At 47.1% G+C, this 71,842-nt stretch overlaps 2 protein-coding genes across 2 annotated transcripts in view; one reads left to right on the top strand and one right to left on the bottom strand.

The window, feature by feature from the left end:
- Positions 1 to 2,426, bottom strand: part of LOC144494742 (cilia- and flagella-associated protein 95-like) — a 16,022-nt gene extending 13,596 nt beyond the window's left edge. The window contains exon 1 of the mRNA XM_078214026.1: positions 2,175 to 2,426. Within this exon, the coding sequence (XP_078070152.1) occupies positions 2,175 to 2,293 (119 nt within the window). The 5' untranslated portion in view covers positions 2,294 to 2,426. The remainder of the gene's footprint in view (positions 1 to 2,174) is intronic.
- Positions 2,427 to 19,946: 17,520 nt separating this feature from the next.
- ptar1 (protein prenyltransferase alpha subunit repeat containing 1) lies at positions 19,947 to 52,005 on the top strand. The gene is made up of 7 exons (XM_078214023.1): positions 19,947 to 20,052; positions 21,156 to 21,325; positions 27,585 to 27,651; positions 29,849 to 29,953; positions 37,924 to 38,137; positions 43,950 to 44,269; positions 50,989 to 52,005. Exons 1-7 carry the CDS (start codon positions 19,958 to 19,960, stop codon positions 51,326 to 51,328), a joined length of 1,311 nt encoding a protein of 436 aa, XP_078070149.1. The 5' UTR covers positions 19,947 to 19,957; the 3' UTR covers positions 51,329 to 52,005.
- The last annotated feature ends 19,837 nt before the right edge of the window (positions 52,006 to 71,842 follow it).

The raw sequence follows: 71,842 nt of genomic DNA, 5'->3' as shown, positions 1-71,842 counted from the left end.
ATCCTTCCAAATACACCTGGTGGCAGGCGGTAAGAGTGGGAGTTTCCTGGTCAGACACACTGCGGAAGGCAACGGCAAACCACTGCAGTGCTTTGCCAAGCATAACCAAGGACCAATTAACGGAGGTCCATGGTCATCAGTGCCCTCTTCGAGCGTGGTATCTGAGGGAGGAGGGGGAGGAGGATTCATCTTCTCTTCAACGCAAGCTCAATGCAAACTGGAGGAACAGCATCTCATCTTCCGCCTAGTCGCCTTCTGGTCTCAACATCGAATTCAACAACTTCAGATGATTAGCTCTACCCCACCCCAAACCTTTTGTTTTCATTTCATTTAATTTTTAACTGTTCTTTACCTTTTATTACTTTTTTGTCTTTCTTTATTTTTCTTTCCCCCCTTCCACTCTTTCCCCCTATTTTATCCCCCCTTTTCTTACCTTTCTCCCTCTTTTTCTCAATTTTACCTCTCTCCCACCCATTCCCTCTCCACCCCCACATCTTCATCTGTCACAGTTTACCCTCTGATTTCAGTTTCTCTGCCGTTTGGCCATTCACACCCTTTATTCTCTCTCTGGGCTGCCATTAGCAGCCTTTCCCCCTGGTTTCTGTGACTATGACTCATCTTTCATTCCCTCCCCCTGCAGTATAAATATCTCCCACTTCCTCTGCCTTTTAGCTTTGACAAAGGTTCATCTGGACTCAAAACGTCAGCTCTTTTCTCTCCTTACAGATGCTGCCAGACCTGCTGAGATTTTCCAGCATTTTCCCTTCTGGTAGGAGGATTCATTACCTATAATGGCTATGGAATTCACACACAAATAACAGTGACACCATTAACCTCAAAGTTACTTTGACGGTGAATTATGGTCCAATAAGCAGAAACTACAGTTAAGAAGAGCAAGATTAACAGCACACCAACTTGTTCTCCACTACCTCACCCTCTGTCATTGAACCATAGAAAGGTTATGGTGCAGAAAGAGGCCATTCAGCCCATCGTGTCTGCGCCAGCAGCCCATGTCAATCCCATTTTCCAGCACCTGGTCTGTAGCCTTGCAGGTTCCAGCACTTCAGATCCAGATACCTTGTAAATGAGTTGAGCGTTTCCACCTCAGGCACAAACTTAGGTCGTGAATTCCAGACACCCACCACCCTCTGGGTCAAAATGTTTTTTCTCAGGTCTCAGCTAATCCTTCTACCACAGAACCACAGAATCCCTGCAGTGCAGAAGGAGGCCATCCAGCCAATTGAATCTGCACCAACTCTGCGATAGAGCATCCCAGCCAGACCCTCCCCTCCACCCAATCCCCGTAACCCTGTGCATTTACCATGGCTAATCCATCTAACCTGCATATCTTTGGACACTAAGGGACAATTTACCATGGCCAATCCACCTAACCTGAACATCTTTGGATACTAAGAGGCCATTTAGCATGGCCAATCCACCTAACCTGCACACCTTTGTACTGTGGGAGGAAACCGAAGCACCCAGAGAAAACCCATGCGGACACGGGGAGAATGTGCAAACTCCACACAGTCACCCAAGGTCGGAATTAAACACGGGTCCCTGATGCTGTGAGGCAGTAGTGCTAACCACTGTGCCACCATGCCGCCCAATCACTTTAACTCTGTTTCTCCTGGTAACTGACCCTCAGCTAAGGGAAACAGGTCTTTCCTGTCCACCCTGTCTAGGCCCCTCATAGTCTTGTACCCCTCAATTAGGTCACCCTTCAGCCTCTTCTGTTCGAAGGAAAACAGCCCTAGCCTATCCAATCTCTCCTCAGAGCTGCAATTTTCAAGCTCTGGCAACATTCTTGTAAACCTCCTCTGCACTCTCTCCAGAACAATGATGTCCTTCCTGTAATGTGGTGACCAGAACTGTACACAAAACCTCAGCTGTGCCCTAACCAGCATTTGATACAGTTTCGGCATTACATCCCTGCTTTTGTATTCAGTCCCTCACCCAATGAAGGAAAGCATCACTTGCTTTATAAGCCCAGCTCACTACCATCCTCATTTGCCCCAGGATCATTATAACCATTAAAGGAGGAAATCGAACTACAACATCCCAGAATACTCAATGCTAATTTAGCAAAAAGATGCTATTGAGCTTAATAATGTCTTTACATAGAAAGAGCTATTCAGCGTGTAATGAAACTGATCCCAGTGTTGATCGCTCACCAGTTGAGGACGAGGACGGGTCTGCCATATGTCCTGTGATTTGAGCGGAGAGTAAGAGAACCTTTTCGGTCGGGATAGTCAAGTACAAGATCCCTCCGCTTGTGCCAGTTTGCCCACATTGCTCTACCTCACTACCTTTGTCTAGTTTACTCACACTCAAATCTTATCCACTGGTCCAATCTCTCACTGCCTTTCTATCTCAATAATTCCTGATCACTTTTCCTAAAGATGCACTTTCTCAATTCTTCTTCGTCGTCTCGGTCTCTCCTGCCCTCTGGGTTTTCGATTTCTCCTTTCTACCTCTCTTGCAATTGTCTCAGCTTCTCCTCTCTCTTTGTTCTCTCCTGTCTCTAAGTTCTCTATCTATCCCTCTCTCTGTTCTCTTCACTCTCTCTCTCTGTCCTATCTCCTATTTCTCTCCTGTCTCTCAGTTCTCTATCTCTCTCTCTCTCTCCCTGTTCTCTCTCTCCCTCTCTGTTCTCTCCTATCTCTCTCCCTCTTTGTTCTCTATCTCTCTCTCTCTCTCTCCGTTCTTTCTCTCTCTCTCTCTCCCCTATCTCCTATTTGTCTCCTGTCTCTCAGTTCTCTATCTCTCTCTCTCTCTCCCTGTTCTCTCTCTCCCTCTCTGTTCTCTCCTATCTCTCTCCCTCTTTGTTCTCTATCTCTCTCTCTCTCTCTCCGTTCTTTCTCTCTCTCTCTCTCCCCTATCTCCTATTTGTCTCCTGTCTCTCAGTTCTCTATCTCTCTCTCTCTCTCTCCCTGTTCTCTCTCTCCCTCTCTGTTCTCTCCTATCTCTCTCCCTCTTTGTTCTCTATCTCTCTCTCTCTCTCTCCGTTCTTTCTCTCTCTCTCTCTCCCCTATCTCCTATTTGTCTCCTGTCTCTCAGTTCTCTATGTCACTTATTTCTCACTGCTTCTTGCCCTTTGGTCTTTGTCTGGTTGTTTATTTTTTGTGCCTCTTCTGCTTTGTTTGTTAGCTCTCTCTCCCTCTCTCCTTACTCTGATGGGTATCTTTACTGCTTGGGCTGACAATATAATTTGCTGCCTTCACTTTCTTGTCTGTTGCTAGAAAAGTATTTTGCCTTTTCTCTGTCTCACTTTCTTTCAGTTGGTATCTCTCATTTCTGTAAGGGTCACTTTCTGCCTTTGCCAATCATTACTTTCTGTTATTTTTCTGTATGTTAGCTACTTTCTCTTAATATCTCTCTCTCAGTTGCTGGACCTAGCTGGGTTTTTTTCTAAGTTTTCTGTTATCTCCCTCTGGCTCCAACTCACCTTATTTTATCCCCTTTTAAAAGGTATCTCTACCTATCATGCATCTGTCTACTGCTACCTCTCCTTCCTCTGTCCCTCTGTCAGTTATCTCAATCGTTAACTCAGTTGGCCATCCCTATTCCTCTATCTCTATGGTTAACTCTGTCCTCTCCCTCTCTCCTCCTCTCAATTGTCTCTATCAATATCTCACTTTCTCCCACCCTCTGTTTTGTTATCTGTGGCTTTCCTATTTCCCTCTGATTCTATCTTTCTGTTCTCTACCACTTAGTTCACTCCTAACTCTCTCTGTTTTCTCTTACTTATCCCGACATTCTCTCCTAACTTCTCTTAGTTGTCTTGTAACTCCCAGTTCTCTCTTGACTCTCAAGTTCTATCTCCCACCTAACTCTCTCTCAGTTCCCTCCTATTTCTCTAACTCTCTCTCAGTTCTGTCCTATCCCTCTCACAGGTCTCTTCTTACTCTCTATTATTTCTCTCCTATCTCTATTTGTTCTCTCTCTCTATTTCTCTCCTAACTCCCTCTAGCTCTCTCTCTAAAAGTTTCCTCCTACCTCTCTATTATTTTTCTCTTTCTATCTCTCTCCAATCTATTTATCTCCTATCTCTCAATCTATCTATCTCTATCTCTCTTTCTATTTCTCTCTCTCTCTATCTCTCTTTCTATTTCTCTCTATCTCTCCTATCTCTCTCTATCTCTTCTCTTTCTCTATTTCTCTCTCTCTCTCTATCTCTTTCTATTTCTCTCTCTCTATCTCTCTTTCTATTTCTCTCTATCTCTTCTATCTCTCTATTTCTCTCTCTCTCTATCTCTCTTTCTATTTCTCTCTATCTCTCCTATCTCTCTCTATCACTTCTATCTCTCTATCTCTTCTATTTCTCTATTTCTCTCTCTCTCTATCTCTTCTATCTCTCTATTTCTCTCTCTCGCTATATCTCTTTCTATTTCTCTCTATCTCTTCTATCTCTCTATTTCTCTCTATCTCTCTATTTCTCTCTCTCTCTCTATCTCTCTTTCTATTTCTCTCTATCTTTTCTATCTCTCTATTTCTCTCTCTCTCTATCTCTCTTTCTATTTCTCTCTATCTCTCCTATCTCTCTCTATCACTTCTATCTCTCTATCTCTTCTATTTCTCTCTCTCTCTATCTCTTCTATCTCTCTATTTCTCTCTCTCGCTATATCTCTTTCTATTTCTCTCTATCTCTTCTATCTCTCTATTTCTCTCTATCTCTCTATTTCTCTCTCTCTCTATCTCTCTTTCTATTTCTCTCTCTCTTCTATCTCTCTATTTTTCTCTCTCTCTCTATCTCTCTTTCTATTTCTCTCTATCTCTTCTATCTCTCTATTTCTCTCTCTCTCTCTCTATCTCTTCTATCTCTCCATTTCTCTCTCTCTCTCTCGCTATCTATCTCTCTATTTCTCTCTCTATTTCTCTCTCTATCTCTTTATTCTCCAGCTCCCTTTCTCCTCACTTTGCCTGGGGCTCTCTCCGCGGCAGCTGCTCCAGTGAAGTAGTGCCGAGCCAGCTGCGCCTCGGCCGGCGGCGGCTCTGGGTTTTATCACAGCAGCAAATGTGACCGAAACAACGACAGACTGGGGTTAAAATCACAAAGCCTGCGCACTCAGTGTAAAGCCGTTGCTATGGACGCTTGGGGCGATGCGCACTGGCTGCCTGTGACCGGGATCCCTCCGCTGATGAACTATTTGCCCAAAGTTGGAAAGTTGACAGAAAGTTTCAAACTAAACTTTCCCCCAAACTCATTCAAGGTCTCACTTCACTCCTTGTGTAGAAAATCATTAGGTTATGTGTATCATACTAATATAACTAAATATCCTAAACCTGTAATATGCATTTATAAATCGACCAATATAGTTATATTTCTGAAAAATTACAATTTTCTCAAAAAAGTGCACAATTATGGTCTTTTTGTTGATAAAAAATAAAGTTTTCCCAATGTAAATTCTAACTGATTAATATATTCAAATGTCTGAATAGCTATATAAGGCATCTAAAATAGCGATCTTATAGAAACCCTACAGTGCAGAAGGAGGCAATTCAGCTCATCGAGTCTGCACTGACTCTCTGACAGAGCATTTTACTCAAGCCCTATCCTTGCAATGCTACTTATTTATCCTGCTAACACCCCTAATCTAGACACCTTGGGACACTAAGGGGGTGGGGTGGGGTGGGATGGGCAGCACGGTAGCACAGTGCAGCGCCAGGGATCCAGGTTTGATTCCCGGCCTGGGTCACTGTATGGAGTTTGCATGTTCTTCCCATGTCTGCTGGGTTTCCTCCAGGGGCTCCAGTTTCCTCCCACAGTCTGAAAAATGTGCTAGTTAGGATGCATTGGCCGTGCTAAACTCTTCTTCAGTGTACCCGAACAGGCGCCGGAGCGTGGCGACTAGGGGATTTTCACAGTAACTTCATTGCAGTGTTAACGTGAGCCTACTTGTGACACTAATAAATAAACTTTAAAACTTTAATTTAGCATGGATAATTTACCTAACCCGCACATCTTTGGACTGTGGGAGGAAACCAGCGCACCTGGAGGAAACCCACGCAGACACGGGGAGAATGTGCAAACTCCACACTGTCACCCACAGCCGGGATTGAACCCAGGTCCCTAGCACTGTGAGGTGCTAACCATTGTGCCACTAAGCTGCCTGATTTGCCATGATCTCATTGAATGGTAGAACAGGTTTGAGGGGCCAAATCGCCTCCTGTGTCTATAGTCCTTGTTAAATGCATCTAATACTAATCATATATCATGTGGTAGTGAGTTCCACATTCTCCCTCTCTTTGGGTAACGAGGTTTCTCCTGAATTCCCTATTGGATTTATTCGTGACTATCTTATACTGATGGCTTTCTATGTCTACCCTATTGAACCCACTGAAGTTTAAAGATCTCGCTAAGGTCAGCCCAAAACCTACCATTTTCCTGGAGTAAAGAGCTTCATCTGGATAATTAAAGCCCTCTGTATAGTTCAGTTGGCTGGATGGCTGGTGACTGATGCAGAGCGATGCCGACACTTCATTGCAGTGTTAACGTGAGCCTATTTGTGACACGAATAAATAAACTTTAAAACTTTATTTTAGCATGGATAATTTACCTAACCTGCACAACTTTGGACTGTAGGAGGAAACCGGAGCACCCGGAGGAAACCCGTGCAGACACGGGGAGAATGTGCAAACTCCACCCTGTCACCCACAGCTGGGATTGAACCTGGGCCAACAGCCTTCTCAACCTTGCTCAAGGTGTGGTGATCCTCAGGTTAAATCACTATCAGTCAGCTCTCCCCCTCAAAGGGGAGAGAAGCCTATGGTCATCTGGGACTATAGCGACTTTACCTTTGAAGTCCCATGGTATAATGGCCACACTGCCGGGTCAGTGGGTGGGGTGGTGGGAGAATGCAGCAAGGCTGCTGTCTATTGATGAGCCTGTGTGTGGGGCTGGCAGAGAGAATTGGACAGCCCCTGCTATTTATCTCTCAGATGTGGAGATGCCGGCGTTGGACTGGGGGAAGCACAGTAAGTAGTCTCACAATATCAGGTTAAAGTCCAACAGGTTTATTTGGCAGCACTAGCTTTCGGAGTCTCAAGCTCCTTCCTCAGGTGAGTGAGGACTTGTGTTCACAAACAGGGCATATAAAGACACAAACTCAATTTACAAGATAATGGTTGGAATGCGAGTCTTTACAGGTAATCAAGTCTTAAAGGTACAGACAATGTGAGTGGAGAAAGGGCCAAGCACAGGTTAAAGAGATGTGTGTTATCTCCAGCCAGGACAGTTAGTGTGATTTTGCAAGCCCAGGCAAGTCGTGGGGGTTACAGACAGTGTGACATGAACCCAAGATCCCGGTTGAGGCCGTCCTCATGTGTGTGGAACTTGGCTATCAGCTCAGATGAGGAGGATCACAACAGACACATACAGACGCTGAAAGACGCCTTCGTAAGAACAGGATATGGCACTTGACTCATCGATCGACAGTTCCGACGTGCCACAGCGAAAAGCCGCACCGACCTCCTCAGAAGACAAACATGGGACACGACGGACAGAGTACCCTTCGTCGTCCAGTACTTCCCCGGAGCGGAGAAGCTATGACATCTCCTCCGGAGCCTTCAACATGTTATTGATGAAGACGAACATCTCACCAAGGCCATCCCCACACCCCCACTTCTTGCCTTCAAACAACCGCACAACTTCAAACAGACCATTGTCCGCAGCAAACTACCCAGCCTTCAGGAGAACAGTGACCACGACACCACACAACCCTGCCACAGCAACCTCTGCAAGACGTGCCGGATCATCGACACGGATGCCATCATCTCACATGAGAACACCAGGTACACGGTACATACTCTTGCGACTCGGCCAATGTTGTCTACCTGATACGCTGCAGGAAAGGATGTCCCAAGGCATGGTACATTGGGGAGACCATGCAGACGCTACGACAACGGATGAATGAACACCACTTGACAATCACCAGGCAGGAGTGTTCCCTTCCAGACGGGGAGTACTTCAGCAGTCACGGGTATTCAGCCTCTGATCTTCGGGTAAGCGTTCTCCAAGGCGGCCTTCACGACACACGACAACACAGAATCGCTGAGCAGAAACTGATAGCCAAGTTCCGCACACATGAGGATGGCCTCAACCGGGATCTTGGGTTCATGTCACACTATCTGTAACCCCCACGACTTGCCTGGGCTTGCAAAATCTCACTAACTATTCTGGCTGGAGATAACACACATCTCTTTAACCCTCTCTCCACTCACGTTGTCTGTACCTTTAAGATTTGATTACCTGTAAAGACTCGCATTCCAACCATTATCTTGTAAATTGAGTTTGTGTCTTTAGATGCTCTGTTTGTGAACACAAGTCCTCACTCATCTGAGCAAGGAGCTTGAGACTCCGAAAGCTAGTGCCCTCAAATAAACCTGTTGAGTTTTAACCTGGTGTTGTGAGACTTCTTACTGTATTTATCTCTCAGGTCAGAGGTCTTCCTGAATTAACAGAACAGTCGATATTAATGACAATACTAACATTAATACACGTCATGGGTTTGCGCTCATGGGAGGGGGGGTGGTGTTGGGAAGGAAGGGCTTGAACATGGATGTTTCTGAGAGGGAAGGACTCTTGACTTGGGATGAAAACCTTACTTTAAGCCTGTAACTCTGAGCTAAGGAACTATTCATCCAGGTTTGCTGTTTCAATCAGCCCTAATTACCAGCAATCCAACGCTGCCAATACCCATGTAGTGTGCCTCAGTGTACCACCCTCCCCCCACCCAGGCTGGAATCCTTCCCCCGCCCCCCTGAGTGAGTTTGGTGATGGAGTAGACTTTTAACCATGGGGTGGGGGAGCGGAGGGGGGGAGGGGGGGGGCAAATAATGCCCACTTAAGGGCATCATTGTTCCATCAGCTCACCATGTGTGGAACAAGACAAACATATTTGCTTGCAGGCTCCCAGAGGAGGGGGTACATCAGGGTGGCATGGTGGCGCAGTCATTAGCACTGCCACCTCACAGCGCCAGGGACCTGGGTTCAATTCCGGCCTCGGGTGACTGTCTGCGTGGAGTTTGCACGTTCTCCCCCGTGTCTGCGTGGGTTTCCTCCGGGAGCTCCGGTTTCCTCTCACATTCCAAAGATGTGCAGGTTAGGTGGATTGGCCATGGTAGATTGCTTGGGGTTATGGGTAGTGGGCCTGGGTAAGAGGCTCTTTCGGAGAGTTGGTGCAGATCTGATGGGCCAAATGGCCTCTTGCTGCACTGTAGGTATTCTATAGTTCTATGGGTGGGGATTCCCTCATTCAAAGTCACTCAGTTCCTGATTGAGGCACCGAGCATCAGGAGGGGGTGACCCACCAAGAGCCAATCCCTAGCCCTTGCTGTCAACTATCTCTTGTCCCAAACTCGCCCACCCAGCGATCCCGCTTTCTGTCATCACTCACCTGTGCCTGGGTCTCTCCTCCATCCGTGGCCTCAGGTGGGTGTAGTGCCAGCAGCAGCAGCCACCTCCTCTGATTGGTCAACAGCTCTCGGTGGACAGGACTTCTGTCCCAGGCTCCTTAACCCTAGGGGAGGCCAAGGGCCTGAATGGCACAAGATACGGCAGGCCTTCCTGAAAGTGGGAAATGCAGGGGTCTTGCCAACTCTCCAGCTGAGACCCCATTGCCTCCACAGGATTGCATCCCTACCGTTCAACACAGGCTTAAAGGGCAGGATTGTTGCCATGGTTTCAGGAATTCACCATCATGATCAAGTAGGAACCCCAATTCTGCATGCTATGAGGACTGAGAGGGGGAATTGGAGAGCATCTGCTAAAAGAAATCATACAAAATGATACTCACTTTGGAATACATAATGAGGAAAAGACTGCAACATTCCAAGGTGTTGTAATTGACAAGAGACTCCCTGATGAAGGAGCAGCTCTCCGAAAGCTTGTGATTCCAAATAAACCTGTTGGACTTTAACCTGGTGTTGTGAGACTTCTTACTCTGCCCACTCCAGTCCAACGCCGACACCACCACATCATGGTTACTTACTGCATATATTCTATTCTTTTGCTCAATGAAGCTGGCATGGTGGCACAATGGTTAGCGTTGCTGCCTCACAGCGCCAGGGACCAGGTTCAATTCCAGCCTCGGGTCACTGTCTGTGTGGAGTTTGCATGTTCTCCCCGTGACTGCGTGGGTTTCCTCCGAGTGCTCCGGTTTCCTCTCAATGTCCAAAGATGTGTGGGTTAGGTTGATTGGCCATGGTAAATTGACCCTGGTGTCAGGGGGATTAGCAGGGTAAATGTGTGGGGTCACGGAAATAGGACCTGGGTGGGATTGTGGTCAGTGGAGACTCGATGAGCCAAGTGGCCTCCTTCTGTACTGTAGGGATTCTATGGAATGCCAACTGGAACAATGTGTGGGAATACCACAAATCAAAAGCCCATCCCTATTCTCCTGTTACAGAAGACAGTTGTACGAATTTGTGTTGGTGGAGGCTATTTTGACATCACCAATTCATTATCTATTCGTGCCAGGACTTTGAACATTGAAGACATTTTTTTCACAAAATGCTCTCCTTGTGTTTCAATTTAATTTCCAATCACTTGCCATCTGCGTTCAACAAGATATTTGAATTATTTGCTGCCATTCGCAAATGCCCCAACAGAAATTCCTGTGATGTCAATCCAAAAAAAACTACTTTAATGCATAAATCAATAAGACACAATAGCCCAGAGGTGTGAAATGAAATACCCCTGGGTGTACCAAACCTATTCAGCAAAACTTTTGGTCAAATCTAAAGTGAAAATAACACTCCCCTTGATAGTTTCAGTTAGTGCTAATACAATAGCAAATATCTGATCACCCAGTCTCTTTCATCACTCACATTTTTACTATCACCTACTAATCCAATCTCAAATTCCGCTCTCAGTACTTGTCCTTCTGGCTTCACTGTTTGAATTTATTAATATATTAATACATTTATAAATACGTGTAAAATCAAATGTGGAATCGACTGTAATTACCTCAGTGTAAAACATGAGGATTCGGCTTTTTCTCACATCACTACATGACTCATAGAATCCCTATGGTGCAGAAGGAGGCCATGCAGCCCATCAAATCTGCACCTACCACAATCCCACCCAGGCCCTATTCCTGTCATATTTACTCTGCTAATCTCCCTAACATTAGGGTCAATTTAGAATGGCCAACCAACCTAACCGCACATCTTTGGACTGTGGGAGCAAACCGGAGCACCCAGAAGAAACCCGCAGACACGGGGAGAACATGCAGACTCCACACAGACAATCACCCAATCCGGGAATCGAACCCGGGTCCCTGGCGCTCTGAGGCAGCAGTGCTAACCACTGTGTCACCGTGCCGCATATCTCTTTTTCTCTCCCTTTCTGTTGCTTGAGAGGAGTCAACCTTTAATCTAATGCAGTGGTTCCCAAACATTTTTCACTGGGCCGCACTTTCGGAATAAAAATTTGCTCACGCCACACTGAATCTTTTATTGATAAGAAATACATTCAAAAACAAAAAAAAACAACTCCTAGCAGTGCTTGATTCATAACATAGAACACAACTACTTTCATCCAGAAAGTATAAAACAATGCAGCTACATAAAAACATGATTCATTCCCAAAATATACTTATAGGCGAGCTTCTTACATATGTAACCTTAAGTATACAAACTCAATGAGAGGTGTGAGCTTGTTTTTGTCAGGTAATCTCATTTATATTAGGTCTAATTTGAGACAAACAAACTCTCATCTCCTCATCAACACAAAGAAGCCTTTCTCTTTTCTGGTCTTTGATATTTGTCAGAGCTGAAAATCCCTGTTCACAACAATATGTCATGGAGAACTGTAGAAGAATAGCTAATGCTCTTGAAGAGATGCGTGGATACTGTTTCTGGTTGTATATCCAGAAAGAGTCCAGTGGCATGCTCCTGTGTTTCATTTTCAAGGTGCGATCACTCGAAATGCAGGCCATTTCCTCCTCCTCATCCAATGTCAGACCTGAACAGCTGGAATTCGCAAAGGGGTCTCTAACCCAGTCGAATTTTTCTGTAGACAACGATGGGAAGTAATGATCAACCTTTTCTACCAGTGTTGCAAGATGTTCCTGTATGAGGCCGTACAATTCATTGCTCGTTTTAAAACCTTTTACCAGTGGGAACATTTCGAGGTTATGTTGCATCGCTCTTCTGAGCCAGAGCTGAAGCTTTTTTTTTAATGTAGTTAGTTTGTCTGTAGTTGTGAGGATATTGTCATCGCAGCCTTGCATACTGGCATTGAGCACATTCAACCGGGAAAAGATATTGGCCAAATATGCCAGCTTTGCACACCAGTCATTGTCATCCAGTTGGTGGTACAATGGGTTCCCTTCTTGTTTCAAAAATTCTCTTAATTCGTTCTTCAGTTCCAACACCCGATTAAAAACTTTTCCGTGGGACATCCAGCGAACCTCCGAGTGCAGAATTAGGCATTGATGTTTTGATTCCATGTCTTTGCAGAGTTGAGCAAATAACCGCGCCTTTAGTGGTTTTGCTTTGATGAAGTTCACAATGTGCACAGTCTGATCCAGAACCAACTTCAAATCAGCTACAAGGGCTTTGGTGATTAATGCCTCTCTGTGTAAAAAACAGTGAGTTGATATTACATCTGGATTTTTCTGTTTGATGAGTGCCGCCAAGCTTCTCACATTCCCCGTACAAATTCCAATACAAGAATCCCATGAAATCTCAACTTTTTTCAAATACTGAGACAAGGTTTGGAAAATATCTTGTTCTCTGGTATGTTTTTCAAGTTCCTTGCAAAATAGAAACTGTGTGATTATTTCATCATTGTGAATGAATCTGATATAGGCAAGCAACTGTGCTTTTCCACTAACGTTGGTCGATTCATCAACTTGAATGGCAAATTTAGAATTCTTCATACTTTCGGAAACACGCTTCTCAAGATTAACTGACATATCAACTATTCTTCTGCGAATTGTATTATCAAAGGAATTTCCATAACTTCTTGCTCAGCATCATCACCAAACAAAGTTTTCACAATCAAGCTGCAGGCAGGCTGAATCAATTTTTCAGCTATTGTATGTGGTTTTGTCTGTTGAGCAATCAATTCAGCCACTTGGTAAGATACAATCTGCATCTTATCTGAGACTGTCATTCGTTTTTCGAAACATGATCGTTGGCATTTCTGCTGTTCCACAAGCCTTTCAAAATATTGAACATCCTTGTTTGCCAGATTTCCATGTTTTGACAACAGATGTCTTTTCATCTTGCTTGGGACCACATTGGAATTGGAAAACTTCTCACCACAGATCAAACACATAGGCCGAGGTACGTTTTCATCTCCAGTCCATGTGAAACCGAGACTCAGAGAGCTATCCATATATTGTCGACAAACTTTCTTTTTTGGAGGTTTGCTTGGGCCTGCTACTGGTGTAGAATTAAACGACTCTTCTCCAGCACTCTGTTCGAACGGCGTTTCTGGATCACAACGTGGACTCGGATCGTCCTCAGCATCACTTGATGCTCTTGCTCTCACTTTGGAAAAATATCTATCCATGTTTAAATGTTTCTTTGATTGTCCTTGAATCTTCCCGCCAGACTTGCCATCCTCTCTCACCGCACCAGTGTGGCGCGCCGCACCCTTTGGGAACCACTGATCTAATGCTTACAACATCCCCCTCCCATACCAACAAATAATACAATGTATACCTTATGGACCAGGGTGCTGCCACACTGAAGCCTTGGAAACAATTCTGCCTTTTAAGTCTATGTTGAACATGAGGGGGTGGAATCTTGTGGAGGTGATGGGGTCTCAGCTATGGGCTGGAGAGATAGCAAGACCCTTCCTTTCCAGAAGGCCTGCCACATTTTGTGGGGAGGGTGGAGGCCAGGACAGCCTCCCAGAAGGTAAATCACCACTCAGGAAGGAACAACAAAGTATTCAAAGTGGATGCCTTCTTGGTTAGAAATGTTGCAGCAGGCCCGGTATGGCTGGCTGGTGAAACTGGAGAAAGAACAGGACCGGTCTGCTATGTCACAGAGATACAAGGCTGCAGGCTTAGGTACCAGGTGACCACCTGAGGAGGAGAGCAGTAATGGACACAAGGGATCCCCAGGCGACCCCCATGGTTAGTTCGAGGCTGCCCAGTCTGGCTACTGGGATTTCAGTGGCAAATGTGGGGCCTGAGCATCCGCTGGGTGAGGAGACTGAGCAGTCTGAGGCTGCTGAAGGGGCACTGGATCCAGTGTTAATGAGACTACCATTCCCATCTGGCCTTTAGATGCAGACGAACCTGCCACCAAACTGAGGCTCTCTAAAAGAGCCAGGAAGGCCCTGCACCATTTGTACCTTTGATGAGTTTCCTGAGGTTATTCTGGATGCCCCTGTTTCGTATCAGGGCCTGCTGTCTGTTTACTAATGTTGTTTTTTGTTTTGATTTTGGGGGTGGACCTTGAAGGGGCAGGGACGTGCTCCGAGGGCCATGTGACCGGCGCGGAGCCTATGTGTCGCCCCGACAGTAAACTGAGCCCATCGGCAGGAGGGCGCAGACTACTGGTGGAGGAGAGTCTGGGAGTTGGAGCCCAGAAGTCCAGAGGAGCAGTCACACTCATAGTCTAGTCTTACCTTGCTGTTCTTGTATATAATTACTCTGTTGGCAATAGAGCCTTCCTGGCTAAAGCTTCATCTAGTCGCCCTCGATCTATTACAGTGGAGACAAAGTAAAACATCAAAGTCATCAGTGCTCGCGGCGTCCAGCTAGAGGGGGAGGAGACTGGAACATTGGGAGTAAAAAGAAGTAAGGTCGACTCATTTCACCATGTCTATGATCGGAAAGATCGAACCATTCAACCCAGAGGTCAACAACTGGGGGAAATACATAGAAAAGCTGCAATTTTTCTTTGTTGCAAATGAAATAAAAGACAAGAGAAAGGTTATTTTTCTCATGGTATGAGGCTCACAGACTTACAGCTCAGTGAAAACATTAACATCGCCAGATACTCCAGACACAAAACCTTTTCACCAGATTGTGGAGCTGGCAAAAAATCATTTTAACCCCAGACCCTCATTCATTATGCTGTGATACACATTTCATATGACAATCTGTGAACCCGGGGAGACAGTCTCAGGTTTCATGGCAAGACTTAGGGGACTGGGCGGCATGGTGGCACAGTGGTTAGCACTGCTGCCTCACAGCGCCAAGTTCAATTCCGGCTTGGGTCACTGTCTGTGTGGAATTTGCACATTCTCCCCATGTCTGCTTAGGTTTCCTCCGGGTGCTCCGGTTTCCCCTACAGTCCAAAGATGTGCAGGTTAGGTGGACTGGCCATACTCATCAGCCCATGCCATTTCCCAGCGTATAATGGAGAGCCTTTTGCAAGGCATCCCCAATGTAATGGTTTGTCTGGATGATGCACTAATCATTGGTACACAGACACAGTTCCAAAATATACTTCAACCCTTACCTCGTTATTGGAAGTGTTTTTCGCAGGCTGTCTCCGTCTTAGAAAAACAATCCTTGCAGCTGCTGTTATGCTGTTGTTTGCCTGCATTGTGTACCCTTCAGGAATGCAGTCAATTTTTAGCTAACCCATCATGCCTTCTGATTCTACCTGTAGTCAGAAGCTGAAGTTGAAGCTGAAACGGGAAAAATGTACCTTTCAAACAGAAGAAGTTACCTATTTAGGATTCAGCGTCGATTTGAAGGGTCTACATCCTTTGGAAGAGAAGGTAAAAGCCATTAAAGAGATCCCACAACTATATCTGAGCTGAAATCATTTCTGGACATGATCAACTGCTATGGCAGATTTTTAAAAAATATTTCTATCTTTTTAGTCCCCCGTCACCAACTGTGGAAAAAACCCCACAAAAGATGGAAATGGGGAGAAGAAGGAAGTTTTTGCAAAAGTTAACCAGGCTCTGCCTTTATTGGTGCAATTCAACCCAAACAAACCTGTATTAGTAACCTGCGATGCTTCACCGGATGGAGTGGGAACTGTTTTGTTCCACCGGAGGTCTGGTGGAGCAGAAAGGCTCATTGCCAAGAGTCCGATGCAGAAAGGAAATATTCGCAAATAGATAAGAAAAGCTTGGCTGTCTATGGGGTCCAAAATTTCACCAGTAGATTTATAGCCGATAATTTGCAATAGTCTCAGACCACAAGACTTTGTTAGGTCCCTTCAGAAAGGATAGTCCGGTGCCACCAATCGCTTCTGCAAGGGCACAGAGATGGGCTCTTTTGCTAACAGCGTACAATTATACATTTTAGCATCGCCTCGGTATCACATGCAAAGGCACTGAGTCAATTACATTTGCCACAAACAGTAGCACCAGCACTGGTTCCTCAAGAGATCATACTGGCTCTGCTTTTGGTAGACACCTTGCCAGTTTCCGCAAAAAACATAAAGTTGTGGACAGAAAGAACCCTATTTGAGCGAAGGTAAAGAAGATGGTCATGCAAGGGTGTCACAGTGAGAAGTCTGAGTTGTTAAAACCCTACCAAAGTAGGTTGGAAATAACTTGTGAAGATGGGGTATTATTGTGGGAGGCCTAAATTATAGTCCCATCACAAGGGACTTAATTCCTGTTACAAAAATTACATGACTCTCATCCAGGGCAAAGTAGAATGTAGGCCCTAGCCGGGAGTTATGTGTGGTGGCCGGGCATTGACAAAGAAATCAGTCAAAGCCCTGGTTGGGAAGCTCAACAGGCTTTACCATCATCATTTGATTTATTACTGTCACATGTATCAACATACAGTGAAAAGTATTGTTTCTTGCGCGCTACACAGACAAAGCATACCGTTCATAGAGAAGGAAATGAGAGAGTGCAGAATGTAGTGTTACAGTCACAGCTAGGGTGTAGAGAAAGATCAACTTAGTGCGAGGTAGGTCCATTCAAAAGTCTGACAGCAGCAGGGAAGAAGCTGTTCTTGAGTCGGTTGGTACGTGACCTCACACTTTTGTATCTTTTTCCGATGGAAGAAGGTGGAAGAGAGAATGTCCAGGTGCATGGGGTCCTTAATTATGCTGGCTGCTTTGCCGAGGCAGCGGGAAGTGTAGACAGAGTCAATGGATGGGAGGCTGGTTTCAGAGAATTTGCATCCATGGGTGTGGCTAGATATAGATCTTGCTGGGCCATTTATGGGTCCTATATTTCTTATATTAATAAACGAGCACTCCAAGTGGTTAGATGCGCAGTTGATGAAGTCCACAGCAGCCACAGTCACCATTGACAAGTTAAGGAAGATATTCGCTATCCATGGCGTTCCAGAAGTGGTGATGCCGGACAATGGCTCATCATTCATGGCGAAGAATTCTCAAGTCCAATGGCATTCGCCTTGTGAGGTCAGCACCCCACCACCCGGCATCAAATGGGCTGGCAGAGCAGGAGGTACAAACGTTTAAATCATCAATGAAAAAACGGTGAATAGGACCCTTCCTTTACACATATCTATCATGTAATACCACCCCAAACATGACACACAGGGGAGGCACCAGCCGAGTTACTGATGAGACGTCGGCTATGAACAAGATTGGACGTGTGATGTTCCCAAATTTGGCGGGGTGGGTGGAGACTGGGCAAGCCCCCCAGAAGGTAAATCACAAATCAGGAAGGAGTGTTCAAAGTGGAGGATCCAGTTAGAAACTTTGCAGCAGGCCCGACATGGGTGGCTAGTAAAATAGCGGAGAGAACAGGAGCGATCTCCTACCTCGTGGAGGTACACGGGTGTCAAGCTCATGTGGACTACCTGAGGAGGAGAGCGATAACAGACACAGGGGATCCACAGGCAATCCCTACAGATTGTTCAAGCATACCAGGGTTGGTTACTGGGATTTCAGTGGAGAATGTGGGGCCTGATCATTTCCTGGGTGAGGAGACTGAGGGGCTTGATGAGCTGCCAGAGGTAGTAGTAGAGGCGGGTACAATTTTGTCTTTTAAAAAGCGTTTAGACAGTCACATGGATAAGTTGGGTATCAAGGGATATGGGCCAAACGCTGGCAATTGGGACTAGCTTAACTAACTGAAGAAATCTCTGCTAAAAGGTTACTGCCAGGCTTTTGAGGGGAGAGAGGAATTAACTAAAGTTTAAGCTGGGCGGTATGGACAAGTTGGGCCGAAGGGCCTGTTTCTACGCTGCAAAGCTCTATGACGTTATGCTGAAGGGGCATTGGATCTAGCGTTAATGAACCTACAGTTTTTGTCTGGCCCTTTAGATGTAGATGAACCTGCCACCAAACTGAGACACTGTGAAAGAGCCAGGAAGGCCCTGTGCCGTTTGAACGCTTGATGAGTTTCCTGAGGTTTATCTGGATACCCCTGTTTTGTATCAGGGCCTGTTGTGTGTCTACCATTGTTGTTTTTTGATTCTCCTTAGGAGTGTTTCAGATTTTGGGGGGAAGGAATGTAGTAGCGTGGCCCCTGAAAGGATGGGACGCATTCCGAGGGCCACATGATCGACGAGGACTCTATGGATCGCTCCAGCGAAAAGCTGAGCCAATCGGTAGGTGGGCGCAGACTACAGGTGGAGGAGGGTCTGGCTGTTGGAGTCCTGCAGTCCAGAGGAGCAGTCACACTCATAGTCTAATCTTACCCTTGTTGTCCTTGTATATAATTACTCTGTTGGTAATAAAGCCTTTCTAGTTAAAGCTTCATCGAGTCGCCCTCGATCTATTACAGTGATGACATTGACACCCTCCTCCCCCCCACAGGTAGCCTTCATGAAACATTGGCCAGAAGAAGGCCAATCGGCCTATCCTGTCTCTCCTGAGGGATGAAGGGCTGCCCAGCCTAATCCCACCTTTCTGCCCCCAGGTTCAATAGCTCTGTGGGTCAAGGTGTATACCTCCCGAAATCTGTTACTGAGGGGAGGGCAACAGCATCCAAAAATATAAAGTAAGTATTCTCCCTTAGCCAAGTGACCCAGCGTCAGATTATCGTACCACCAGGAACAGGGGCAGCCAAGGTTCGTAACCCTAATTGCTTGTATTTCTAAAAAGACTTAATTAGTTGTGAAACACTTTAGGATATCATGGGGGGGGGGGGGGGGGTGGGGGTTGGCTGGAATGGGACATAGCAGTTTCTATATAAATGAAATGGATTCCTTTACCAATTTCAGGGTGGGGGGTATGGGACATAGCAGTTGCTATATAAATGCAATGGATTTCTTCACCAATTTCGGGGGGGGAATGGGACATGGCAGTTGCTATATAAATGCAATGGATTTCTTCACCAATTTCGGGGGGAGAGAATAGGACATGGCAGTTGCTATATAAATTCAGTGGATTCCTTCACCAATTTTGGTGGGGGAGAGCGAGAATGGGGCATGGTAGTTGCTATATAAATGCAATGGATTCCTTCACCAATTTCGGGGGGGGGGAATAGGACATGGCAGTCGCTATATAAATTCAGTGGATTCCTTCACCAATTTTGGTGGGGGAGAGCGAGAATGGGACATGGTAGTTGCTATATAAATGCAATGGATTTCTTCACCAATTGGGCGAGGAATGCAACATGGCAGTCGCTATGTAAATGCAATGGACTCCTTCGCCAATCTTGGTGGGGGAGGAGGGGAGTGATAATGGGACGTGGCAGTTGCTACATAAATGCAATGTATTTCTGATTCCTTCACCAGTGGGGGTGGTAGTCTCACTCCTTTGAATGTTGGTGGTCCAGAAAAAGCAGTGAGGTAAGGAACTAATTATTTTTCTCACCCCCACCCCCAAAAATACAAAGCCTTACTGCAAGGTCTTTGATTTTAAAAGAATAAAAAGAATTGTACATTCTCTCTTTGTTTCCCTAAATGAGAAGAATTTCCCCAGGGAGTGGAGGGGAGGGGAGGGGAGGACAGGCTGCACAGAGAAGTTGTGCTTTGTTTGTTTGTTTGGGGCTAACTTTTCCCCCCTCTGTCTGAGAGAGTGAGTGAGTGAGAGTGAAAATGAGAACATTAGTCTTGCCCCGGAAGTGTTGTTGCAGCAGCCGGCGAGTTGAATGAGGAAGATGGCAGAATCGGAAGAGGAGGTGGACGTTTTGGTTCAGAGGGTTGTCAAAGACATCGCCAACGCTTTCAGGAGGAACCCCGATATGTGAGCGGAGCCCCGCAGCGCAGCGCAGAGAGTGGGGAACAGCCGCCGCCCCAGTGGCAGCCAGCACAGCGCAGCGCAGCGCTGCACAATAGCGCAGTCAATTAAATCCCCTGTGTGTGTGTGTGATAGAGAGAGAGGGGGGCTTTAAACAGACAGGCTGGGGCAGGCAGGCAGAGAGGGCAGGGATATTGCTGCAGACTAGAGGGAGGGGGGGGGGGGAGACTGGTGTGATTAATTGGAGCATATTCTTAATCAGCATCACCTATTAAATCCAAAAAAAGATCCCTTTACAGTGCTGGCTGCGACAAAAAAAATAGACCAAACCCTGCTTGTGTACGCCTTAATTTTACAACGTCCATATGCTCAATGCCATTTTCTATCTGTGTGTGTGTGTGTGTGCCTGGAGCACTTCATTGTAACTGGGTGATTGCACCCACTGCTGTCTCTCTTCTCCCCCCCCCCCCCCCCCCAGCTTAAGGTGTGACCTACAAAAAGATATTTATTTTTTGTTTAAAAATGAAAGGAACCTTGTCCTGTCACTCACCTGAAAAGGCACCCTGTGTTGGATCCCGCTGCCTCTTGTTGTTACACGTACAAGCCTTTGCAGATTATCTGGTGGTTTGCCAGTCGCATTTTACCTTGGGGCTGGGTGGGTTGCCTCGATTCGCAGAAAGAGGCACAAAATTTGGGATCGGTTGCCGGCACGGAGGGGGTTTGTGGGGCAGATCGGGCGGGGGAAGGTGGTGGTGGGAGGAGGCCCCTCGGCCTGTCGAACCAATGCTGCCCCCCTACAGGTTGACTGGTGCCTCTCCCCAGCACCTTTGCCCATAGCCTAGCAAATTCCCTCGCGAATGCCCCGGCTGAATCTCTCAGGCAGTGCCTTCACCACTTGGCTTTTCCCCATGTCGCCGTTGTTTTATTTCCCGATCACTTATTAAGTTGTTGTCTTCTGGCGGTTGACCCTGCTGGGTGCGCAAAAGATCAGAACTTGATGATTAAATCCAATAATATTTGCCTTTGGAGTAGCCGTTTTATTTGGGCTGTATTAACCCCCCCGCGTGAAGTTGGGGTGATTTATTTTCTCCTTCATGTTGTTTCTGCAGCGATGAGATTGGATTGATTCCCTGCCTTGAAGCCAGATATAATCGGAGCCCCATTGTTCTGCTGCAGAACAAGCTTGGGATAGAAAGCTGGTGCGTGAAGCTCCTTCTTCCCTGCGTCCATAGCAAACTCGTTCTCTACAGGCAAAGGAAACTGTGGTTAGACAGAGATGGTAAGTGGCCGATATCTTACTAACTGTTCAATTAGTCTGGCGATGAATTGTCGTTAACAATATCCAATTTTTGAGTCATGCGGGCTAACAACAACTTGCATTTATATAGCGCCTTTGAAAACACTGGTAAAATCACCCAAAGCACATCACAGGAGTGCCGTCAAACGGGCGGCACGGTGGTGCAGTGGTTAGCACTGCTGCCTCACAGCGCCAGGGACCCAGGTTCGATTCTCGGCCTTGGGTCACTGTCTGTGTGGAGTTTGCACGTTCTCCCCGTGTCTGCGTGAATTTCCTCCGGGTGCTCCGGTTTCCTCCCACAGTCCAAAGATGTGTGAGTTAAGTGGATTGGCCGTGCTAAATTGCCCCTTAGTGTCAGGGGGACTAGCTAGGGTAAATGCATGGGGTTATGGGGGTAGGGCCTGGGTGGGATTGTGGTCAGTGCAGACTCGATGGGCCGAATGGCCTCTTTCTGCACTGTAGGATTCTATGATTATATCTATGAGAAACTTTGAAACCAAGACACCTGGAGAGATGAGCAAAAAGTTTAGTCAAAGAAATAGGTTTTAAGGAGTGTGATAAAAGAGGAAAGAGAGAAAGGAGCGAATTCCAGAGTTTGGCGCCTGGCACGGCGGGGGAGAGATTCAGAAAGAAATGCAGGCGTGTGCCAACATGTCAGAATTGGAGGAGTGCGGAGATCTCAGAGGGGAGGGAGGATGGGGGAGATGTCAGAGGGAGGGAGGGAGGGACTTGAAAACAAGGATGAGAATTTTTTCAGTTGGGGCGTTGGATCGGTATCCAGTATCAATCACGTACAGGTTAGTGGAGATGCAGAGATGTGTTGAGGTATGGTGGATCAGCCAGAGATATCTATTGAGCGCGTGTATTGTTGAGACACCCCCTCCCCCTGGGTTTATGTAAGCTGTTTGTCGAAGTGTTTGACTACAAACAGGAAAATATAATTTTTATTAAGCCTGAATGCCAGGTCGAACCATCTTGGTGTCTTTCCTTCTCTGTGTTGTTCCAGATTTCTTAAACCTTGCTGTCTCTATTGTTCTCTCTGTGTGGTCCCATTCTTCCTGGTTTTATATATCAGCAATAAATCCCTGTGTGATATCTCAACACATGTGTTTCTTGGAAGAGTTATATAAAGCACGCCCACTCTTTCACGTGATCATGTCCATTATTCCCAGAAACAGTTCTGGAAGGTTGGTTAGATGTGTACTCCCCTGTGGGGCACAACCTTAGGCTAAAGGGACGATCCTTTAAAATAGAGATGAGGAGGAATTTATTCAGCCAGAGATTGGTGAATCTGTGGAACTCTTTGCCGCAGAAGGCTGTGGAGGCCAGGTCAATGAGTGTCTTTAAGACAGAGATAGATAGGTTCTTGATTAATAAGGGGATCAGAGGTTATGGGGAAAAGGCAGGAGAATGGGGAAGAGAAAAAAAATCAGCCATGATTGAATGGCGGAGCAGAGTCGATGGGCCGAGTGGCCTCATTCTGCTCCGATGTCTTATGGTCTGTGGAAGAGTTTGCTCCTTAATTTTTAAAAAAACAGTGAATGGAAGTTTTGATAGAATTACAAATGTTTGTTCATTCCCAAATGGGCTTGGTTCCAGGTTGGAATTTTATCTGCTAACTTTCATTTAATGCTAATGATATTCATGATTTTTTGATTTGACTTCTTATTGTCACGTGTACTAACATGCAGTGAAAAGTATTGTTTCCTGCGCGCTATACAAACAAAGCATACCGTTCATGGAAAAGGATAGGAGAGGGTGCAGAATGTAGTGTTACAATCTAGCTAGAATCATAGAAACCCGACAGTACAGAAAGAGGCCACTCGGCCCATCGAGTCTGCACCGACCATAATCCCACCCAGGCCCTACCCCCATATCCCTACATATTTACCCACTAATCCCTCTAACCTATGCCTCTCAGGACACTAAGGGGCAATTTTCCGCATGGCCAATCAACCTAACCAGCACATCTTTGGACTGTGGGAGGAAACCGGAGCACCCGGAGGAAACCCACGCAGACACGAGGAGAATGTGCAAACTCCACACAGACAGTGATCCAAGCTGGGAATCAAACCCAAGTCCCTGGAGCTGTGAAGCAGCAGTGCTAACCACTGTGCTAACGTGCCACCCTAAAATTCAAATTCCACCATCTGCCGTGGCGGGATTTGAACCCAGGTCCCCAGAAGATTAGCTGAATTTTCTGGATTATTAGTCTAGCAATAATACCACTAGGCAATCATCTCCCCTCTAGGGTATAGAGAAAGATCAACTTAGAGTGAGGTAGGTCCATTCAAAAGTCTGATGGCAGCAGGGAAGAAGCTGTTCTTTACTTGGTTGGTACGTGACCTCAGACTTTTGTATCTTTTTCCCTGGCGGAAGAAGGTGGAAGAGAGAATGTCCGGTGTGTGGGGTCCTTGATTATGCTGGCTGCTTTTCTGAGGCAGCAGGAAGTGGAGACAGTGCCACTGGATTGGAGGCCAGTTTGAGTGATGGACTGGGCTTCCTTCACGACCCTTTGTAGTTTCTTGTGGTCTTGGGGCAGAGCAGGAGCCATCCCAAGCTGTGATACAACCAGAAAGAATGCTTTCTATGGTGCATCTGTAAAAGTTGGTGAGAGTCGTAGCGAACATGCTAAATTTCCTTAGTCTCCTGAGAAAGTAGAGGCATTGGTGGACTTTCTTAACGGTGTGGGGGGGACTGGGACACTGTCAAGGGATTTGATAACACCTGTAGTGTTATTCTTGAATGGGCAGCTGATGGGAGCTGGAGAAATTTACTGGTTAAATTGTACATCAAGTGCAAAAGGGCGGCATGGTGGCACAGTGATTAGCACTGCTACCTCACAGCGCCAGGGACCCGGGTTCAATTCCCGGCTTGGGTCACTGTGTGTGTGGAGTTTGCACATTCTCCCCGTGTGTGCCTGGGCTTCCTCCGGGGGCTCCGGTTTCTTCCCACAGTCTGAAAGACGTGCTGGTTGGGTGCATTGGCCATGCTAAATTCTCCCTCCGTGTACCCGAACAGGTTCCGGAGTGTGGCGACTGGGGGATTCTCACAGTAACTTCATTGCAGTGTTAATGTAAGCCTACTTGTGACACTAATAAATAAACTTTAAACTATATATATCATCCTACCAACGCCCCTATCCTCCAGCATCTGAACTGTGCCCTTGGGGTCAAGTCCTGGTCTTGGTCCCAGCTGCCTGTTCCTGTGTGTCTCAGGAAGCCAGTTAAACTTGAGACGTTCAGCAGTCGCAATCAATGGTCCAAGGAAGTTACATGGAATCTATGCTGTCTGCCTGTGCTGTAATAATATTGAAATAAAAATATAATGGGAGAAAATCTGGGGTACCTTGTATACTAGTAAGTTGGATTTATACAATATTTATGTTCAGATTTCTTGCTTATTTTACGCAGTTTAGAATGAACAGAAATGGTCAGTACTGTGTGGTGTTTTGAAATAAGAACAGAAAATGTTGGAAATACTCTGTGGAGAGAGAAACAGACTTTAAAGTTTCAGGGTGATGACCCATTGATTAGAATTAATTCTTCACTCCGACACCATTGTTAATTGGACAGACTTCTCTGTGCTGTTCCGGTGATAATTTTATCAAAAGACGAGTTCTTCTTCACAAAAGCATCAAATCTGAAAGAGGATGGTTCCTCCCACTGAGAGGCCGTTTCACTTCTGCCCCCTGCGCTTAACACACTATCTTAAACAATTTACTTTCCCTTCCTAACCCCTGGGCAATCAGTTAGGACAGCACGGTGGCGCAGTGGTTAGCACTGCTGCCTCACAGCGCCAGCGACCCAGGTTCAATTCCAGCCTCGGGTCACTGTCTGTGTGGGGTTTGTACGTTCTCCCCGTGTCTGCGTGGGTTTCCTCCGGGTGCTCCGGTTTCCTCCCACACTCCAAAGATGTGCGGGCTAGGGGGATTGGCCATGCTAAATTGCCCCTTAGTGTCTGAATAAATATATGGGCTTACAGGGATAGGGCCTGGGAGGGATTGTTCTCGGTGCAGACTTGACGGGCCAAATGGCCTCCTTCTGCTCTGTAGGGATTCTATGATAAGGGTTGTGGTGAGTGGGCGGGTAAGTGGAGCTGAGTCCACGAAAAGATCAGCCATGATCTTACTGAATGGCGGAGCAGGTTCGAGGGGCCAGGTGGCCTACTCCTGCTCCTAGTTCTTATGTTCTTATAACCCACCTCCCTGTCTAAGGTTTTGGACACATGTCTCAGTATCTTCCTATGTGTCTCAGTCTCATATTCTGTCCAATAATTGCCCACCTGGAGCCATCTTGGGGTATCTGTACAATAAGGATGATATATAAATGTAAGTAATTGCTGTGATATAAGGCAGGGGAAACAGTGCTTAAACTAAATGGCAGTGGTCAAAAAGAAAACCCTGCAGAGATCAGGTTGTTCAGTGCCCTGGGTCAGACCAGAATTATTCCCGGCTCAGGTCACCAAGGGAAACAATCTAACCTAAGCAAGTTCAGACAAAGGTCACAAAACTGGTGCCTTGCATTGGAAGGATTGAAGACTTGGTCAGTCAGGCCTTCTGAAGGTGACCTCACATTGAAAATGCAAAACTGATTATGCGCCTCCTCATTAAACTGTTTTTAGGACAGTGGGTATTTTTTAAAACAAACTAATATTGCGCAGACGTCAGGACAGGAAGGGCTTTGGATTAATCAATGGAAATAGAATCAGAGAATCCCGACAGTGCAGAAGGAGGCCACTCGGTCCATCGAGCCTGCACCAACCACAATCCCACCCAGGCTCCACCCCCGTAACCCCACACATTTACCCTGCTAATCCCCCCGACACTAAGGGGCAATTTAGCATGGCCAATCAACCTAACCCGCACAGTTTGGAGTGCGGGAGGAAACTGGAGGAAACCCAGGCAGACACGGGGAGAACGTGCAGACTCCACACAGACAGTCAGCCGAGGCCGGAATTGAACCCGGTGTCCCTGGCGCTGTGAGGCAGCAGTGCTAACCACCGTGCCACCATGCCCTTTGGGGAGAAAATTGCCAAGCTTAACTGTTAGGCAGCTGAAGGCACAGCCAACAGTGGTGGAGTGAAGAAAAGTCAGGGACGTGCAAGGGGCCAGAATTGGAGGGGTGCTGCATTCACAGAGGGGGGTTATAGAGGTATTGAGGATCGAGGCTACGGAGGGATTTGAACAAAGGGTGAGAATTTTCTGGGGCGTTGATGGGTGAATGGGATTTGGCCTGAGTTAGGATAATGAGCAGCAGGGTTTTACAGGAGCTGAACTTTACAAAGAGTGGTAGGATCTCAGGAGAGCGCTGGAACAGTCAAGTCTGCCATTCGAACTCTCGTTCAGCATTCAGTCTGCTTTGTTGATTGGAGGTTTGCTGCGAATTGATATAAAATCCTATATTTCATTCTTGATCACCTATATGTCCTCATTTCAATTGACAGTCAGAATCTTTTTGAAATGTCTAATACTAGGGGGCATGCACTTAAGGTGAGAGGGGCAAGTATTTTACGCAGAGAGTGGTGGGTATCTGGAATGAGCTGTCAGAGGGGGTGGTGCAGGCAGATGCATTGGGGCGATTAAGGGGCTTTTAGACAAGCACATGAATCATAGAATAGAATCTACAGTGCAGAAGGAGGCCATTTGGCCCATCGAGCCTGTACCGACGACAATCCCACCCAGGCCCTTTCCCCATAACCCCACATATTTACCTTCCTAATCCTCCCGACCCTGAGCAGCAATTTAACATGGCCAATCAACCTAACCCGCACGTCTTTGGACTGTGGGAGGAAACAGGAGCACCCGGAGGAAACCCACGCAGACACGGGGAGAACGTGCAAACTCCACACAGACAGTGACCCAAGCAAGGAATCGAACCTGCGCCCCTGGAGCTGTGAGGCAGCAGTGCTAACCACTGCGCCAATGTGCCCCCCTAGGCAAGGAATGGAGGGATGTGGACCAAGAGCAGGCAGAAGGGATTAGTTTAATTTGGCGTCATGTTCGACACAACGTCGTGGGCGGAAGGGCCTGTTCCTGTGCTGTACTGTTCGATATTCTATGTCAATCTGTGTAGCGATGTAAATTAGTTTGGAGTATTTGCAGTTTGATAATTTGCTAGTGTACGCAATTCCACTGTGAAAAGCTGTTTGATTTTTGGAAACAGCTTTCTTTTTGTTGAAATGCTACGTTAGATATGACAGCTTAATTCATTTTCTTCCCCCCACCCCGCATCTTCCTCAGCACTGACTGATCTCACTTGTACACTGCTGCTGCTAAATCCAGACTTCACAACTGCCTGGAATGTCAGGTATGTCACCCTCAGCAAATGTCAATATCCGCGGCTGCCTCGCATCCGAAACCTGACTCCAACGTGGCCTTTATGACTAATTAATGTGTCTCTCTATTAGCTGTTACATTGTTTGCTCATAGCTGCAGTCACTCGCTGAAATTAAAGAAAATATGTAACTTGCATTTATATAGCACCTTTCAGAACGTCCCAAAGCACTTTGCGACCGTGAGAGTTACTGTTGCGATGCAGGGAATCACAAAGGCTAATTTACACACAGCAAGATCCCACAATCGCCCAAATGATAAAGACTGGACATTTTTTCCTCTTTATCTATATTTGTTGAGGGATAAATATTGACCAAGAGAACTCCCCTGTTTTTTTTTAATCGTGACCGTGGGATTTTTTTTTTTTTGCACCTGTCTGAGATGGAGATGAGACATCATAGAATCCCTACAGTGTAGGAGGCCATTCGGCCCATCGAGTCTGCGCTGACAACAACTCCACCCAGGCCCTGTATCACCCCACATATTTACCCTGCTGATCCCTCTAACCTACGCATCCCGGGACACTAATGGGCAACTTAGCACGGCCAATCAACTAACCCGCACATCTTTGGACTGTGGGAGGAAACCGGAGCACCCGGAGGAAACCCACGCAGACACGGGGAGAATGTGCAAACTCCACACAGACCCAAGTGACCCAAGCCGGGAATCGAACCCGGGTCCCTGGCACTGTGAGGCAGCAGTGCTAACCACTGTTAGTTTAGCATGTGATCTGAATGATGGCACCTCTAAGAGTTCAGCACTTGCTCAGAGTGACACAATGGTTAGTATTGATAAAAAGGTGCAGACTCAATGAGCCAAGTGGCCTTCTTCTGCACTGTAGGGATTTTATGACTCAGTACTTCACTGGGAGTGTCAGCCTAGATATTGTGGTGAGGTCTGTGGGGTGGGACTTGAACCCACGACCTTCTGACACTGATACTGAATTAAATTGACCTTTCTGGATAGACCAAGAATATCAGCATGTAACATTTATTTTCAATGTTAGTGAATAGATAGTGCAGAAGTAGATATGGATAACTAACACAGTACTGGGGGGTTCTTTTGGAAGCTCTTTAAGACTGAAAGTCCAGTTAACTTTAACTGAAGTGGATCTGTCATTCGGCCCATTGCTTTTGCACTGACCCCCGGAAAGAGCACCCCACCTAGGCCCACTCTCCTGTCCTATCCCCACAACCCCACTCATTTACCATGGCTAATCCCCCTAACCTGCACGCTAAGGGGCAATTCAGCATGGTTCCATCCACCTAAACTGCACAACTTTGGACACCAAGGGGCAATTTACCATGGCAAATGCACCTAACCCACACATCTTTGGACTGTGGGAGGAAACCGGAGGAAACCCACACAGACATGTGGGAGAAAGTGCAAACTCCACACAGTCACCTGATGCCGGAATTGAACCCGGGTCCCTGGCGCTGTGAGGCAGCAGTGAACCCGGGTCCCTGGCGCTGTGAGGCAGCAGTGAACCCGGGTCCCTGGCGCTGTGAGGCAGCAGTGAACCCGGGTCCCTGGCGCTGTGAGGCAGCAGTGAACCCGGGTCCCTGGCGCTATGAGGCAGCAGCGCTAACCACTGTGCTGCCCAATTTGTTCTTAAAATGTGGGCAAGTCCCACCCACACCTGCCTCAGTGTTTTGTATGAGCAAGGGGCTTGCTAGGCCCATTTCCGCCATCTTGATAAGAGGCTGGAGTCACATATAGGCCAGACTGGGGATGAATTGTAGGTTCCCCTCCCTGAGAGACATTTAGTGAAACAGTTCAGGATCTGTGACCACCTAACTGCTTTGTGGTCACTTTCTTTTTCCCCTTTTGCCTCTCCAAGCCTTTAATCGTCAGGTTTATTTTTCTTAAAAACGGAATTCAATTATTGAACCTGTTGGTGGGATTTATTTCTCTGGGTTTTATTAATCCAAGTCTCTGGGTTACCAGAGTAGGTGGCAACTATGGCTAAGATTGACAGTTACGTTGGAAAACCAATTAAAATGCCGCCGTGTATTAATCTCATTAACGATGCTGTAACTGATAATTGCGTATTTAATGTGTCTCTAAATGGACTCGGCCATTATGTACTTTCTTCTTTTGCTTTGTATGCTTAATAACTGGAACTTACTTCACTTGATAACTCGGGAGAATGATCCTGAAATGTTTTCCAGAAAGGAACTGGTGCAGCTGGGAGCTTTAGATCCATTTAAGGATTTGTATCTCGGGAAATTGGCCTTAACAAAGTTCCCCAAAAGCCCCGAAACCTGGACTCACAGGTTTGTAACTGAACGCCTTGTGCAGTGTTTTTTGTGAAGTGATGCTTCAACTCTTTCAGGTCAAGTGCAGTAAAAGTGTTGTCTTTGTTGGTAACTGTTTCGATGTCTCACTTTTGACTATTTTAAGATTCTTTTTCTGCTAACGAGCTTTCTCGAGTACCACTTGTTCTTGATGGGATTAGAGATGTGTGTGTGTTTTTTAAACTTGCTTCACAGGGATGTCTTAAATCTCTTAAAGTACTCCCCGTACTCTCTCCCCATCCAGCCGTGACTGATTTCCACATCTCCGTGTCCAAGTGTCTGACCTTCAGCTGCACGTATCTACTGTAATTATGGGCATAGAGGATGAGGCCATTCAGCCCCTCAAGCCTATTCCGCCAGTCAGTTGATCTGCACCCTAACTACACTTTCCTGCCACTTTCCTTAAATACCCTTTGTGTGAAGAAATGTTTCCGTTCATTGCTACTGCTCGTGAAATGAGCTGAGTGCCAATTGAATGGGTAACATTTCCCCAGTCTGTCGCCCTCAGACTATAGGCTCCAATAGGCCCTCTGCCATGTGAATGCGGCGTCATTGTTGGAATGTTTTAAGGTAATTTTCTGTTGCATGTTCATCCCTTCTTTGCTTCCCGAACAAAATCCTAGATTTGTTAGTGGCTCACTAAAGCTTCTAACCTGGAAAAGAATGTTAACTAATGCCTTTCTTTCCCCTGACTAGCCTGGGGTGGCACGGTGGCACAGTGGTTAGCACTGCTGCCTCACAGCTCCAGGAACCCGGGTTTGATTCCCGGCTTACTGTCTGTGTGGAGTCTGCACGTTCTCCCCGTGTCTGCGTGGGTTTCCTCCGGGTGCTCCGGTTTCCTCCTACAGTCTGAAAGATGTGCTGTTTAGGTGCATTGGCCATGCTAAATTCTCCCTCAATGTACCCAAACAGGCGCCGGAGTGTGGCAACTAGGGGATTTTCATAGTAACTTCATTGCAGTGTTAATGTAAGCCAACTTGTGACTAATAAATAAACTTTAAAACATAACTGATTAACCAAGTTAGGTTTGGAACCATGTGTTGAAGTGATATTCTTTCAGTGACGCACTCTGAGAACACCACCTCGTCTTTAAGTGAAGAATATTTATTTGCTTCCCAATTGGGAATGGGGGGAGGCCATTTAGCCCCTGAGGCTTGTTCTGTCAATCACTGAGATCCTGTCCGATTTGTGATCTAACTCTGTCGTCGTCTTCAGTTCCCTGCCCGAAGGCAGGTCTGACCCGCAATGCCACAACCTCCAGCACAGGTAGGGCAAGTTCTAAATCCTCCTCGGGCAGAGCTTAGTGCTGTTGGCATCAATCTGATCCACAGCAGCCAAGTGGCCCCTGTCCAGTCTCTCTCCACTCCCATTGTTTTGTTTCTTAAAGACTTGATTAGTTGTAAGTTATTCGCATTCCAACCATTATTCATGTAAATTGAGTCTGTGTCTTTATAAACTCTGTTTGTGAACAGAATTCCCACTCACCTGAAGAAGGGGCTTAGAGCTTCGAAAGCTTGTGTGGCTTTTGCTACCAAATAAACCTGTTGGACTTTAACCTGGTGTTGTTAAACTTCTTACTGTGTTTACCCCAGTCCAACGCCGGCATCTCCACATCAGTCCCAGGAGGCCATGTTGCTGTAGCAGCTGCACTGTTACATGGATGCTATGGATCGTGAGGGGCTCCCATTTTTTCCCATCACGTGTTTGACCAGGAATCTCTCCTACTCTTACCCCCCTGGCTTTTCTGTTGGAAGGATTTTGCAGATTGCACTTAACTATTAATCCGCTGATGTTCTGGGGACCTGGGTTCGAATCCCGCCACAGCAGATGGTGGAATTTAAATTCCATAAAAGAAAAATATCTGGACTGATACTGTTTTATCGCTAAACTGTTAGAAACTCAGCTAATTTTGGCCTCTCAGCTACGACTCTCACCAACTTTTACAGATGCACCATAGAAAGCATTCTTTCTGGTTGTATCACAGCTTGGTCTGGGGCTCCTGCCCTGCCCAAGACCGCAAGGAACTACAAAAGATCATGAATGTAGCCCAGTCCAACACAAAAACCAGCCTCCCACCCATTGACTCTGTCTACACTTCCCGCTGCCTTGGCAAAGTAGCCAGCATAATTAAGGACCCCACGCACCCCGGACATTGTCTCTTCCACCACCTTCTGTTGGGAAAAAGATACAAAAGTCTGAGGTCACGTACCAACCGACTCAAGAACAGCTTCTTCCCTGCTGCTGTCAGACTTTTGAATGGACTTACCTTAAGTTGATCTTTCTCTACACCCTAGCAGTGACTGTAACGCTACATTCTGCACTCTCTCGTTTCCTTCTCTATGAACAGTGTGCTTTGTCTGTATAGAACGCAAGAAACAATACTTTTCATTGTATACTAATACATGTGACAATAATAAATCAAATCAAATCAAAATCAAATAATGATCTGACCCGGATTCGAATCTCGCCACGGCAGGTGGTGGAATTAAGAATCTACCGATGACCATAACCATTGTCGATTGTTGGAAAAACCTATCTGGCTCACTAATGTCCTTTAGGGAAGGAAATCTGCCATCCTTATCTGGTCTGGCCTACATGTGACTCCAGAGCCACAGCAATGTGGTTGACTCTCAACTGCCCTCCAAGGGCAACTAGGGATGGGCAATAAATGCTGGCCAGCCAGCGACGCCCATGTCCCATGGATAAAAAAAAAAGTTATGAACGCATCTTCCTTGGCCGCTAAGTCCAGCAGTGGGACTCAAATGCAGAGCTTCTGATATGGAGGAAGGGATGACCACCTCACCTAACTCTGTATACACCTGTAATTGATACAGCATTATATACTTCTGGAAATCGGGTCTCGCACTGATACTGGGTTCCATGACTTCACAATGACTCTTTTCTCTTTCCCAATAATATTACGAACAATGCAAGATGTTTTGATGCTCCCCTTTTGTAAGTGTTTATCCACTGAGTTTACACAGGGTAATATCCAGTGGATATGAGTGGAGATGGACAGGAAATATTGTCCATTCAGCTCTCATACCTATATAAATTCCCAACCCAACTAAAAAACATTTGATCCCCTAAAGAGGGAGATTGAAAACTGTGGGCCGAACTAGGGAGACTTGGAAGGAGGAGCAAAAGCTGGTGAATTTCTCTCTCTCGGTGATAAATCTAATAACTGATGCTCTTTATATGAATTGGCTTTAAGCAAAATCTCTGGCTGGATTTGATTTGATTTATTATTGTCACATGCATTGGGATACAGTGAAAAGTATTGTTTCTTGCATGCTATACAGACAAAGCATACCGTTCATAGAGAAGGAAAGGAGAGAGTGCAGAATGTAGTGTTACAGTCATAGCTAGGGTGTGGAGAAAGATCAACTTAATGCGAGGTAGGTCCATTCAAAAGTCTGACAGCAGCAGGGAAGAAGCTGTTCTTGAGTCAGTCGGTACGTGACCTCAGACTTTTGTATCTTTATCCTGACGGAAGAAGCTGGAAGAGAGAATGTCCGGGGTGCGTGGACATTGGAATAATGGGATTCTGTTTTAGAACATAGAACATAGAAACCCTACAGTGCAGAAGGAGGCCATTCGGCCCATCGAGTCTGCACCGACCACAATCCCACCCAGGCCCTCCCCCCACATATTTTACCCACTAATCCCTCTAACCTACGCATCCCAGGACTCTAAGGGACAATTTTTAACCTGGCCAATCAACCTAACCCGCACATCTTTGGACGGTGGGAGGAAACCGGAGCACCCGGAGGAAACCCACGCAAACACGAGGAGAATGTGCAAACTCCACACAGACAGTGACCCGAGCCGGGAATCGAACCCGGGATCCTGGAGCTGTGAAGCAGCAGTGCTAACCACTGTGCTACCGTGCCGCCCAATTGGTGAAGAATATAGCTTGTTCGGTTTAAAATCTAATTATTTTTTACTGTTGATAGATAACTATGTTGTCTGATTTGCGCATTCCTGTTGCACTTTTTTTTTGGGCCGCTCTTGAATTGTGTACATTTTCAAGGGTCAGCTATCTGTATAATTCAGTGATCTCTCTTGGTGCTGTTTACAGAGTCAACCCCATGTGTCATCTGCAGATAAAGCAAAGCTAGAGGCCGGGGGGTGGGGGGAGGACTCATTGGGACCTGGGTGCGCAGATACCGTTCAGCCCTTGACTTTTAATGTGGTATTCTCATACATTCATTCCTATGTTTCCATTGTGAACTCTGATGTCTTCATTTGTAATGGAGTGAATGCGAATGTGAGAAATTATAATGGGAAATGTAAATTGGGAGATACAAATGCAAGGTTTTTGAATCTGGATTGATACATATTTATGAAATTTTATACTTAGGCATGTTTTTAAAATTTGTCTAATTATGGCACCAAAATTGAGTACATGGCATCAGAGGATTTGACAACACGGGAGGCCATTCGACCCATCGAGACCATGCTGGATCTTTTGAAGACCAAGCCAGTTAGTCTCACTTTCCCCAAGTCCCTGCAAATACACCCTCTTTGGTGTATTTTTTGTTTTTTTAAAAGTTTATTTATTAGTGTCACAAGTCAGCTTACATTAACACCGCAATGAAGTTACTGTGAAAATCCCCTAGTCTCCACACTCTGGTGCCTGTTCGGGGACACTGAGGGAGAATTTAGCATGGCCAACGCACCTAACCAGCACATCTTTTGGACTGTGGGAGGAAACCGGAGCACCCGGAGGAAACCCACGCAGACACGGGGAGAACGTGCAAACTCCACACAGACAGTGACCCAAGTCGGAAATCGAACCCGGGTCCCTGGCACTGTGAGGTAGCAGTACTGATGGCACAGTGGTTAGCACTGCAGCCTCACAGTGCCAGGCCCAGGTTCGATTCCCGGCTTGGGTCATTGTCTGTGTGGAGTTTGCACGTTCTCCCCGTGTCTGCGTGGGTTTCCTCCGGGTGCTCCGGTTTCCTCCCACATTTGCCCAATTCCCCTTTTAAAAGTTCCAATTGAATCTCTATCCACCATTCCAGCTACTCAGTGCATTAATTACCAAAATACATCTTTCCTCGTGATGGTGCTGGTCCTTCTGCCAATCACCTTAAATCTATGCCCTCTGGTTATCGACCCGTCCGCTATTGGATGGCCTCTCTCTCTATTTACTGTTGGCAGAATGCTTCATGATGTGACACACTCGCTATCAAATCCCCTCTTGCTCTGCTTTAAGGAGAACAACTGTAACTTGTCCAGTCTGGCGACATAACTATAACCCTCTAGAATATTCTGTCAAATCTTTCCCACACCTTCTCCAAAGCCTTCGAGTCCTTCCTAAAGAGCAGTGCCCAGAATGGGATACAATATTTCAGTTTGTGGGGCTAATCTGTTTTTCATACAGGTTTAACCGCCTGGTTCTAGTACATTCCGCCCTGACTTTATCAAGCCAAGATTTCTCATGTGCTTTATTTTTTTTATTATTCATTCGTGGGACATAGGCGTCGCTGGCTGGCCAGCATTTATTGCCCATCCCTAGTTGCCTTTAGAGGGCAGTTGAGAGTCAACCACATTGCTGTGGCTCTGGAGTCACATGTAGGCCAGACCAGGTAAGGACGGCAGATTTCCTTCCCTGAAGGGACATTAGTGAACAGGTGGGTTTTTCTGACAATCAACAATGGCTTCACAGTCATCAGTAAATTCTTAATTCCAGATATGTTTTTTTTAAGTTAAAATTCAACTATCTGTGGTGACGGGATTCGAACCCGGGTCCCCAGAACATTAGCTGAGTTTCTAACAGTTTGGCCATAATACCACACTCGTCCTCCACCTTCAACCATGCCCTGCACAAACACTGTCAGGTCCCTCTGCCTTCCTTGCGCCCCTTTTAAAATCGTGCAGTTTTTCTTGCGTTCACCTATGGTTGGGCAGGATGAATAAATGGCCTCAGATTTTTTTAATGATCAGCTGATGTATGTTGTATTCGGATTTCTTTGAGAATAAGTTAGCACTATGCTTGTTTGATCTCTTAACACGTGTGTGTGCGTGTCTGTGTGTGTGTGTGCGCGTCTGTCTGTGTGTGTGTGCGCGTCTGTCTGTGTGTGTGTGCGCGTCTGTCTGTGTGTGTGTGCGCGTCTGTCTGTGTGTGTGTGCGCGTCTGTCTGTGTGTGTGTGCGCGTCTGTCTGTGTGTGTGTGCGCGTCTGTCTGTGTGTGTGTGCGCGTCTGTCTGTGTGTGTGTGCGCGTCTGTCTGTGTGTGTGTGCGCGTCTGTCTGTGTGTGTGTGCGCGTCTGTCTGTGTGTGTGTGCGCGTCTGTCTGTGTGTGTGTGCGCGTCTGTCTGTGTGTGTGTGCGCGTCTGTCTGTGTGTGTGTGCGCGTCTGTCTGTGTGTGTGTGCGCGTCTGTCTGTGTGTGTGTGCGCGTCTGTCTGTGTGTGTGTGCGCGTCTGTCTGTGTGTGTGTGCGCGTCTGTCTGTGTGTGTGTGCGCGTCTGTCTGTGTGTGTGTGCGCGTCTGTCTGTGTGTGTGTGCGCGTCTGTCTGTGTGTGTGTGCGCGTCTGTCTGTGTGTGTGTGCGCGTCTGTCTGTGTGTGTGTGCGCGTCTGTCTGTGTGTGTGTGCGCGTCTGTCTGTGTGTGTGTGCGCGTCTGTCTGTGTGTGTGTGCGCGTCTGTCTGTGTGTGTGTGCGCGTCTGTCTGTGTGTGTGTGCGCGTCTGTCTGTGTGTGTGTGCGCGTCTGTCTGTGTGTGTGTGCGCGTCTGTCTGTGTGTGTGTGCGCGTCTGTCTGTGTGTGTGTGCGCGTCTGTCTGTGTGTGTGTGCGCGTCTGTCTGTGTGTGTGTGCGCGTCTGTCTGTGTGTGTGTGCGCGTCTGTCTGTGTGTGTGTGCGCGTCTGTCTGTGTGTGTGTGCGCGTCTGTCTGTGTGTGTGTGCGCGTCTGTCTGTGTGTGTGTGCGCGTCTGTCTGTGTGTGTGCGCGTCTGTCTGTGTGTGTGTGCGCGTCTGTCTGTGTGTGTGTGCGCGTCTGTCTGTGTGTGTGTGCGCGTCTGTCTGTGTGTGTGTGCGCGTCTGTCTGTGTGTGCGTGCGCGTCTGTCTGTGTGTGCGCGCGCGTCTGTCTGTGTGTGCGCGCGCGTCTGTCTGTGTGTGCGCGCGCGTCTGTCTGTGTGTGCGCGCGCGTCTGTCTGTGTGTGCGCGCGCGTCTGTCTGTGTGTGCGTGCGCGTCTGTCTGTGTGTGCGTGCGCGTCTGTCTGTGTGTGCGTGCGCGTCTGTCTGTGTGTGCGTGCGCGTCTGTCTGTGTGTGCGTGCGCGTCTGTCTGTGTGTGTGTGCGCGTCTGTCTGTGTGTGTGTGCGCGTCTGTCTGTGTGTGCGCGCGCGTCTGTCTGTGTGTGCGCGCGCGTCTGTCTGTGTGTGCGTGCGCGTCTGTCTGTGTGTGTGTGCGCGCGCGTCTGTCTGTGTGTGTGTGCGCGCGCGTCTGTCTGTGTGTGTGTGCGCGCGCGTCTGTCTGTGTGTGTGTGCGCGCGCGTCTGTCTGTGTGTGTGTGCGCGCGCGTCTGTCTGTGTGTGTGTGCGCGCGCGTCTGTCTGTGTGTGTGCGCGTGCGTCTGTCTGTGTGTGTGCGCGCGCGTCTGTCTGTGTGTGTGTGCGCGCGCGTCTGTCTGTCTGTCTGTGTGTGCGCGTCTGTCTGTCTGTGTGTGCGCGTGTGTCTGTCTGTGTGTGCGCGCGTGTCTGTCTGTGTGTCTGTGTGCATGTCTGTCTGTGTGTGTGCGCGTGTCTGTCTGTGTGTGTCTGTGTGTGTGTGCACGTGTCTGTCTGTGTGTGTGTGCACGTGTCTGTCTGTGTGTCTGTGTGCATGTCTGTCTGTGTGTGTGCGCGTGTCTGTCTGTGTGTGTCTGTGTGTGTGTGCACGTGTCTGTCTGTGTGTGTGTGCACGTGTCTGTCTGTGTGTCTGTGTGCATGCGTGATCTTCTTTTCTACAGACGCTGGGTGTTTCAGAAGATAGTCCAGGAAATCTGCCTTCCGAACTCGAGGAATAACATTACTTCGGGAATGCTATCGACTGGACAAATGTATCGAATAATTCAGGACGAAATGGCTGTCTGTTCAGCAGCTGCCGGGAGATACCCGAGTAATTACAATGCCTGGTCCCACCGCATCTGGGTCTTGCAGCACGTGGCAAAGTGTAATCTTAAGGTAAGTCTGTTAATCCTCATAATAAAGTATTTGCAGATGCAGAGACAGGCCATTCAGCCCAACCGGTCTGTGCTGGTCCTTCTGCTCCCAAGTGAACCTCCTCCCCCCACTGTGGTGAACCATCGTTGGTTCACCACTGGGGTTGTTATTATGTTACTGTTGGGCTAGGGTGTTGTTGTTGTTATGGGGGTTGTACTATGTTGTTGGGTTAGGGTGTTTACCTGTTCTAAGTGCTGTCTTGGCACACTCCAGTGGGGCCCCGCCTCCGGTGGCAGGGTATAAGACCCCCTGCTCCGGCAGGACCCCTTCAGTCTGAACGGTTGTATTAGTGTTAGCAGTTTCGTTGTTATCTGATTAAAGCCTTCAGTTCTAAAGCCTTGTTTCCGGGTGCTCATTGAGGTGCATCAATTTAATCAGATAACTGAGAGTATGGAACAGATTCTAAAACCGGATCGTCTGACACTGGACCCACGTGCGGTCGGTGCAACTAACACGTTCGAACATTGGTGGAAGTGCTTCGAGGACTACCTGGCAGCCTCGGTAGCTATCACTACAGACAGTGATAGACTCCAGGTCCTCCACGCAAGGGTAAGCGACACGATTTACCTAGCCATTCGTGCAGCTTCCACTTACCAGGGTGCTGTCGAGCTCCTAAAGAATAGGTACATTACGCCACCCAACGAGATTCACGCTCGTTATCTCCTCGCTACACGACGTCGGCAGTCGGGCGAGACCATAGAAGACTACGCCAATGAACTCCTGCAGCTTGCCAGGGCTTGTGACTGTAAGGACGTCTCCGCCGAGCAGTACATGCACGACCTCGCCCGAGACGCGTTCGTAGCAGGGGTAGGGTCCTCATACATCAGATTAAAATTATTAGAAAAGGGGAAACTCAATTTGACCCAGGCAATGGGGATGGCCGTGAGGTTGGAGGCGGCGTCGAAGACCTTGGCGCTGTACCCCGAGGACCACGTGCAGTCAACGTGGTTGGAACAATCTCTGCTCCCTCCTCGCCCCGCGAACCCGCGCTCCCAGATCGATTCGACGACGGCGGCAGCTCCAGGTGGCCAGCGATGCTATTTTTGCGGTGGGGCCAAGCATCCACGGCAACAGTGCCCGGCAAGAACGGCAATCTGCAGCCAGTGCGGTAAAAAAGGCCACTACAGCAAAGTCTGCAGGTCCAAACCTAAAAACGGCAGTGCAGCTTGTAACCCTCCAGAACGGAGACCGTCTCTTTCGACGCCGCAGTACCCACGAGGTCCGACCACGTGCGATCTCAGGACGGCGCCATCGTGGCAAACAGAGGAGCAGGAAGACCACCAGGAGTCGCTGCGCTTGATGCCCTCGGCCACATGCTATCCATGGGGGCGGCCATCATGGTCCACGACGACTAGAAGCGACCAGCAGGGGTCCTCAGCATCCACATCGGCAGCATGCAGCAGCGACCAGCAGGGGTCCTCAGCATCCACATCGGCAGCATGCAGCAGCGACCAGCAGGGGTCCTCAGCATCCACATCGGCAGCATGCAGTGACACCCAGGGGCCAACGGTGGCGTCGATCTCTCTGGATCAGACCAGGCATTTCAGGCTGGAACATTCTATGATGGAGGTAAAGGTTAGTGGCAGAACTGTAAATTGTCTGTTTGACAGCGGAAGCACCGAAAGTTTCATACACCCTGAAACTGCTAAAAGGTGTGGACTCCGGATTCTCCCTGCCAAACAGACAATTTCCATGGCATCACAGTCCCGGTCTGTACCGATCCAAGGACAATGTATGGTAACTCTTGAGGTACAGGGCACAGTTTACGAGCAATACAGGCTCCTTGTGTTACCTCACCTTTGCGCGCCAATTCTCCTCGGACTAAACTTTATGGCCCACATGAGGAGTGTGATCCTACAGTACGGTGGGCCACTCCCTTCACTGGCAGTAGGGAATCAGCCGCAGCCTCCAAATTGCCCAAAGCGCCCCGCATGCAATCTATCCACCCTGAAAATCACTACACCATCCCTCTTTAAGAATCTGGTACCTGGCTGCAAGCCCATCGCTACTAAAAGTAGGCGTTACAGCGCTGAGGACCGGATCTTTATTAGATCTGAGGTTCAGCGGCTCCTCAAGGAAGGGATCATACAGGCCAGTGCTAGTCCGTGGAGAGCGCAGGTCGTGGTAGTCAAAAGCGGGAACAAACCTCGGATGGTCATCGACTATAGTCAGACCATTAATCGTTATACGCAGCTGGATGCGTATCCTCTCCCGCGCATTTCTGATATGGTCAATCAGATTGCGCAGTACCGAGTGTTTTCTACCATAGACCTTAAGTCCGCCTACCATCAACTCCCCATCCGCCCAGAGGACCGACAATATACGGCTTTTGAGGCGGATGGTCGTCTATACCAATTCCTCAGGGTTCCATTTGGTGTCACCAATGGGGTCTCGGTCTTCCAGCGTGCTATGGACCGAATGGTGGACCAGAACGGGTTGCGGGCTACCTTCCCGTACCTGGATAACGTCACCATCTGCGGCCATGACCAGCAGGACCACGACACAAATCTCCAACACTTTCTACGCACTGCATCTCACCTGAATCTGACCTATAACAGGGAGAAGTGTGTATTCCGTACGCGCAGGTTAGCTATCCTTGGATACGTGGTGGAAAACGGGGTCATCGGCCCTGATCCAGACCGTATGCGCCCCCTTACTGAACTTCCCTTGCCCGCTAGCACGAAAGCACTGAGGAGATGCCTCGGCTTCTTTTCGTACTATGCACAGTGGGTCCCCAACTATGCGGACAAAGCTCGTCCGCTCATTAAGTCCACGACCTTCCCACTTACACCGGAGGCCCAATTGGCCTTCAAGGCTTTGAAAAGCGACATTGCGAAAGCCACGATGCACGCGGTGGATGAATCCATCCCCTTCCAGGTGGAGAGTGATGCATCTGATTTCGCCCTAGCCGCCACACTAAACCAGGCAGGCAGGCCCGTCGCGTTTTTTTCCCGCACCCTTCAAGGCCCCGAAATTCGGCACTCGGCGGTGGAAAAGGAGGCTCAGGCCATTGTGGAGGCAGTCAGACACTGGCGCCATTACCTGGCAGGTAAGCGGTTCACCCTGATCACGGATCAACGATCCGTGGCGTTTATGTTTAGTAACACGCAGAGGGGCAAGATCAAGAACGATAAGATCTTGCGGTGGAGAATTGAGCTCTCCACCTATAATTACGATATTATGTATCGTCCAGGGAAACTCAATGAGCCCTCGGATGCCCTCTCGCGCGGAACATGCGCCATCATGCAGGAGGACCGCTTGAAGGCTCTCCACAATGATCTATGTCATCCTGGAGTCACCAGACTCTACCACTTTATAAAAGCCCGCAACCTACCCTACTCGGTGGAGGAGGTCAGGTCAGTTACGAGAAGTTGTAAGACTTGCGCAGAATGCAAACCACACTTTTATCGACCAGACCGGGCACATTTGGTCAAGGCCACTCGCCCTTTTGAGAGGCTGAGTGTAGATTTTAAGGGCCCCCTTCCCTCAACGGATCGGAATGTCTATTTCCTTAACATAATAGACGAATTTTCCCGGTTTCCGTTTGTTTTCCCCTGTGCGGACACGTCGACTGCCACCGTCATCAAGGCATTCAGTGAGCTTTTTACCCTGTTCGGGTACCCCTGCTATATTCATAGCGACAGGGGCTCGTCGTTCATGAGCAACGACTTGAGGCAATTCCTGCTCTCATTCGGGATTGCCTCTAGTAGAACCACGAGCTACAACCCTAGGGGTAACGGACAGGTGGAAAGGGAGAATGCTACAGTCTGGAAGGCTGTCCTACTGGCACTAAAATCCAAGGGCCTTCCAGTCTCCCGGTGGCAGGAGGTCCTTCCAAATGCGCTCCATTCTATCCGCTCCCTCCTGTGTACGGCAACCAATGCTACTCCCCACGAGAGGATGTTCTCATTCCCTCGGAAGTCGTCCTCGGGGACCTCATTGCCAGCCTGGTTGACGTACCCAGGACCCGTCCTTCTGCGGCGCCATGTGAGGGCTCGCAAGTCCGACCCCTTGGTCGAACCGGTCCAACTCCTCCACGCCAACCCTCAGTATGCCTATGTGGCATATCCTGACGGGCGAGAGGACACTGTCTCCATCAGAGACCTGGCGCCCGCAGGGGACGTAGCAACTCCTGTCGCTCCTATTCCCCCAGTCACAGATCCACTACTCCTCATTACTTCCCCAGACGTGGCGCGGTCAGCACCGGGACCAGTGCATAACACTTTTACCCCCATGTACAGCTTGCCTGAGACTCGGAGATCGGCGCCACCATCATCACCACCACCAGCACCACCAATCGTTCCAGGATCCCCTGCACCATCGCCTCATCAGGGCCGGCCGGCCCGGGAGTCTTTGAGGGGACAGCCAGATGTTGCTTTGAGAGAGCCACCGCAAGCACCTGCTCCGGTTTCGCAACCGGTGTTGAGACGATCGCAGCGTCGGTGTGGTCCTCCAGACCGTCTGGACTTGTGAATCCTGTTATTTATTATTTTTTTTTGTCATTATCTGTTCTCATTCACCCCGCCACCTTTGGTTCCTAAAGGAGGGGTGAATGTGGTGAACCATCGTTGGTTCACCACTGGGGTTGTTATTATGTTACTGTTGGGCTAGGGTGTTGTTGTTGTTATGGGGGTTGTACTATGTTGTTGGGTTAGGGTGTTTACCTGTTCTAAGTGCTGTCTTGGCACACTCCAGTGGGGCCCCGCCTCCGGTGGCAGGGTATAAGACCCCCTGCTCCGGCAGGACCCCTTCAGTCTGAACGGTTGTATTAGTGTTAGCAGTTTCGTTGTTATCTGATTAAAGCCTTCAGTTCTAAAGCCTTGTTTCCGGGTGCTCATTGAGGTGCATCACCCACCCCTTTATCTTTCACCCTGTCACCATATCCTTCTGCCCTCATGTATTTATCCAACTTCCCTTTAAATGTATCCACAGTATTCATCTTGGGCACTCCCCGTGGCAGTGAGTTCCACATTCCCCCCACTCTCTGGGTGAAGAATTCCCCCTGATTGGATTTATTTGTGACTATCTTATCTTGACTAAAAACAGAATATTCTGGAAGTACTCAGCAGGGCAGGCAGCATCCGTCATCAGATAAACAGTTATCGTTCAGGTCAGTGACCTTTCATCGCAAGTCAAAGGTCACAATCTGAAACATTAACACTGTTGTTAACCCCACAAAAGCTGCCAGACTCGATACTCATTCCCAGCATCCTTCTGTTTCTATTTCCGATGTCTAGCTTCTGAATATTTTGCTTTTCAATCTTGACTTCATGCCAATACAGGTGGAAATATCATTGAATCCCTACAGTGCAGAAGGAGGCCATTCAGCCCATCGAGTCTGCACCGACCGCAATCCCACCCAGGCCCTATCCCCATTACCCCATGCATTTACCCTAGCTAGTCCCCCTGACACTAATGGACAATTTAGCACGGCCAATCCACCTAACCCGCACATCTTTCGGACTGTGGGAGGAAACCGGAGCACCCGGAGGAAACCCACGCAGACACGGGGAGAATGTGCAAACTCCACACAGACAGTGACCCAAGCCGGGAATCGAACCCGGGTCCCTGGTGCTGTGAGGCAGCAGTGCTAACCACTGTGCCACCATGCTGCCTAAGGGTTAGGGTTATATCGTCTTGACAATTGCTTTATCCGATTGCCCTTTTTAATTTGTGAAGACCTCTATTAGGCCTCATCTCTCTCTCTCTCTCTCTCTCTCTCAGAAATGAGTCCCAGCCGATTTGTTGAACACATGCTTTACCTTTTCCTCAGATCCTCCTGGACGAACTGTCCAACACTAAGTACTGGGTGTCCACCCATGTCTCTGACCACAGCGGTTTCCATTACCGTCAGTTCCTGCTGAAGTCTGTGGCGGGCAACTCCAGAAGCCCGGCTGTAGCGAATGCTGGCGTGTTCTCGAGGAAGTCTTCAAGTAAAGAGCGTTGTGCCAGTCTTCCCGCCCACATGAAGCCGGAAGGTGCGTCCGTGGAGACGCACGCCATCGACGTGCCACTCATGATTGAAGAGGAGATGGAGCTTTGCACTGACCTCATTGAGTCATACCCAGGCCATGAGGCCCTGTGGTCCCACAGGTAACTGCAACAAACCATTCCTTCTCATCTTTTAGTTCTTTCAGAGGTTAAGATGATATGTGATCTTCGGCTGGAAGAGAGACAGGGGGGGAATCGGAGAGGTGAGTGCACAAGGTCCGGGCTTTGTGTCATGTTTGTTTGGTCTTTTCTATAGCCGTGTGGTTTTAGGGGTCAGCCAGGGCTCTGGGGCGGGGAGGGAATGTGGGGGTGGCGGGGGGGGGGGGGGAGGGGGGGAGAAGAGAGATGGTTGATGGGGGGATGGGAATGGGATGTGGGGGTGGAGCGTTCTGGGGGGTGGAGAAACACCTTTCCGAGCCTCAGGATAGCTTGACGTGCTGTGCAGCACATGCAGTATTTTTGAAGTCTGGTAACGTCGGAAACGCCAGCAAACAATTTGTGCACAGCAAGATCCCACAAGCAGCATTGTGATGACGAACAGATAATCTACGATGCTATGGTGCGGTAATAGAAATATTCCCCACGGCACCAGGGAGTACCTCTCTCTATGCTTCCCCGAAATAGAAGACCAGAGCGAGGAGCAGGTGTAGGCCATTCGGCCCCTCACACCTGCACCTCCAGTCAGTCAGAACGCGGCTGATCTGATTACATAGAAACAGAAACTCAAAACAGGAGGAAGCCATTCGGCCCTTCAAGCCTGATCCACCATTCATTATGATCATGGCTGATCATCCAATTCAATATCCTGATTTCCCCTTTCCCCCCCCCCTCCCCCATATCCCTTGATCCCTTTAGCCCCAAGAGCTATATCTAATTTCTTCTTGAAATCACACAACATTTTGGCCTCAACTACTTTCTGTGGTAGTTCTGGACTCCCCCACCATCGGGAACATTCTTTCTGAATCTACCCTGTCTAACCCTGTTAGAATTTTATAAGTTTCTATGAAATCCCCTCTCACTCGTCTAAACTCCAGTGAATGTAATCCTAACCGACTTAGTCTCTCCTCATATGACAAACCTGCCATCCCAGGAATCAGCCTGGTAAACCTTCGCTGTACTCCCTCTATAGCAAGGACATCCTTCCTCAGATAAGGACACTCCCTCTATAGCAAGGACATCCTTCCTCAGATAAGGACACTCCCTGTATAGCAAGGACATCCTTCCTCAGATAAGGACACCAAAACTGCACACAATACTCCAGGTGTGGCCTCACCAATGCCCTATATATGATTGCGGCCTTAACTCCCTTTTTCTGTCTGCCCCCCAATAATCCTCGCCTCACTTGCCGATCAGAATTCTGTCGAACACAGCGTTGAATGTATCCGATGACCCCAGTTCCCACTGCTCTCTGTGGAAGAGAATTCCAGAGACAAACAACCCTCAGAGAAAAGAAATCCCTCCTAATCTCCACCTCAAATGAGAGTCCCCTTATTTTGAAACTATAGTCTATAAACCCCTTTGTTCTAGATTCCCCCGTGAGGTGAAACACCCTTTCAGCAGCCAAGCCTCCTCAGAACTTTGTGTGTTGCAGTAAGGCCGCCTCTAATTCGCCTGAACTTATAATGAGTCTTGGCCCAAACTGCTTAACCTTTCCTAATAAAACAAACCTTTCACCCCAAGAGTCAACCTAGTGAACCTTCTCAGAACTGCATCCAATGCTCACAAATCCCTCAAAGGAAGAGACCAGCACTCCAGATGTGTTCCCACCAGTGCCCTGCACATTTGAAGCAAGACTTCCCTGCATTTTATATTCTATTCCATTTCAATAAAGGTCAACATTCCATTTGCCTTCCTAATTATCTGCGTGCTAAATTTGTGATTCATTTGAGGACACCCAGATCCCTCTGCACTGCAGAATTCTGCAGCCCCTCTCCATTTAAATTGTGGCACGGTGGCACAGTGGTTAGCACTGCTGCCTCACAATGCTAGGGACCCGGGTTCAAATCTCAGCTTGGGTCGCTGTCTGTGTGGAGTCTGCACATTCTCCCCGTGTCTGCGTGGGTTTCCTCCGGGTGCTCTGGTTTCCTCCCACAGTCCAAAGATGTGCGGGTTAGGTGGATTGGCCATGCTAAGTTGTCCCTTAGTGTCAGGGGGATTAGCTAGGGTAAATGCATGGAGTTATGGGGATAGGGCCTGAGTGGGATTGTGATTGGTGCAGACTTGATGGGCCGAATGGCCTCCTTCTGCACTGTAGGGATTCTATGAAATAATATTCTGATTTTTCTATTGTTTCAATCAAAGTGGACAACCTCACATTTTGCCCTCATTTACACTCCATCTGCTAAATTCTTGCCCACTCACTTCACCAATCCACATCACTTTGCAGATTCGGCCATGGGTTCTTTGATCTCCATCTGAGAGGACAGATTGGGTCTCAGTTTAATCTTTCTCCTGAAAGACAGCTCCTCTGACACTGTTAATTCCAATGCTAGTATACGACGGAGGAATAACACAGCCCCTTCTCTTTACCTTCAGCAAGTTTATTCCACACACAGCTCAGTGGTGATACAAATTCCCGGTGGATTCCCCCCCTACTCCAACTATTCCAGCTGTGTCCATTGATACTCTTTTGGAAGTTGAGCAATGTCCTTCACTATTCCTTCATGAGGCAATTAGCTAAACAATTTAATTGCCAAAGCATGCACTTGCTGATTCATGGATTTGATTTGATTTATTATTGTCACGTGTATTAACATACAGTGAAAAGTATTGTTTCTTGCGCACTATACAGACAAAGCATACCGTTCATAGAGAAGGAAAGGGAAGAGTACAGAATGTAGTGTTACAGTCATAGCTAGGGTGTAGAGAAAGATCAACTTAATGCAAGGTAGGTCCATTCAAAAGTCTGACAGCAGCAGTGAAGAAGCTGTTCTTGAGTCGATTGGTACGTGATCTCAGACTTTTGTATCTTTTTCTCGAAGGAAGAAGGCGGGAGAGAGAATGACCGGGGTGCGTGATGTCCTTAATTATGCTGACTGCTTTACCCAGGCAGCGGGAAGTGTAGACAGAGTCAATGGATGGGAGGCTGGTTTGCATGATGGATTGGGCTACATTCACGACCTTTTGTAGTTCCTTGTGGTCTTGGGCAGAGCAGGAGCCCCATACCAAGCTGTGATACAACCAGAAAGAATGCTTTCTATGGTACATCTGTAAAAGTTGGTGAGAGTCATAGCTGACATGCCAAATTTTCTTAGTCTTCTGAGAAAGTAGAGGCGTTGGTGGGGCTTTCTTAGCTATAGTGTCGGCATGGGGGGGACCAGGACAGGTTGTTGGTGATCTGGACACCTAAAAACCTGAAACTCTCGACCCTTTCTACTTCGTCCCCGTTGATGTAGACAGGAGCATGTTCTCCTTTAGGCTTCCTGAAGTCAATGACAATCTCCTTCGTTTTGTAGACATTGAGGGAGAGATTATTGTTGCCGCACCAGTTCACCAGATTCTCTATCTCATTCCTGTACTCTGTCTCGTCATTGTTTGAGATCCGACCCACTACGGTGGTGTCGTCAGCAAATTTGAAAATCGAATTGGAGGAGGCAACACTGCAGTACTCACTCAATACTGCACTTTAGGCCAGGGCTTTTGTACCCATTGAGTTGTGGCTGAATTCACAACGAGTAGAACTCTTCCCTCTTGAGTTGGAAGATTGTGAACTCGGGGCCGGGGTCAGAGACCCGAGCACAAAGCCTAGGCTGAAACTCCCAGTGTATTGAGGTGGATTGGCCATGCTGAATTGCCCCTTAGTGTCAGGGGGATTAGCAGGGTAAATCCATGGGGTTATGGGGATAGGGCCTGGGTGGGATTGTGGTCAGTGCAGACTCTATGGGCCGAGTAGCCTCCTTCTGCACTGTAGGGATTCTATGATTACTGAGGCGGTGCTGCAGTGTCGGAGGAGCCATCTGACTTTAAAGGAAGGCACTGTCCGCCTGCTCAGGTGGACAGAGCAGGCCACCTGGAGATGATTTTGAAGAAGAGCAGGGGAGTTCTCCCAGGGTCCCGGCCAACATTTGTTCCTCGAGCAACATCACCAGACATTGCGTGGCCATTATCTCATTGCTGACTGCTACATTTCTCTGGTTACGGTGACTGCACCTAAAAAGATATTTGGCTTCCATTAGCGTTCAAGTACTTTGGGGATGTCCTGAAGATCATGAAAGACACTGTAGAAATGACATTTATTTTAACATTGATTCGAGCGGGGCTGCAGGTCTGGCCAGAATTGTAGCTTTCAAGCAATGCCACTAGATGGTGCCAAAATGACGAACTCTCACTGGTTACCTTTAACCCCGTGTAGTTCATTAACCTCTGAAAGCCAGACTAAATAATCGGAACCTGCTTCAACACAGAATGAGGGACACCCAGGGCAGTCTCATAAAACCCTAGACTTCAAAGGAGGCCATTTGGCCCATCATGTCTCTGCCATGCTAGCTCTTTGAAAGCTGTCCAATAAGTGCCACTCCCCCATAGTTTTGAAATGCCTTTTCCCTTCATGTATTTTCTCTGGTTCTTTCACCAACCACCACCAGTCCACACAATATTATTGTCTCATTAATCCTCACTGATCTCTAAAGTTTATATAGTTTGAATCCAGTAATGCGCTTTGTTATTTCAACTTGTGGTTAGCACTGCTGCCTCACAGCGCCAGGGATCTGGGTTCGATTCCCGGCTTGGGTCACTGTCTGTGTGGAGTTCGCACATTCTCCCTGTGTCTGCGTGGGTTTCCTCCCACATTCTGAAAGACGTGTTGGTTAGGGTGCATTGACCCGAACACACGCCAGAGTGTGGGCAACTGGGGGGATTTTCACAGTAACTTCATTGCAGTGTTAACGTAAGTCTTACTTGTGACTAATAAATATACTTACCCACATGGAACCCCAGCCCCTCTCCCAGAATATCCGAGGCACACACACAGGGCACAATGTTTCACATTGCAAACACTGGAAATGGGCCAGAATTGATTTGATTTATTATTGTCATATAGAAATCATAGAATTGCTACAGTGCAGAAAGAGGCCATTCAGCCCATCGGGTCTGCACCAACCATAATCCACCCAGGCTCTATCCCCATAACTCTACATATTTACCCTGCTAGTCCCCTTGACACTAAGGGGCAATTTAGCATGGCCAATCCACCTAACCCACACATCTTAGGAGTGTGGGAGGAAATTGGAGCACCCGGAGGAAACCCACACAGACATGGGTCAGTGGTCGGATAGTGACCCAAGGCCGGAATTGAACCCGGGTCCCTGGCGCTGTGAGGCAGCAGTGCTATCCACTGTGCCACCGTGCCGCCCTATCCACTGTGCCACCATACCGCCCTATCCACTGTGCCACCATGCCACCCTATCCACTGTGCCACCGTGCCGCCCTATCCACCATACCGCCCTATCCACTGTGCCACCCTATCCACTGTGCCACCATACCGCCCTATCCACTGTCACCATGCCGCCCTATCCACCGTGCCACCCTATCCACTGTGCCACCATACCGCCCTATCCACTGTGCCACCGTGCCACCTATCCACTGTGCCACCATGCCACCCTATCCACTGTGCCGCCCTATCCACTGTGTCACCGTGCCACCCTATCCACTGTGCCACCATACCGCCTATCCACTGTGCCACCATGCCACCCTATCCACTGTGCTGCCCTATCCACTGTGCTGCCCTATCCACTGTGTCACCGTGCCACCCTATCCACCGTGCCACCCTATCCACTGTGCCGCCATACCGCCTATCCACTGTGCCACCATGCCACCCTATCCACCGTGCCACCCTATCCACCGTGCCACCCTATCCACTGTGCCACCATACCGCCCTATCCACTGTGCCACCATACCGCCCTATCCACTGTGCCACCATGCCACCCTATCCACTGTGCCGCCCTATCCACTGTGTCACCATGCCACCCTATCCACTGTGCCGCCCTATCCACTGTGTCACCATGCCACCCTATCCACTGTGCCGCCCTATCCACTGTGCCGCCCTATCCACTGTCACCGTGCCACCCTATCCACCGTGCCACCCTATCCACCGTGCCACCCTATCCACTGTGCCGCCCTATCCACTGTGCCACCATGCCACCCTATCCACTGTGCCGCCCTATCCACTGTGTCACCATGCCACCCTATCCACTGTGCCGCCCTATCCACTGTGCCACCATGCCACCCTATCCACTGTGCCGCCCTATCCACTGTGCCGCCCTATCCACTGTCACCGTGCCACCCTATCCACCGTGCCACCCTATCCACCGTGCCACCCTATCCACTGTGCCGCCCTATCCACTGTGCCACCATGCCACCCTATCCACCGTGCCACCCTATCCACTGTGCCGCCCTATCCACCGTGCCGCCCTATCCACCGTGCCGCCCTATCCACCGTGCCGCCCTATCCACTGTGCCACCGTGCCACCCTATCCACTGTGCCACCCTATCCACTGTGCCACCGTGTTATCCAACAAAGACCACCCGGTTTCAAATTGTGCCCATGTGTGTGACTCTGATTTCACTTTACCATTGGTGGTCTTACCTTCCCATGCCTGCAGATCCCAAACTCTGGAATTTCCTCCCTAACCTCCTCCACTTCCCCTTTCTCTCTCTCTCTTTCCCAAAATGTTTCTTACAATCTGTCTCTTTGACCGAGCTTTTGGTCACCTGTCTGAATATCTGATGAATACCCCATTTGCTGCAGAGAGTTTAATGATTCAATGAACAATTGCCTAACTCCCAGTGATGCAAGTTTCAGTTTCCTTGCCTTTTATTTGCAGGAGATCCGTGTTCTACCTCTGGCATTGCTGGAACAGAGAGCGTCTCCAGGTCCTGTCGGACCCCGGCAACAGGAGCGAGGGAATGAAGGACAATGTGCAGATGGCCACTGCAGGCAGTTACTCCTCACGAGGCATGGACGTCGATGGTGTGGCCGACAGGGCCAAGCAAGGCTACACGCAGGAGATCAAACGTCTCAAACGTGGCCCTTCGCTAGATTTGCACAGCTTATTGGAAGAGCACCGATTCATTGATACAATCCTAGCCGGCTGCACTAATTTAGAGCAAGCCAGATTTGCTACTGCCTACAGAAAATGGTTAGACATGGTGGTCGGTCAGTAGATGAGCTTAATTCGAATGTATTTAAATTGGTCTTAAATCCAGTTCCTTGACACAAGAATCTGTTTTGAGCAGCAATGTTGCATGACACCTTTTTTATATAAGAGAAAGTTCATACCTTGAGTTCAATTTAAAGGGGGTATTAACTGGAACCGATCCCTAAGGTTTTTATTTAAAGCTACGTTTCGTGGAGCCTTGTTAGACAAACAAACTTGAAGGGGAAAAAATCTGCAAACTGAGATGTTACGAACAGCTTATTTTCAAATTTCAGTGTTAGAGAGGGACTTCTCGGCCGGAACTCTCTGACCGTTCATGCCCCGCTGTCGGTGAGAACGGAGAATTTGGCACTCAGCCAAATCTCCACTCACTGCAGCGGGACTGGAGAATCCCAGCCATGGGCGAGCTCGGAGAGTTCTGGCCCCTCGTTTTACGTGTGAAAATATTCACTTAACCTCGTGCATTATCCACTTTATCTCTGTATGCATAAATGATCAATTTTTTTTTGTAAATATAATTGAAACTGTGTAAGTGTCTACATTTGTTTTTCCTAAAACTAACCCGACAGGGAATCAGACTCGATGCTTTGCAGTTTTTGGTTCACTCCCAGCTAGTTATGCCAACGTTTAGTTCAACTTATCACTGGGCAATTTACATTCAGAATAAAGAATGGTCTATGTTGAGTTGATTGGACAATTAAATGGGTAGGCATACTAGACACAACCGCAAACCCAATTCATTTGCTGAATTGGTCACCTAATTTGCCTTGTAAATAATTCCACTTTAACTTGTTGGTGGGGATATATCGGCACAGATGGAGGATTGGTTAACCAACAGAAAACAGGGAATTGGGGTACATTTTTGGATTGGCAAACCAAAACAAGTTGGGGGCGGGGAGGGTGTCCCAGAGGGCAGTGCTGGGGTGTTGACTACAATCTATGTCGGTGACTTGGATGAAGGGACCGAATGCCTGGTGGCTAAAGTTGCCAATGACCCCCAAGGTAGATAGGAATGTAAGTTGTCAGGAAGAGAGAGGGAATCTGCAGAGGGATATGGATGGGTTAAGTGATTGGGCAAAACATTGGCAGCGGGAGTATTCATTCACTTTGGAAGAAAGATTAGAAAAACAAAATATCCCTTTGGAATTCTCTAACCCCCAGAGAGCTGTGGAAGCTGCGGTCACCGAATCTATTTGAAATAGTGAGAGTTTTGAACAACTGGGGAATATGTGGGGAATGGACAGGAAAGTGGAGCTGAGGCCAGGGTCAGATCTTACTGAATGGCAGAGCAAACCGGGGATGTGTGGCCTACTGCTGTTCCTAATTCTTATGTAGCATTAATGCAAAACTATGGTTCCATGGTAAAGACGACAAGTGCGTACAAATATCTGCCAAGTTATTGATGATCTTCATTTCTGCCCTTTTCAATCCAACCCAGCCGTGGCTTTTTAAAAATTGGCATCACCCTGATTTAGAGTTATGTTGTGAGGTACCTACAGACCCATATTCAGGTCATCTTTGACACAACGAACAACGAGAGCGTCTTTCTTGAAACGATTGCAGTGCTGATGTCGTATCCTATTGCACGTGGCACCCATGTCCAGTTACTCTTGGGGGTAGATTTTTGCTACAGGCCATTAGGCTGACGTAGCTAATCTTGTTCAAAGCAAGACTTGATCAAGAGGTAGCATTGGTTAAAAGAAAAGCTATTATTGAATAAATAGCTGCTTTTGCATTGCAAGCTATGATCGTATTACCATCACCATCAGAAAATCCATCCTTACCCGGCCTGGCCTACATGTGACTTCAGACCCACAGCGATGTGGCTGATTCCCAATTGCCCTAGTAAACCACTCCATTCAGGGTAATTAGGGATGGGCAATGAATGCTGCCCTTGCCAGCAATGCCCACATCCCAATAAAGAATGAAAAAGGACACTTCCAAGTGGCACAAAATCTGGCCAATGGACTAAGATGAGCTTTGTAGTCAAGATTACATGTATATCTTAGCCAGCCTAAAGGAAGATTCCAAGTGTTGAGATGATGAAGAATGGCTTTATCTGCTCCCTTCTCTCCCCAACTCTGTAAAATCGAAATGCAGTACAATCATAGAATGATACGGCAGAGAAAGCAGGCTGTTTGGCCTCTCGTACCTGAGTCTAGTCTTCTGATAGAGGAATTCAATTAGTCCCGCTATAACTCTTTCATCACCACCCCCCCTTCCCCCGCCCCCACCAACTCCTTTCCTCCATAGCCTTAGCAATTTGTCCCCTTCAAGTATTTATCCAATTCCTTTGTCTAGACGTTTACTGTTGAATCTGCTTCTACAGCCCTTTCCGGCTGTACATCATAATCGCCTCTGTAGAGAAAGAAATATTTCCTTATCTCCCCCCGCCCCCCTTTGCCTTAAGTTTACACAATTTGAACACTAACATTTCCATCACTAATCCTGGATAAGTTTGTTGGTCTCTGAGAAGTTAGTTTGTTGAATTTTGTTGTTTCAACTTATGGACAAAAAGACTGAACTCTCACTCCCAAAGAGACCTTTTTTTAAAAAGTAAAAACTTGAATTTCAGATCCTTGCAAAGGAGAGAGGTTCTTCTAAGAATAGAGGCATTACATTGCACAATCTTGAGTATAGGAATATAGCTGCAGCATATATCTTGTCAGCAAGACACTACAAAACTCTCTTCAAATCCTCAATCACAATTTCCTTTTGACTATCAAATGGTCACTTCTGAGCAAAGAGGTACAATTTTATTTTAAACATGGGCGAATGTAAGTTCTCAGGTGTTGTGACAGCTGAACAAATTGATTCTGGCTTTGCTTCCTCTGCTCTGTGCAAGTCACACGTACCGTTGCGAGATGTTCCAACGGCAGAGCAAAACCGAACTGAAGTGCAAGATGTTCAAATTATGGAGCGTGAGGTTCAATAGTTCATGCCTCTTTGGACAGCATGCATCCAGATGTTTAGGTTGAGAATGAGATGGTCGAGTATAAATAAGTGTAGGCTAGGTTAGTCAAGCTTACTTTAAAGTCAGCCTGACTCGTGAACAGGCTTTGTTTAAATTATTGTTTTTGACTTATTTCGGATCAAAGCGAATGAAAGTGGCCACTAAATTTTTGAAATAAAGCGCAGATACTTGGGTCAAGTCTGGGGCTGATTGGATGGGAGTGACCAATTCCTTCCCTTGTGTCTCAAAATTGGACTAGCAACAATAAATCACATTGCACCGTGAGGTGCACTTGTAGAAAGGGCTGGTGAAACAGCAGGGTCAAGCTTTTCTATCTGTGTAACAGAAACTAACGATGTGGATCGTTAGTGCGCGGCGCTGATAGTATGGCTAGAATTCTTCGGTCTTGCACGCCCCGCTACCTCTGCCAGTGAGAATGGAGAACTTGGCACACAACCAAATCTCTGTTCACTGCAGCGGGACCGGAGAATCCCAGCCGCGGGCGAGGTCGGAGAATCCCGGCCCTATCTGTCAGAACTGTACCCGCTTAAAAGCCGGAATTTTACCATCTCTCCCGCCCGAGGCTCGTAAGATCCCGCCCGGGGCCAACGGAGAATGCCGTTCTGCGAGTCTTGCCCGCCCCGGTGCTGGGGAGGGTGTGCCGGTAAAATTCCGGCCAAAGTGTTACATCTTATGTATGTTAAACACTTATTTTTTTGAAGTACAGGCCCTATCTCAATCATTTAAACAAATATAGTTTGTGTGTGATTAACAACAGAAAATGCATTGATGTTGCCAGACCTGCTGGCTATTTCTAACGTTTTCTGATTTTAGTTCAGATTTCCAGCATCTGCAGTATTTAGCTTCTTGAATAGTTTGTTTTTTGTGTTAGTGTTCCATTGGATTGCTAATTGAAATATGACGCTATATAGCAAACTATTCCCCCCCCATCCACCAGCCCAAAATTGTTTCTGAAGGACTTTTTTCTTGCAAATATCATCTGTTCTTGACATCTACAGGAATAGCTGAGCGATTTCTTTTAAAGAATCACCTGTCCTTTTGACTTTCGTGAGTTACTGTTGAGTGGTATGAGCCACATCATGCAGTTCCTCTGTATGATTTCTGAAGACAATGTAAAGATTATTTTGTTTTGACGGATCTTTAAAAGATAAAGAAGCAATACTGAAAAAAACCTTACTGTTTAGTATTGTAAAGAAATTGGGAATTATTAGATCTTGGCAGCTTTATGGTATTAAACGGTGCATTCTATACTGGAAAATGATGCAATATTTTCTCTTGCTTGTCAAAAGGTAACAGATTAGCCTTTTGTCGGAGCTCATTTCTGGGAGTGTTTTTCTGTGCTGTTGATTACATTGAAAAGTTCACCTTGAAGTTGATGTATATCTTTTAATGAACTTTATTGCGCTTTTGACGTTTGCTAACTTTCAAAGAGTTACATTTTCCTTCAAATATAAACTCAATGTTCACATTTTCTACAAATACATTCAAAAATACATTATGGGAGCATTACAGCCGGCTTGCAATCTAGTGACAACACTCTTTTAATCTACATAGAGAATTCCTATTGGTCAAGGTAGCGCAAGAGGGGTGCGTAGAATAGGAACGCAGGACCTGGTGTAGTTCAGGTCCCTCTGCACAAGAAGGAAGAGAAACGTTCATAGTTGAATTAACCACAGGCTGTTTGGAGCAGAGAGCCGAGTTCTGGGGATTTTTAAAAAAAGACAAAAAATGTTGCAAACATTTAGCTGATCAGGCAGCATCCGTGCGGGAGAGAGAAGCAGAGTTAATGTTTCAGGTCAATGATCTTGCATCAGAACTGAAAGTGGCAAAGGGTGGCACGGTGGTTAGCACTGCTGCCTCACAGCGCCAGGGACCCAGGTTCCATTCCCGGCTTGGGTCACTGTCTATGTGGAGTCTGCACGTTCTCCCCGTGTCTGCGTGGGTTTCCTTCAGGTGCTCCGGTTTCCTCCCACAATTGCCCCTTTGTGTCAGGGGGGTTAGTAGGGCAAATAAGTAGGGTTATGGGGATAGGGCCTGGGTGCAGACTCGATGGGCTGAATGGCCTCTTTCTGCACTGTAGGGATTCTATGGGTTGGAAGGAGTGGGGGAGGGGGGATGGGAAGGGGGGGGGGAGGGTTGCTGTGGAGGAAGAAACAGAAAGGATTCTTAATTTCCGCAGTTGTATTTACCCAGGTCTGTTGATGCTGGAAGGCAGGAGAGATTAAACAACAACAAGGGAACAATGGTGCAAGGCCAAAGGAGATGGTAATGGGACAATAGAAAAGAACAATTTGTCCAGAGGAGCTGTTGTCTAGAAAGAAATGGAAGCAGTGGTCACGATTTGAAATGGAACTCAATGTTGCATCTGTAGGCCAGATGTCAAATTGAAAGATGGGGATTAGTGTCATGTGGGAACCAAAAAGGAAGATTTTTTCCCCCCCTTAGGCTGGAAGGTTACTTTTACTCAAACCACCTCCAGATCTTGTTGCCACTGCAAAAAAAACCTGATAAATACAATTTGTAGAAGAAAGAGTCATGTGAAGAATCTTTGGAAGTGTTGAGAGAAGGTAGTTTTAGAACTTGTTTTGGAGGTTTCCAGTTTGAAGAATGGATTGAAGCCCGTGGTTGAGAAAAAATATTTAATCCGATATATTATCCATTGGCACAAAGGCTTCCAGTCAGATCTGCTTAGTTTTACCAACTGCCTAACATGAGGTCCTGCAACTGTAGCCAAGCTCATTATATGATTGAGTAATGCTGCATGCTGGTCATGTTCCAGTACTGGAAAGGCGGGGAACTTCTGTAGAAAGAGCCTCAAAACACAATAGTCCTATGCAAGAGGTTTTGTTATAGCTGTCATCCTGTTTGTGCCATTGAGTGGCACATAACGCTATATATAGTGCTGCTCTGTCAAAATTAGCAATGTTCTATGGTAGTGGCATTTGTTATTTATTGTTAGGTGTGTTTTATACCTGTACACAGATTTAAAATTCATATTTGGAAAGTGATGTAGTTACTACGCTGAATTGTAAATTAACTTCCTATTTATTCTGTAGTGGAGATGCTTTTAATAAAAATGTTGTCTGTATGATTTATCGACTTGTAATTAATGGCTTTGTTGTAATTATTTAAGTGCTTTCATATGTAATCTCTTAAAAGCTTTTGCGATGGTCTCCTCATAATAATTGTACGTGAGTATTCCAGAACTGTACCCTGAAGCATTGATACTTCATTGATTTTTGCAGTAGCAATTGCGATATTTTATTGGTCAGGCTAAAGCCATAAAACATACTTCTGGGAGGGAGGCAGTGATTTATACCTGCATGGTTTCATTTCCTTCAACTTTTGGCAAAGTCCTGTCAACATATTTTACAACCCCATTTGCAAACCTTATTCATCAATTCCAGTACTCCTTCCTGAGAAGTGTTGATGGTACCTGTCCAAATCAAGTGTTATTCCAACCTGTCCACAAAAATGCTGATTCAGACTGCAAATAGGTGACAACAACCTGAGCCACGTGGTAAAGTTTTTAAGTTTATTTATTAGTCACAAGTAGGCTTACATTAACACTACAATGAAGTTACTGTGAAAACCCCCTAGTCGCCACACTCCGGCGCCTGTTCACTGAGGGAGAATTTAGCATGGCCAATGCACGTGACCAACACATCTTTCAGACTGGGCGGAAACCGGAGCACCTGCAGGAAACCCATGCAGACATGGGGAGAATGTGCAAACTCCCCACAGACAGTGACCCAAGCTGGGAATCGAACCCGGGTCCCTGGCATTGTGAGGCAGCAGTGCTAACCACTGTGCCACCATGCCGCCCCATGGTATGTGGGCTAGGCCAACATTTATTGCCCATCCCTAATTGCCCTTGAGAAGGTGGTGGTGAGCTGCCTTCTTGGACCCCTGCAGTCCATGTGGTGTAGGTACACCCACAGTGCTGTTAGGGAGGGAGTTCCAGGAGTTTGACCCAGCGACAGTGATGGGATGGTTATATATTTCCAAATCAGGATGGTGTGTCACTTGGAGGGAAACTTGCATGTGGTGATGGTGTTCCTATGTGTCTCCTGCCTTGTCTTATGTTGTAGATGTGGTGGGTTTGGAAGGTGCCGGCAAGGGAGCCGTGGTGAGTTGCTGCAATGCACCTTGTAGATGGTACACACTGTGCGTCAATGGTGGAGGGAGAGGATGTCTATTGTGGCAGAGGAGCTGTCAATCAAGCAGTTGCTTTGTCCTGGATGGTGTCATACTTTGAGTGTGGTTTGAGCTGCGTCCATCCAGACAAGTGGAGAGTGTCTCATCACACTCCTGACTTGTGCCTTAGAGATAGTGCTCAAGCTTTGGGGAGTCAGGAGTTAGTGTACTCCTGTTCTTAGTTGATATGCTCCTGTTCCCTATGATGAGTATGGCCAGAAGATCATTACTTGGCTTATGAGGAGAGACTGAGTAGACTGGGGCTATACGCACTGGAATTCAGAAGAATGGGGGGAGATCGTATAGAAACATATAAGATTATGAAGGGAATAGATAAGATAGAAGCAGGGAAGTTGCTTCCATTGGTGGGTGAAACTAGAACTAGGTGGCATAGCCTCAAAATAAGGGGAAGCAGATTTAGGACTGAGTTAAGGAGGAACTTCTTCACACAAAGGGTTGTGAATCTGTGGAATTCCCTGCCCAGTGAAGCAGTTGAGGCTCCCTCATTGAATGTTTTTAAGGCGAGGATAGATACATTTTTGAGCAGTAAAGGAATTAAGGGTTATGGTGAGCGGGCGGGTAAGTGGAGCTGAGTCCACAAAAAGATCAGCCATGATCTTATTGAATGGCGGAGCAGGCTCGAGGGGCCAGATGGCCTACTCCTGTTCCTAGTTCTTATGTTCTTAAATGTAATTTTTTTTCAGTTTGAGAAAATGTTACCCTTCGTTGGCAGTGACAGAATCCAATATTGAACTATCACTGAATGTCTGCTTTTCTAATTAAAATAAACACTATGGTAGGAGAAGAAACCCTGTCGGGGATAACTTATTCTCCTCTTCATAAATCAACATTGAGGAGATCATATGTCTTGTTGCTGTTTGAAAGACTAAATCCAAATGAGGTGCGAAGGCAAAATGTGTTTGCTGTTGCTAGAGAACTCTATTTCCATATCATTTATTTAGGTCAATACAAGTAAAATTTATTTGGGAATCTCAGCATGTCTGGTTGGTAGAATACTTCCTAACCAGACTATCACGTACATGTAATGTACAGCACAGATCGAGATAGCGCCTCTGGTCAATGCTGGGGTTCATGTTCCATTTGAGCCTCCCATCCATTTTCATCTCATCCTCTCAGCATATCTCCCTTCTTTGCCTTCCCAGCTTATCCCAAAATGCTTCAATGCCGTTCACCTCGTGTACTCCCTGGAGGTAGGTTTTTCCAGGATAGTCAATGTGTTGGAGGAGCCAGCAATATTTCTGCTTCAGTTCAGTTGAGCCTCCTACTTGACACACTATTCAAATTCATTTACAGGATGTGGTGTCGCTGGCTAGGCCAGCATTTATTGCCCATCCCTAGTTGCCCTTGAGAAGGTGGTGGTGAGCTGCCTTCTTGAATCGCTGCAGTCCCTGAGGTGTAGGTACACCCACAGTGCTATTAGGGAGAGAGTTCCAGGATTTTGACCCAGTGACAGTGAAGGAACGACGATATATTTCCAAGTCAGGATGGTGAGTGGCTCAGAGGGGAACCTCCAGGTGATGGTGTTCCCAGGTGTCTGCTGCCCTTGTCCTTCTAGATGATAGTGGTCATGCTGTCAAAGGAACCTTGGTGAGTTGCTGCAGTGAATCTTGTAGGTGATACACACTGCTGCCATTGTTCGTCAGTGATGGAGGGATTGACTGTGGAAGGGGTGCCAACCAAGCGGGCTGCTTTGTCCTGGATGGCGTCAAGCTTTTGAGTGTTGTTGGAACTGCACTCATCCAGGGAAGTTATTATCTCAAAGCTAAATGGTCTGATGGATATGGCCCTATTTGAATGGCTTGTGATTAACACTTCCAATAACCCAGGTTTCCATACCCCTACATCTTAAGTCAAAAAGTCCTGTATTTAATATGTCATAAATATTATAAATACATGACTTAATGCGAGGTAGGTCCATTCAAAAGTCTGATGGCAGCAGGGAAGAAGCTGTTCTTGGGTCGATTGGTACGTGACCTCAGACTTTATCCCGATGGAAGAAGGTGGAAGAGAGAATGTCCGGGGTGCATGGGATCCTTAATTATGTTGGCTGCTTTGCCAAGGCAGCGGGAAGTGTAGATAGAGTCAATGGATGGGAGGCTGGTTTGCGTGATGGATTGGGCTTCATTCACGACCTTTTGTAGTTTCTTGCCGTCTTGGGCAGAGCAGGAGCCATACCAAGCTGTGATACAACCAGAAAGAATGCTTTCTATGGTGCATCTGTAAAAGTTGGTGAGAGTTGTAGCTGACATGCCAACTTTCCTTAGTCTTCTGAGAAAATAGATGCATTTGTGGGCTTTCTTAACTATAGTGTCGGCCTGGGGGGCCAGGACAGGTTGTTGGTGATCTGGACACCTAAAAACTTGAAGCTTTTGACTATTTCTACTTTGTCCCCATTGATGTAGACAGGGGCATGTCCTCCACTATGCCTCCTGAATTCAATGACAATCTCCTTTGTTTTGTTGACATTGAGGGTGAGATTATTGTTGCCGCACCAGTTCCCCGGATTCTCTATCTTATTCCTGTACTCCGTCTCATCATTGTTTGAGATTCGACCCACTCGAGTGGTGTCGTCAACAAACTTGAAAATCGAGTTGGAGGGGAATTTGGCCGCACAGTCATAGGTGTATAAGGAGTATAGTAGGGGGCTGAGAACACAGCCTTGTGGGGCACAATGAGTGACAACATAGGTGGGAGATTTGCCTTTTACAGGTCAAGCTATTTCTTATAACCAGGAAATCAAAATGTTGACCAGATAGAGGAGGATCTGTGGAAACACACAGATCAGTCGTAATCTCTGGTTAGGACAGACAGTACGTACCCTTCCGATCCTTCCATGCATTGAGGTGGTGGAGAGGCTAGTCTGCTCCAATGATCCTGTGAGCCATGCTGTCAGGAGCTCCTTGCTGCTGGTGGGCCACCCAGGTTCAGGGCCACCCAGGCTAGCAAGGGTTCAGGGTAGGTGTCAGACAAAGTCAAAAGACAAAGACAGAGGGGGCGATTTTACCATCGCATTGCGCCCATTTTCAGCGGGGCCAGTAGGAGGGCGTGGCTTATGTGGAGGGGCCAGTGGGGGCGAGGTTAATGGGGGGCTAATGAGGGAGGGGCCCGCTGCCACTCTGCAGTGATTGGTGGGGGGGAGGGGGAGGGAGAGGGGGCCCGCTGCCACTCTGCAGTGACAGGGGGAGGGCGGAGGGTCTGCAATCAATGGGGGAGGGGGAAGGCCATGATCGGGTCTGGGCAGCGGGGGGAATCGGCGAGGGCTATATCACGGGCCGTAGACTCTCACGATTGCAAGTTGGGGAGAGCTGCTTCAGGCTGCCTGCAGTAGCAGGGGCCTGACAGCTCTCTTTGACTGTCAGACCCCTGCTACTGCTAATGCGCATGTGCAGCATCAGAGGCCTGCACGTCCGCACCACCTCCCTCTGCAGGCTTTTGGGCATGTTAAGACTTCTACAGCGAGCAACAGTGTCGCTCAGAATTTTGAAGACAGAGTGCGTATGGGGGGGGGCCTGAAAACATGCCCAAAAAACAGATCTGAAACTCTCCCAGTTTCAAGTCTGCCCAGCATTTAGAAAAAAAAGGTAAGATCGCCCCCAGTAAGTCCTGAGTGGCACAACCAGCGAAAAAAGACTGTGCAATCTCACTGGTGGTGAATGTGAAGCTACAGTAGCAACTTAGGCCTGGTCATCATGATTCGACACATCACCAAGATCTGACCACCAACCCATCAGGGTCAGGTGGACAGGGTTCTCACATTAAACTAAGTCATGCACAAGCTTCTACTAGGGTCTCAGCCAACGAGCTGTAGGTTGGGAATCAGTCTGTTCAGTCACATGTAGACCCATATATGGGCAGCACGGTGACACAGTGGTTAGCACTGCTGCCTCACAGTGCCAGGGACCCGGGTTCAATTCCCGACTTGGGTCACTGTCTGTGTGGAGTTTGCACATTCTCCCCGTGTCTGCATGGGTTTCCTCCGGGTGCTCCGGTTTCTTCCCACAGTCCAAAGATGTGCAGGTTAGGTGGAGTAGCCATGCTAAATTGCCCCTTAGTGTCAGGGGGATTAGAAGGGTAAATAAATGGGGTTATGGGGATAGGGCCTGGGTGGGATTGTGGTCGGTGCAGACTTGATGGGCCAAATGGCCTCCTTCTGCACTGGGGATTCTATGATATCCCCTGGCAGAAAATTGCGAGTGTGAGTAATCATCATCCTCAAATCGAGGGACAGTCGGCAACGATCCTTCCTTAGAAGTGAAAACCAGGAGACGAACAAATAAATTCACAGGATCAGACAGTCAGGAAATAATAGTTGAGTGATGATTGGATAATGAAACCAGTCATTTCAGTCCAGGATAGGTGATCAGCAAATGCAGTAAGACGCCAAAGGAAAAGAGGGAAAGAGATGAGAAAATGTGGGAAACCTGAGGTCCAGCTTTCAAACTGGTACAGAAGAGAAGGATCAACAGCTCAACTACTAGTATTGTGTTCTGATAAATGTCTCCAAATTCATAGACTAGAATCCCTACAGGAGGCCATTCGGCCCATCAAGTCTGTACCAACAACAATCCCACCCTGACCCTATCCCTTTACCTCACTAATCCCCCTAACCTACACATCTTGGGATACTAAGGGGCTATTTAAAATGGCCAATGCACCTAACTAGCACGTCTTTCAGACTGTGGGAGGAAATCGGAGCATCCGGAAGAAACCCACGCAGACACGGGGAGAACGTGCAAACTCCACACAGACAGTCACCAAAGCCGGAATCGAACCCGGGTCCCTGGTGCTGTGACACAGCAGTGCTAACCCACGTTGCCACTGTGCTGCCATAACCATTTTTTAATACTTGAAGAGGGAAAAGATGTGAATTGAGAATTACTGGCAGTTTGTTTTTGCCATTTGACAGCTGTTGGAAAACACAATTCCAGCTCTGTGGTTGAAGTGGGATCAGTAAATCTAAATGTCTTCCCATGAAACTATCACTTGATTACTTGAGGATCAAAGGCGAGTGGGACTGTCTTGAATTTTGTGCAGGACATTGCCTTGGGTCCTGCATCCTGATTACTCCCATATGTGGACCTCGCATGCTATAGATCAGCTAGATAGTCAACATCTTTTCCCAAAGGTAGGGGAGTCTAGGTTAAAGGTGAGAGGGTTGAAATACTAAGGGTCCAGAGGGGCAATTTTTTCACACAGAGGGTGGTGAGTGTCTGGAACGAGCTGCCAGAGGTAGTAGTAGAGGCGGGTACAATTTTGTCTTTTAAAAAGCATTTAGACAGTTACATGGGTGAGATGGGTATAGAGGGATATGGGCCAAATGCGGACAATTGGGACTAGCTTAGTTTTTTAAAAAAGGGCAGCATGGACAGGCTGGGCCGAAGGGACTGTTTCCATGCTGTAAACCTCTATGACTCTATATGATGTGATAATCCTAGCTGATACGACTGAACAGTCAGGTCCCAGAATGGAATCCTGGCTCAATAGATCATAACTTTCATTTTTGTTTAAAGACATGGATGAGTAGTCTGCCAATTAACTTGTAAGTGCAAGTTACAGGACTGCCAATTAACTTGTAACAAATAACATTTATTAAAGATTGACTAGAATACAATAATCCTTTACCCCCACCGATGTACACAGATCCAAAAGGATAACACAAGTTACAAAATATGTCTTATACTATAATGTTCTCAGTAAGTACACAGTCCATGTAAAACAACAGGCCCCATTCTGAAACCATGTGGCACTTGCCACCCAATAGAAATTCCCCACAGATGCTTATCACACTGTGAGCCAATGGGGCTCACTGGAATCTGACTTCCACCAAGTGTTTCCAAACTACACTCTCAAAAATAACATGCCTTGGACTCTTCTCCTAAACACCGTTTCCTCTCAGATGCCTTCACCAAGGATCCACTTCCAGGATTTCAATCTCTCCTTTCAGTATTCCACTGCTCTGGATTGCCACATGCGTTCAAGCTTCCACACAACCTCTCAAGTACCCAACCACACCAACAGAACACCACTCCTTCACAGGCTATTTTAAAGTGTCACCGTCCTTAGGATTACTTCAGATGTCTGGCTTCTTGCAAGCTGAATTTACCAGGTCCGCACCTTTCAGCTTTGTCTTTAACTGGGAACCTTTCGCTGTCCCTTTCTTTAACTTCAGTGAACCGTACCTTGTTCAGATTCCAGTTCTTTGTCCCTTTGACTTCAGTCTTCCTGGGACTTCTCTTTTGTTCTCAAGTTTCAAGAACAATCTGTTCTTTAACACCTGGGACCTGCTTTCTCCCTCTTACTCCATTGTCCAGTCTCTCTGCTGGTAGTTTCTATGAGGGCTGCTTTCTTCTCATTAACCTGGCTCCAACTGAACCACAAGTGCTGATGTTTTTCAGTGTGGGCCCCTGGTTGCTAAGCAACAGCCTAATCTTTCTTTAAACCCCTTTTTGCTTTCACATCGTAGACCCTTTAATTACAATGTGGGCACAGTTTAAAATGAAACTGAAACCCATAGACACGCATGCAACTTTTCTTTATAACATTGAACTAATTAAAGTTTTAACCCTTCATTACTGTTCTGGAAGTTACCATTCGTAAAATTATAAAAAAATGTTTTTAAAAAGTGCTAAGAGTTATGAAATTGTCTGTTTAAAAGGTGGTTTAGATTTTTTCTGTGCTGGGGAGCTGCAGGTGCTTCCAGTACAGACTGAAACAATTTATCAGGCAAAAACGACGGGTTTGCTTTGGTAACAGGCTTTAGACATTTGAATCAGAACATGTTTATGAATTTTAACCAATCAATTTGAAATAGGCATTTGAATATCAAATTTGAATTTGGTGTTTTGATAACCTGTGAACGAATCCTATTGTGAGGTTTCTGGTATGTCATAGGGGGTATAAAACCACAACCAGCTCCAGAAAACTGCCAGAAAGACAGCCACTGCCTCTGCCAGCAGCCTGCCACAGCTCACAGCTAGAGGGAAGGACAGACAGACAACTCTCTGTCATTGTAACAGCCATATTTTGTGTCTTAAGAGAAAGCCTCATTTCATCTCAGAAGAACAGAAGCAAAGAAGATTCCGAAAGACTACAAACCTGATTGACATTTGAGAGTGACTAGATAAATTCCATTTTCTTTGTTAATAAGTGGGAATTGTATTTATCTAGACAGCATTCCATTAGAATAGTGTTTTATTCGTTTTGTTAATAGTTCAGTTAATCTGTTCACTGTTAATTAGATAAAATAAAGTGTTACTTGTTTCTTTTTAAAGAGAGAATCTCAGGTGGTTATTTTGATTAAACCACTAAAAATCGCTGTGGACATATTGTACCATTTCTCACACACTCTTTAATAGATTATGAAAGAGAGCTACTTCTCTTTGAGTGGCTGAGTGTTGGTTGCCTGAGAGGAGATCACCCTCTTCTTCTTAACAATTACACAGGAACACAAAAGTAAACTTTGATTTGATTTGTTATTGTCACATGTACTAGTATACAGTGAAAAGTATTGTTTCTTGTGCACTATACACACAAAACATACCACTCATAGGGAAGGAAAGGAGAGAGTGCAGAATGTAGTGTTACAGTCATAGCGAGGGTGTAGAGAAAGATCAGCTTAATGCAAGGTAATTTTTAAAGGAGGTGTACGAGGCAGATTTTTTACACAGAGAGTAGTGGAACTTGTTGCCGGGGGAGGGAGTGGAAGCGGATACGGTCGTGACTTTTAAGGGGCATCTTAACAAGTACATGAATAGGATAGGAATAGAGGGATATGGTCCCCGGAAGGGTAAGGGGTTTTAGTTAAGTCGGGCAGCATGGTCGGTGCAGGCTTGGAGGGCCGAAGGGCCTGTTCCTGTGCTGTAATTTTCTTTGTTGTTTGTTTTTTGTAAGTCCATTCAAAAGTCTGACAGCAGCAGGGAAGAAGCTGTTCTTGAGTCGGTTGGTACATGACCTCAGACTTTTGTATCTTTTTCCCGACGGAAGAAGTTGGAAGAGAAAATGTCCGGAGTTGCGTGGGGTCCTTAATTATGCTGGCTGCTTTTATAGAGTCATAGAGGTTTACAGCATGGAAACAGGCCATTCGGCCCAACTTGTCCATGCCGCCCTTTTTTTTTAAACCCCTAAGCTAATACCAATTGCCTGCATTTGGCCCATATCCCTCTATACCCATCGTACCCATGTAACTATCTAAATGCTTTTTAAAAGATAAAATTGTACCCGCCTCTACTACTCCCTCTGGCAGCTTGTTCCAGACACTCACCACCCTCTGTGTGAACAAATTGCCCCTCTGGACCCTTTTGTATCTCTCCCCTCTCACCTTAAACCTATGCCCTCTAGTTTTAGACTCCCCTACCTTTGGGAAAAGATATTGACTATCCACCTTGTCTATGCCCCTCATTATTTTATAGGCCTCTATAAGGTCACCCCTCAGCCTCCTACGCTCCCAGTCTATCCAGCCTCTCCTTATAACTCAATCCATCAAGTCCCGGTAGCATCCTAGTAAATCTTTTCTTCACTCTTTCTAGTTTAATAATATCCTTATGTGAGGCAGCGGGAAGTGTAGACAGAGTCAATGGATGGGAGGCTGGTTTGCGTGATGGACTGGGCTTCGTTCACGATCTTTTGTAGTTCCTTGCGATTTTGCACAGAGCAGGAGCCGTACCAAGCTGTGATACAACCAGAAAGAATGCTTTCTATGGTGCATCTGTAAACATTGTGAGGGTCATAGCTGACATGCCAAATTTGCTTAGTCTTCTGAGAAAGTGGAGGCATTGGTGGGCTTACTTACTTAAAAGTGTACCTCGTTTCTAATACTCACACATATAGATTACTTAAAACTATCTCAATTTCCTGACAATGCTTTGAATTGCACCTTTTCTGCATCCAGTTAGACTATTGCAGGGGCGAATGAGTAAAAGAGGATTCTAATGCTATACGCCAGACATAACGATGTGTTCTACCACTTGAATTCTACTATCAGAGATGCCAGACAGAATTAGCAGTGGACTGAGTCAATGGCTGGTTTATTTAGATGAAAATTAGATGGTTCTCAGTGAGAATATATTTGCCTCTCCAACATTTTCTGAAATACAGTAAATATGCAACTTACTACCTAACATGGCATCATTTTCTCTAGTTTAACCCTGTGAAACTAAGCTGCTCAGACTCCATGTACTCTGATTGATGTTGGTAAAAACATCAAGAATCATTGAATCCTACAGTGTAGAAGGAGGCCATTCGGCCCATCGAGTCTGCACCGACCACAATCCCACCCAGGCCCTATCACCGTAACCCCATGCATTTACCTAGCTAGTCCCCCTGACACTAAGGGGCAATTTTAGCATGGCCAATCCACTTAACCCGCACATCTTTGGACTGTGGGAGGAAACCGGAGGATCCGGAGGAAACCCACGCAGGCACGGGGAGAATGTGCAAACTCCACACAGACACTGACCCGAGCCAGGAATCGAACCTGGGTCTCTGGCGCGGTGCTAACTACTGTGCTACCGTGTCACCGAGTGGTGCAGTAGGGTACACGTTAAGAGGTGATCCCAATTTGGAAGTCGCAGGGTCAGGGGAGCCCAAAACTAGTGGTTTCCACAAATATAAGAGGGTCACTGATAAATCCAATCGGGAATTCTGGAGAAACGTCTTTACCCAGAGAGAGGTGAGAATGTGAACTCGCTCGCACAGGGCGTGGTTGAGGTGAATAGTTCAGATAAATTAAAGGAGAAGTTGGATAAACCCATGAGGGAGAAAGGGATAGAAGGATATACTAGCTGATAGGGTGACATTAAGTAGGTTGGCAGGAGGTTTGCACGAAACATAAATACCAGCATGGAGCATTTGGGCCAAATGGCCTGCTTTTGTGCGGTAAATTCTACATAACATTCAGTTCAGAGAGAGCACTTCCTTACCAATGGATGTAGATGTTGAGCTTGCGTAAAATGTATACGAGAGAATTTTTATTCCAGTCATGATGTTATCCAGGCAGAAAGATCTTCACGTTCCTGCCCCCAGAGGAGGAAGATAGACAAGGACAGTATCTGTGTCATGAGGAGATGGACAGTGAAGAAGAATTGGAGTGGGATTCTCCGATATCATCTGAGGCTGTCCCCGCGGCCATTCTCCCCGTGTCTGCGTGGGTTTCCTCCGGGTGCTCCGGTTTCCTCCCACACTCCAAAGATGTGCAGGTTAGGTGGACTGGCTGCGGGGACAGATGGCATCGGAGAATCCCACCCCAATTCTTCTTCACTGTCCACCTCCTCATGTCCCTGCAGAGAATGGAGAATTTGGCACTCAGCCAAAACTCCATTCACTGCAGCGGGACCGGAGAATCCCAGCCGCGGACAAGGACAGAGGTTTACGGCATTGATTGGTCGAGGAGTTGTTCCAGTGGCCTGTCGGGGGGTTGGGGGGGGGGGGGGGGGGGCGGTATTTACTCTATTGTAACTGCCCCTGAGCGACTGAGGGAGGCAATACAAACTAAAGTGCGGCTGGGATTTCTGAACCCAGGGTCCTTGAGTAAGAGGAGTCCCACGGGACAAAACCAAAAGATTTAATTGTGACAAATCAGCAGTCTGACCTGTTGATATAGAATGCATTGCACTGAATCAGGCCATTCAGCCCAATTTGTCCATGCTGGTATTTAATGGTCCACACCAAGCCTCCTCGCACTCCTGCCTCATTTCACCCTATCAGCACTTCCTTCTCCTCCTTTCTCCCTCACATTCTTATCGAGTCTCCCCTCAAATGCATCTGTCTTATTCAGCTCAATGACTCCATCTGGTTGAAGTCAGAGATGAAGGCCGAAGTCACCAGATTTTTGGACTCTCGGGAATCAGGCGGGAGAGTGAAGTAGAGGTCGGAGGTCATCCATGATTGTATTGAAGCAGGCTCGAGGGACCATATGGCCCACTCCTGCTGCTATTTCGTATGTGGTAGCGAGTTTCACATTCTCACGACCCTCCCGATAAAGAAGTTTCTCTTGAATTCCCTGTTAGTTTTATTAGTGACTATCCTAGATCTCTGACCCCCTAATTTGGACTCCTCCACAAGCAGAAACATTCCAGAAGAACCTCAATATTTTATAAGACTCTAAGACGTAAGAGCAGAATGAGGCCACTCAGCCCATCGAGTTTGCTCCACCGTTCAATCATGGCTGATATTTTTCTCATCCCCATTCTCCTGCCTTTTCCCCATAACCCCTGATCCCCTTATTAATCAAGAACCTATCTATCTCTGTCTTAAAGATACTCAATGACCTGGCCTCCACAGCCTCCTGCGGCAAAGAGTTCCACAGATTCACCACTCTCTGGCTGAAGAAATTCCTCCTCATCTCTGTTTTAAAGGATCGTCCCTTTAGCCTGAGGTTGTGCCCTCTGGTTCTAGTTTTTCCGACTCGTGGAAACATTCTCTCCACGTCCACTCTATCCAGGCCTCGCAGTATCCTGTAAGTTTCAATAAGATCCCCCCCTCATCCTTCTAAACTCCAACAAGTACAGACCCAGAGTCCTCAACCATTCCTCATACGACAAGCTCTTTATCCCAAAATTTATGAATTTTAAATTGGTGGAGGGGGTTTGTTGTGGGAAATATTTGATATTTATTCTTTTCAATGTTCCGGATTCTTGCTGTCCGCACAGTAACTGACAGTCCAGATGTCTTTGGAATTATGGATTAACCGTGCAAATTCTGTCGCTCAATCTGGTTGTAGAGGTTTTGCCATGAAACTGGCTTCTTAACCATGTCAATCCCAATTAATGCTGTGGCAGGCTGCCACTGATTCAGTGCACTGTATCTCAACCCCAGAATATGTGTCTATCACTCAACAGATGTCGTATAAAAGCAAAGGCTCTTAAGGCTTTGATGGCGTGGAATGTTTCCTCTTTTGTGGGATGAGCCGAACCTGGAAGCCTTCGAAATGAGATAGTCACCGAGAAATACAATTGGGAATTCCAAAGAAACCTTTGGGAGAGTGGTGAGAATGTGGAACTCACTAGCACAGGGAGTGATTGAAGTGACTGGTATGGATGCATCCAACAGGAAGCTGGTCAAGCAGATGGTTAGGGTTGCCAACCCTCCAGGATAGGCCTGGAGTCTCCAAGGATTGAAGCTCAATCTCTAGGACACTGCTGTGTGTGATCCTGGTGTAAAATCATCGGGACATTAAATAGATTGCTTTTCTTTGATTATTTCTCTTTACCAGATATAAAAAAATATTGAAAATGGGGGAAAGAAAAGGTTGACAGTCAAGCTAAAACCAATTGGGGAATGAGTCTTTTCTCTTTCCAATTGGTGTAGGAAGGTTGTATGTCACAAGGATGGATGTGTTGGCCAACCAATGGATAGACTGTAGGGCAGGTCATGTGATGGAACCTCCAGGAATACATTTAATCACAGTTGGCACGCCTTCAACAACCAACAACCTGTCCTGGTCTCCCCATGCCAACACTATAGTTCAAAAAGCCCACCAACGCCTCTACTTTCTCAGAAGATTAAGGAAATTTGGCATGTCAGCTATGACTCTCACCAACCTTTACAAATCACAGCTTGCATCACAGCTTGGTATAGCTCCTGCTCTGCCCAAGACTGCAAGAAACTACAAAAGGTCGTGAATGTAGCCCAATCCATCACACAAACCAGCCTCCCATCCATTGACTCTGTCTACATTTCCCACGACATCAGAAAAGCAGCCAGCATAATTAAGGACCCCCACATCCCAGACATTCTCTCTTCCACCTTCTTCCGTTGGGAAAAAGATACAAAAGTCTGAGGTCACGTACTGACTGACTCAAAAACAGCTTCTTCCCTGCTGCCATCAGATTTTTGAATGGGCCTACCTCACACTAAGTTGATCTTTCTCTACACCCTAGCTCTGATGTAACACTACATTCTGCACTCTCTCGTTTCCTTCTCTATGAACGGTATGCTTTGTCTGTATAGCGCACAAGAAACAATACTTTTCACTGTATACTAATACACGTAACAATAATAAATCAAATCAAATCAAAACAAAATACACTTGAGGGAAAAGGGGTGATGTGATTAAGATGATAGGTTGAGGCAAGGAAAGATGGGGGAGGTTCAGAAAAGCATAAACACTGGTATGCACTGGTTGGGCCGAATGGCCTGTTTCTGTGCCGTGTATCCTGTGCAATCCTTTGTACGTAATCATTGACCAAAGAAAATTGATTGAAGTTGATGTTTCATGTTTGGACTATAGATTGAGTTGTCTGGACTTTGGTTATGCATTCTACAATAATTTATACATACGGTGTTTTTCATGACACAAGGTGTTCCAAAGGAAAGTCATTAGACAAAATCTGA

The sequence above is a fragment of the Mustelus asterias genome, chromosome 6 (genome assembly GCF_964213995.1).
Source record: "Mustelus asterias chromosome 6, sMusAst1.hap1.1, whole genome shotgun sequence".
NCBI lineage: Eukaryota > Metazoa > Chordata > Chondrichthyes > Carcharhiniformes > Triakidae > Mustelus > Mustelus asterias.
This window is presented reverse-complemented; position numbering and strand designations above follow the sequence as displayed.

Excerpts from the sequence above, each read along its gene's own strand:
- ptar1 (XM_078214023.1), top strand. The coding sequence starts at position 19,958 with ATGAGGAAGATGGCAGAATCGGAAGAGGAGGTGGACGTTTTGGTTCAG. Across the intron at positions 27,652-29,848 it reads ACAACTGCCTGGAATGTCAG|AAAGGAACTGGTGCAGCTGG; the intron begins GTATGTCACCCT and ends AATGTTTTCCAG. Across the intron at positions 38,138-43,949 it reads TGGCAAAGTGTAATCTTAAG|ATCCTCCTGGACGAACTGTC; the intron begins GTAAGTCTGTTA and ends CCTTTTCCTCAG.